The 72,089-nt window shown below is 40.5% G+C and overlaps 3 protein-coding genes across 5 annotated transcripts; 1 reads left to right on the top strand and 2 right to left on the bottom strand.

Moving 5' to 3' along the window:
• Positions 1 to 22,487: 22,487 nt before the first annotated feature.
• On the bottom strand, positions 22,488 to 48,651 carry mst1rb (macrophage stimulating 1 receptor b). Of its 2 annotated transcripts, none has more exons than XM_080424475.1 (21): positions 48,488 to 48,651; positions 44,458 to 45,763; positions 38,219 to 38,395; positions 37,659 to 37,781; positions 37,214 to 37,384; positions 36,721 to 36,881; positions 35,935 to 36,070; positions 35,653 to 35,789; positions 34,304 to 34,483; positions 33,619 to 33,718; positions 31,941 to 32,159; positions 31,679 to 31,825; positions 31,015 to 31,174; positions 30,750 to 30,839; positions 30,202 to 30,432; positions 29,918 to 29,998; positions 29,348 to 29,529; positions 28,427 to 28,536; positions 27,196 to 27,361; positions 26,699 to 26,835; positions 22,488 to 23,423 (listed from the first exon to the last, which is right to left on the bottom strand). In XM_080424475.1, the coding sequence occupies exons 2-21, from the start codon at positions 45,664 to 45,666 to the stop codon at positions 23,192 to 23,194; spliced, it is 4,149 nt and encodes a 1,382-aa protein (XP_080280601.1). In that variant the 5' UTR covers positions 45,667 to 45,763; positions 48,488 to 48,651; the 3' UTR covers positions 22,488 to 23,191. The 2 variants fall into 2 exon arrangements, with proteins under 2 accessions (XP_080280601.1, XP_080280602.1); XM_080424476.1 differs by having other exon boundaries at positions 31,021 to 31,174.
• A 2,734-nt stretch (positions 48,652 to 51,385) lies between these two features.
• mon1a (MON1 secretory trafficking family member A) lies at positions 51,386 to 58,527 on the bottom strand. Of its 2 annotated transcripts, none has more exons than XM_080424500.1 (6): positions 58,417 to 58,527; positions 57,283 to 57,446; positions 55,042 to 55,425; positions 54,162 to 54,927; positions 53,430 to 53,577; positions 51,386 to 52,641 (listed from the first exon to the last, which is right to left on the bottom strand). In XM_080424500.1, exons 2-6 carry the CDS (start codon positions 57,428 to 57,430, stop codon positions 52,501 to 52,503), a joined length of 1,587 nt encoding a protein of 528 aa, XP_080280626.1. In that variant the 5' UTR covers positions 57,431 to 57,446; positions 58,417 to 58,527; the 3' UTR covers positions 51,386 to 52,500. The 2 variants fall into 2 exon arrangements, with proteins under 2 accessions (XP_080280626.1, XP_080280625.1); XM_080424499.1 differs by having other exon boundaries at positions 57,283 to 57,460; positions 58,417 to 58,517.
• A 1,132-nt stretch (positions 58,528 to 59,659) lies between these two features.
• Positions 59,660 to 70,967, top strand: traip (TRAF-interacting protein). The gene is made up of 16 exons (XM_080424503.1): positions 59,660 to 59,830; positions 60,683 to 60,805; positions 61,209 to 61,266; positions 61,495 to 61,581; positions 62,782 to 62,821; positions 63,110 to 63,237; positions 63,762 to 63,856; positions 64,001 to 64,114; positions 65,523 to 65,610; positions 65,729 to 65,818; positions 66,213 to 66,301; positions 66,415 to 66,582; positions 68,860 to 68,908; positions 69,016 to 69,117; positions 69,851 to 69,901; positions 70,417 to 70,967. Exons 2-16 carry the CDS (start codon positions 60,708 to 60,710, stop codon positions 70,525 to 70,527), a joined length of 1,368 nt encoding a protein of 455 aa, XP_080280629.1. The 5' UTR covers positions 59,660 to 59,830; positions 60,683 to 60,707; the 3' UTR covers positions 70,528 to 70,967.
• The last annotated feature ends 1,122 nt before the right edge of the window (positions 70,968 to 72,089 follow it).

Below are 72,089 nucleotides of genomic sequence, written 5' to 3'. Positions count from 1 at the left end.
TCTATTTCAACCAGCTGTGCTCAAAGAGAACTCTATCTCTTTAATTGGACTTCTGCTGGACAAGACTTGGCAATTAGAGGTCCCCTCAATTGTGCCTGTCCCTAGGGAGGTGCCAGGAGATAGTCCCATGCCCATTAATGTTTAAACTGGCCTGATTGAGCTGAATAATTCAGTGAATCACTGCTCTAAGTGTAAGGAGCGTAAGGAGCACTTCCTTGTTGATATGGCCCCCAGGCCCCAACCTACTGGTTCTGCATCCTCTGCTTCTAATGGAGACAAGAGCTCTTAAGTCTGATTTATACTTGGTTGTGAATCATGTCTTGCACTGAAAATAGCCAATCTACAAGCTCACAATGATGACACATTGTTGTGAGCTTGTAGATCTTCTATTTTCCTTGTGACACACCAGCGCTCAAATAAGTATAAATCAGGTGTGACTGAGTGGGACCCACCAGCAGCTCAGTCAGCTATAAGGAGGAGGACGAAAAGAGGCAAGGAAGAATTTCATAATAGTTTGTATGTCTAAATGTTGCATCAATGTTTTTTTCTGTGGCTATTTCAATTCAGTATTTTTTGTAAACTGACTTTACAGATTTGAAAAATACCCTTTATACCCCCATAAATCTTAGGCAACAATAGTATAAAAAAGGTACAAATTTGCCTGGAGTTGAGAATGTAATCCATTATTCACAACATTTATTCTTCTCATAGATGCAAAGACAGCAACTATTATAATCTGTTTTGAGAAGAAATAGCTCCACAATTTCAATAAAGTCAATTAAATTGCTTTTGCTACAAGTCAGTTTAGTTTTTTTTTTTTTTTACAAATCTCTGCTGTAATGTTCAAGCCTTGTTTATCTATACTGAACCAAATTCTGGCATTGCTTTTGGCATCCTACACATCTCCATTGTGAAAACAGCCGTTACCTTGGTAACAAGCGCACCACAATAAGGGCATCTTAGGAGACAAATGAATCGTGCTGTTCAGTGGAGACTGGGGCTGTGAAATAGAATTACGCAATCAAGGACATCTACTGTACAGACGACTCATATCATGATCTTTGGTGAAAATCTCCACAGCAACACAGATCGCTTTCTTTCACAGGCTGAATCCTCCTCTCTTTAACTGTGATGTTCAGACAGAAGGCAGAGGCAGCCTTGAGTTGCTCAGGCCTTCTCAGAATCGGGAAAATATAGAAATGAAATGGCACTGATATAGTGACTGAAACGTTCGTAACCCACAAACTGATGGCCTTTTCCTCGTGGGTAAGCTAGGGGCATCTTGATGTGGATAATTGGATAATTGCGTACACTAACAGTCAACAGATGTTCACATGCATGCATAATAGTTTATGCATGCTTTATTTGGCATCTGAAGACACCATTTTCTCTTTCGTTGCCATGCAGTTATGTGACTTGGTGGCTGAAACCATACTTTCTAGATGTGGGACTTGTTCTTGTGGGCATGTGGCTGGGAGTGGGCACAGACAGCCAATGCCATGCCTCATCTCCTGCCCCATGATCACTGGGATGCGTGCTATACAGCAGGCTTCATTAGAGGCCTGTCACATGCTCTGGACCCACTGCGCCATGTGTCCTCATGCCCAAACACAGACCCTAACAAGGAAGCCATGACAGCAGCTCTGCGCCACAGCAACAGCCTTGGTCAAATGTTGACGATGGATTCAATTATGCCTGAAAGAGCAGCAACCCATCCAAAATGTGATCACTGCCAACCTGGCTTCTCTGCAAATAAGGGTGGGGGGGATAATTTCCTCTAAAGGCACTGTATCGCTGATGTTATCAATAGCAGCCTGTAAGAATGTTATTTTATTTTATTTTATTTTATTTTATTTTATTTTATTTTATTTTATTTTATTTTATTTTATTTTATTTTATTTTATTTTATTTTATTTTATTTTATTTTATTTTATTTTATTTTATTTTATTTTATTTTATTTTATTTTATTTTATTTTATTTTATTTTATTTTATTTTATTTTATTTTATTTTATTTTATTTTATTTTATTTATTTTTAGACTATTCGTCTGTCTGTCCGTCCATCCGTCCGTCCGTCTGCCCGTCCTTCCTGTGTGTGTGTGTGTGTGTGTGTGTGTGTGTGTGTGTGTGTGTGTGTGTGTGTGTGTGTGTGTGTGTGTGTGTGTGTGTGTGTGTGTCTTTAAACGTATACATACAATCCTTGGATTATGACGCAACTCGCCATACTGTAGGCCATTTGTGCTAGACTAGATTTCCTCCCATTTAGCATTTTCTTCCAACGAATTCTTTCCAAAATTCACACAAATCGCTATACATTATCTCCAGAGTCATGTGATCAAGATGTATCGGTCAGATTTGTCAGATTACATTCCAATTTGCCTGCCTTCCAAAGTTTGCGGACCCTGGGTAGGCAACCCGGCCTGGTGGAGACCTGCGCCCAGAGGAGCGCACTTCTCTAGTTTTAGTTTTTAGTTTTTTTAGTTAGGCACATCATTAATTATAATGTTGATATAAACTCTAGCTACAACACACATTTGATTTCAAAGTAAGCTTATTGATTGTAGCAAACTTCAGTTCATGTTAATAATTAAAGTGAAGAATTATTGGGGTCAATATATGATGCTTGTGACAACAAATTGATGCAATAATGAAGGAGGTGGTATACATTACAATGTATTGATTTGTTGTACAGGCCAGGGAAGAATTATGCATTACATGTTATAATCCTGTTGTCATGCTCTGTAACCCAAGCCTGCCAGTCAATACAACGGATTTACTGTCCGAGTTCTAAACAGGAATGGATAAATACTGTACGTTTTCACCACAGTGACAACATATAAAATTATTCTGTCACTCTGATTTTTTTCCCCCCAAGTGAAGTGTGCCATACCCATACTGTACCTCTACAGTGCTGTATTTTTCCATCATGTTTTATGCATTTGCAGGTATGGGTACACTAGGATTGTGCTGATAAGGCACCAAACCTACAGTTTCTAATGCAGGTTACCTCTGCATATTCCTTTCAAATTAACCATGCTTGCTTAGTATTCCAAAATGAAAGGCATTGTGTCGTGATCTGTGCAATAAGCCCACTACAGAATACAGTAGATTATACAATATGTGGTGCAGAGAGAAAACGTTGTTCTGTACTGTACTGTACTGTACTGTACTGTACTGTACTGTACTGTACTGTACTGTACTGTACTGTACTGTACTGTACTGTACTGTACTGTACTGTACTGTACTGTAAGTTAGCTTGACTGAAAGTATCTAGTGTGGGAATTGGGGAATGATACACAAAAAAAATTGACACAGACATTACAAAACAATGATAGAAAAATGTGCTGGTGGAACACTGTTTGTTTATAGCTAAATTATTGTCCTCTGAAAGACTACTCATTTGCATATCTGTTGGATGCTCATGGCCTTAGAACGGTGGCATATTTTCTGTTATTCCACTCCCTGGCTAATTATTCTTGGGGATGTGCGTTTGAGTGCCCTGGTGAATGAGACCCCGAGTGGTGGTGGTTTAATTCAAACTCACAAGATTAACCCATTAAGACCTGAGGCCGACTCTACAAATGCCTTCTAAATCAGTAGTTCTCAAACTTTTTCGTGCCAAGGTACCCCAAAATTATATGTAGGGGGAGTTCAAAAGAGTTAAAAAATAGCAGATGTGCAAGCTCTCAGCGCGGCATGAAGTGACGCTCTGTGAGCTTGTATAGCTGCTATTTTTGAGAACCACTATTCTAAACCACTGTTTAGTTTTCTGAAAAACGTATGTGGCCATATATATATATAGCTAAAATCTAAAATGACACAAATACAGTATACCAGTATACTGGGAACAAACTGGGTATACTGGGAACAAACAATAAGGAAAAAGAAAGTGATCGTACAGCAAGAATGCCCAGATGAGTTACTGTAAACTTAAGAGGGAAATAGTTTGTCATTCTGTTTATTTCTACATCAAGCCTTGGATGACAGACCACCATGGAGCTCTCCGTGGTGCTGACATCACTAGCTTTGAAACTGGAAGATTGACTGGTCACAGCATTGCTATTGTCATTCTTGTGACAAAAACATTTTGTCATTACAAGCAACAAGGCTTATTGGACACACAGAATACAATACGTATGAATATATGTATGAATAAAGAGTCTCTTTCTATCAATTCCGTGAGAAGGTTCCACATTAATCCACCATGTTTTACTGAAATACATTTACAGTGTCAGAATTAGTCTCACAACAGATTGTTCATATTATGGCCCCCCTTGCTTTCTTGCAAAGCAAACAACTGAGAGACAGTGTTAAGCGGATAAACTACAGAATGTATAAAGATGATGTCAGCTGCTTGCAGACAGAGTCCATGGAACTGAGCCCTGTGGGCAATGAGACACTGTACTGCATGTCCAACCCAATTCAGAGGATTTCTCCCGGTGATTGATCCTGTGGTGACAGCGCACAAATGGCCTCATCCTACGCCACATCTGATCTGCCAGCCCTGACAGACTTTTGTGGATTGAAATTGTGGATTAATGTATCATTCCTCATGGGATTTCCCCACTAATAGCTTTGATCAAAATTAGCATTTCCTTACAGGAATTTTAGCCTGGATTCCCAGGGAGCTCCCATGTTTGAACACATGGGAGCCATTCGAACAGACTCATTTGAATCTGTGGTTAATATGCCGAATGTAGTCTGCCAGCAACTACATTCAGGGCATGTCCTAATGTCACACCAACATTCCACTGCACCTACAGTACCAGTATGAGTAACAAATAAAACATCTTGAATCTTAAATGTAATTGCAATGATGAGGCTTATAATCTGATACTGTGATATTTGCACAATTCAAATATCTTTTATCATAGCCTTTCCCTCCATTGTCCTGTGCCTTTTCATATACACGCACAACACCAAAACATGTCATCACATGCACCACACAAGACATCGATGGAGGTAGAAGTAGGGTGGAGCCTCCTGGTGGAAAACACAATGGAGACTATTTGAGACTCCGCCGGCATCAAATTATTGGCTTGCGAATACGACAAAATCGATAGGAAAAAAGTCATTTTGGGGGTGAACTATCCCTTTAAGAATGCCGAATTGGACAAGAGAATCAAGAAATTTCCCACGTTGCAACTATAGTACTGGGGGCGGCAGTGGCTCAGGGGTAGAGTGGCCGGGTAGAGTGAACTATAAATCGCAAGGTTCCCAGTTTGATCCCGGGCTGGGGGGCTCCCCCAGTGTTATTGTTGAGGTGTCCTTGAGCAAGACGCTGAACCCCTAATTGCTCCCGATGAGCAAGTTGGTGCCTTGCATGGTTTCCTCCACCATCGGTTTATGAATATGGGTGAATGTAATGCACAATCTATGTAAAGCGCTTTGGATAAAAGCGCTATATAAATGCACTTTTTTTTTACAGTAGCTAAACAGTACCATTCACTATTATTTAGAGCTCCACACAGGGAGCAAGTTCAGACACAAAGATAACCCAGGACCAAAGGCAATATGATTTTCCAGCCTCTGAATGAGAGTATCCCTCACAATTTCCTAGACTCATATGTTCGAGCTGCAATTGAATTCCTGTGTAGACAGTTCTGCTGCATTACCCCTGGGCTGATAAGGCTCTGTGAGCTTGGCTGTATTGCATGCCTTTCCTTCCCAGAAACTATAACAGCATATAAACAACATGCTGTTGGATAGTGATGTGATTAGTGTGGGAGCCAAACTGTAGCTCCAAGTAGTCTAGATAAGTTAAAGAAGAGCTGAAATGAAAAATATGTTTTTCACACTTTTAGTGCATATCTGATCATAATGGTATTTGATTTATCGGTGATTATGATATTTAACAATAAAAAATTGAACAATAAATATATGCATATTTTTTTTGTGTGTATTTTGATGTCAAAAGTAGTAGTGAGAGAGAGACAGGAACATTGGAAAGAGAGTGGGCGAATGATAAGCAGCAAATGGCCTCAAGTCGGATTCGAACCTGGGCCGGCTGTGCAAGGACTGAGCGTTAATGGTATTCACTCTACCAGGTGAACCCCCTGCATGGGGGGATGCAATTAAAATATTATTTGTGTGTGTGTTGTTTGTGTTCCTTGTGGAGCACACATACATGTAGGCATTGCTTTAAGAATTACTGAACAACAAGCATTGGTAAATATAGAGCAAGGCTGAAAGCAAATGGAATTTAATGGGTTAACCTCAACCCACTAATTATATTCTTGATGACTGATTGAACACGTTCAATGGTATAGGAGATGTGATTACATGAAGTAAGGTATCATTGAAGCTAATATGTTTTAGTCCAACTTAGATAGAGGCTCATACACTACAACACTGCAGACACAGCACCCATGGCAATAGATAGGGCTGCCATACGTACTGTACAAACATGGTGAGTGACTCATTTCACCTAATATGATGTGATAACATCTGGCTTCACCGGCGCAACCACAGATCACATTGATTGCTTTAGATACTTTAATATTGATTATACAGTAACATCTATACTGTAATTCAGGTGGTCAGCAATGTAAGACAAATAGGATGATAAACTATCTAAAAGTCCTGATATGTTCATACACAGTGTAAGATGAGTTGGACCTTATGGAGCCCTGGAGTGGCCATAGAGAAAGAAAAACAAAACGACAAAATGTAAATAGTATTTCACGGCCACAAGAACTTGCATAAATTGTGTGCACAAATTAAATAAAACCTGGTAACAAATTATATTTTGTGGAGTGAGTTATATCTCGTGGCCACAGAAAACTATTTTGAGCACTCAGTATAGTAAAATGTGGTCTCAATGTAGTTTTCTCTCTCTCTCTATGGCCACTCTGGGGCTCCGTAATTCCTAAACGAGGTGTTGAAAAGCTTTTATTTTGGGAATGACAGGCAGGTAAACCCAGTACTGTGGGATAGTAATGGGCGATGGCTGCTGTCCTTGGTGCTGATTCATTGGTTGCTTTTTATTACTAGGAGAACAACCATGGCAGCTGTCCATGATGCTGATTGATTGGTTGTTTATTATTGTCTCCGCCAGGCCGAAAGGCATGGCGAGAGAGTGTGTTTTGCCCCCTGTCCGTCCGTCCGTCCGTCCTTCCGTGTGTCCGTCGGTCTGTCCGTCGTTCTGTCTGCGAGCAGCTAATCTCTGCCACCGTTGGCCCGGTCGCTGTGCAACTGCGCACACACACTCCCTGGATGCCACAGGTCATAGCGCCACCATGAGGCCGACACAGTATCTCTATAGTCATGTGATCAACATTGATCTGTCTGATTTTCCATATTCCATCCTGATTGGCTAAGATTGGCTTCCAAAGTTTGCAGGATTGGTTCATTTTGAACAAAATGCCTCAAATCATGAACGCAGCATGGACTTTCCGTGCAATTTTTCACGTACATTCCCACTTGGCCCAGGAAAAAATGTCACTTGAAAACTTTTAAATCAGCCTCATGATGGCGCTATAACAGGCCGATTCACGTTTTTAGCTATAACAGGCCGATCTGCGTGCAACTTTGCATGCACACTCCTTACAGGCCAAGAAAAAAGCTTTGCCCTGCATTTTTCACATATGCCTTTTAGAGCGCCACCAGGAGGCTGAGTTTTGTAAAACACATTTTCTGCTCTCACGCAAATCGGTACACAGTATCTCTATAGACCGCCGAAGTCTGACGTCATTTACACATCCTTTGTTTGTCTACCTGGTTCGCAGTTTTCCACCCCCGTTCTGAATCCCATAGACGTATTTAATATCGCGTCAAATAAGAACTGTGTTCCAAAAATAAACAAATGACCACGGCGGGTTGACTCTTATGGATATGAAGCATCAACTGACGGTGAGAAAACGCTAATGTTACTTCCGCCAAATTAGTTACATTTTCGCCAGAAACAGACTGTATCAAATATAAGTGACTGACTATCATAAACTATACAGAACCTCCTCCCTGACAATAACGCCGACACGCGGTGTTTATTTTTGGACCACAATTCTTATATGAGACGATTCTAAGATGACCCAATGTTATTCTACATAGAGAAATTACTTCCGCAAACCTGGGGATGAACGAGTGACGTCAGGACTTCGGTGCTCTATAGTCATGTGATCAAGATGGATGTGTCCGATATTTCATATTCTATCCTACTTGGCTAACATTGGCTTCTAAAGTTTGCAGGATAGGTCCGTTTTGAACAAAATTCCTCAAATCATGAACACAGTGTGCGATTTCCTTGAAATTTTGCAAAAAAAAAATGAAATGCCACCCTTTTCACATTGGCCTGTTATAGCGCCACCAGCTGGTCTAATTTAGCAAACCACATTTTTGGAACAAAATGCCTCAAATCATGAATGCAGTGTCCGATTGCCATGCAAGGCCTAAGAAGAAATGGCACCCTTTTCACATTGGCCTATTATAGCGCCACCAGGAGGCCATAATAACCTACCTGACCTGGCGGAGACTTGTGCTCCGAGGAGCACTTTTTCTAGTTTCGATTGTTATTACCTTGCCTTGTCTATTCACCTGTTTCCTAAGCTGTGTGTTTTCCACTTCCTGTCGATTTCATTGGATATCATTGGTCATCTGACCAGTTTCATTGGATTTCATTGGATCAAATCGACAGGAAGTGGAAAACACACAGCCTAAGAAACAGGTGAATATAAAGTGTTATGTTTTTTAATGCAATGTTGAATTAAGTTTCTCTAACTTTACCACCACTATTCCCCTTCATGCCCCCCTCTTCGTGGACTACCTTAGAGTACAGTAATGGTATCCCCTTTGCATTCCATATTGACAAGGACTGAAATGCAGACACAAATGGTACCCCATTATTGTACCATATTGATGAGGAGGGATCATTATTTACTGTTCTCTGTCTATCAGTATGCAACTCGAATGGTGCTGAGTCAGAAGAAGCAGACGCTGTACTGCTCATCACCGGAAACTCCTAGGGCCTGCCTTATTCTAAGTTTACCCTGCATATTGAAAATCGAAGCCCTTGACAAAAGGGGTCCTGCCCAAGCGTCATTATGTGAAAAGCTGGAACATGACAGTGGTTAAATGCTTGTGTCTAAAAAAACTTTTGCACGCCATGACACACAGAGAATATTGAATGCATGTATTGATTGGGCAGCTAGATAGACTATTACACATACTGTACTGCCAGGTTCTGTTTGGCTCATCCCCGGACATCATCAAACCATTTCTTAAGGACCGGTGCTTACATTATGTAGTGTTTAACAGAATAGGGCCCATAGTGGCATAGCCTCTCTATGCTATTTTGAACTTTATCGATAATATGTAACTATGTGTGCAGTTTGTGGATGAAGCCATGCAAATCACAACGTGGTGTTTAGACTATTGAGAGAACACACATAATATAAATAGACAATCCCTGTTCTAAAATATAACTTGGCTTACAAAGGGGAGACAACCCATGGAGAACAATGAGCCATGTTCCTCAGTAACTTCAACTTGTGATGGCATTAATTGAATAAATAACTTGTAATAACTTACAATTCTCACAATTTCATTCACAGCAGGAAAGCCATGTTTCATGTTCCTCAGTAACTTCAACTTGTGATGGCATTAATTGAATAAATAACTTGTAATAACTTACAATTCTCACAATTTCATTCACAGCAGGAAAAAGTGTATTGGAGGATTTTAGTTGCTCTGATGCCATACACACCACGTCTACTCTATGCGAGTGCTGACAGCTTTCTCTGCTGCATTTTTAATCATGGTTATTCATCTGGCAGGGTTTTGTTTTACTGTCCTCCCCCACTGTCATTGCGATGTTGTAATTAAGTATTATGTTAATTGCAGTTGGGGGGATTGAAGAGCCTTGGGTTTTCATTAGCTGTCATGATGAGTGCTAATGTTTTAAGGGGCGGATAAAGCATTGTGCATTGAACATGTGTGTGCTTGGATCACAATGGTTTCTCACAACACCGTCGGTGGGCCATTACTGCTCCCAAACAGCAGATCTTTGAAGACGGAAATATCCATCTATACAGCATACAGTCAGTGGTTTTTCATGGATTGGATGATGGAGATGACTGTTGCAAAGATAAGGCTATAGAGTTTGGATTTATTTTAAACAGACTAAGGAGTTTGCATCATATGACTCAAACTTCACAGACTCTGTGAGAGTTTTTGGCCAAGCTATGGTGTCATTATGTGGGTTTGTATGCTGTCGCCAATGTCTATAGACAGTCATAGTGCCAGCAGTAACTACGAACCCACAGAGATCCTGATGTCAGTGTATTATCTGATCCCTATTGTCAGTCCCCATCAGTCAGCTCATCATGTCTTTCACTGCCTTCCCTTTTTAGCCCAGCTAGTGGCAGGGCTCTAATAAGGATGTCGACGGCTTTCAGTCAGTTGGTTGTTTGGTCGGTCGCGAACAAGATACCTAAAAAACGACTGGCAGGATTGCCATGGAATTAACTGCTTTACGTTCATGCACCCTGAACCTAGAGGATGAACCCTACTGATTTTGGTGACCCCAAAGCTTTTCCTCTAGCACCACCCTTGGCCAAAATGTCCACTTGCACACAAAATATAAAATGGAAGTGCTCCAAGGAGGATGAACCCTAACCAATTGAGTTACCCCAAGAGCTTTCCTCTTACTCCACCATCAGGCCAAAATGTCGTTTTGGTTTTAAAGGCACTTTAGATTTTAAATATAGTACTTAAAGGGATATTTCACTTTCAAAAAGATATTGGGTCATTTTATCGTCTACTCAGGCTTTTATCAGCCCCCCAGACAGTTTTTAAGTTGCTTGATTCAGTATTTAGATATTTGATATTCATTTTATCAGACACGCCCCTTTCCTATACAAACCCACTGTAACTTCAAACTCCATTTTAGATTAGATTCATCAAAAACACCCGTCCTTGATTCTGGTGACTCACCCTGCCCTCCTAATACGTGAGGGGGACGTGTTTTTTTTTATTACTTTTTTTAACGTATTATTTGATTTGATTTGATTGTATTACATTTTTTTTTCATTTTCCCAAAAAATATAAAAAATAAATGAAAAAAGTAATTGAAAAAACACGCCTCCTCACGTATTAGAAGAACAATATCAGTCACCAGAACCAAGGACGGGTGTTTCTGATGAATCTAACATGGTTAAAGTTGTACAATGCAGAATCACAAATAACGATTTTTAGCAACCTCTGCTGGTCACTACCGTCACTGCATACAATTTCCGTAGTCCTCGATTACCCAGAATTCCATTCGTTTTCACCGGAAGCGTTTCAAAAAGCGATCTTTTAATTGTTTTATACTATCTACGGATCGTTTCTCTTAGCCAGTGGAGCATTAGTTACCATGAGCTGTGCTTTCTTTTTCTGTTCTTTTTCGATCTTCCAATCCTACATTCTCTTAAAATCAGCGTGAGGTTCCTTTTTGTTATTAGCGCGGTAGTTCCTGGCCAAACAGGAAACCGTTGCGGTAGTTCCTGGCCGACGTCATGACGTCGGCCAGGACGTCGGCCACGACGTCATGACGTTGGCCAGGAACGTCATTTTCCCGGGAAAGTCCCCCCCGTCCACGTTCAATAGAAAATATATAAATAAAAGGCTTCCGGGGGTGAAATTCATGGAGTGGGTGTTGTGAAACTTTTGCCACTCACAAAAGATATACAATTTAATTTTAGTTTTTGTTGAAAACGTTACCTAGTATTACTTTAAAATGGAGTTTGAAGTTACAATGGGTTTGTATAGGAAGGGGGCGTGTCTGATAAAATGAATATCAAATATCTAAATACTGAATCAAGCAACTTAAAAAAAACCCACACACCCCAAGTTCTGGCTTTTTTATTTTTACAATTGTCATTAGTTTTATTTTTAGCCCCACTAGACTGCAGGGCTCTATGGATGGTTCAGGAAATTGACATTGAAAACATATTTTACAAGCGAGGCCTACCCAAGTAAGAAGCAGCCTGGCCTCTAGGGGCGGCTAGTGGGACTTTGCTTGATACTTTTGTCTGTGTTGGCTGGCGGAAGACATACTATTTAACTAATTATCTCCACAACGGCCGGAGGCAGAACCGGAGATCATATTTTCATCCATCTGTTTTTGTGTGGCACGTACACTATTTTAAGTCGGATGCACAATAACCCAGTGACTATGAAAATGTGGACTGTCACAATTTCTTGGTTGTTTTCAGTCATGTCAAATGAACCATAACAGAACATTGTTTTTGTACCTTGCTCCCTGTTTCAGGTTGAATTGGAGGGGTCATGATAATATTTACAATGTTCTTTGAAGAGGAAGGCAACATGTACCATCTGGATTCCATTCCAACAAAGTACATTTACTCAAGTACTATACTTACATGTAAAGTAAAGGTTTTGAGATTTAAAAGGTTGAGGTTTTGTTTTGTAGTGTTGTCATATCTTGTGGGGGGGGGGGGGACTTAGCTGAAAACAAATGTTCAACTAAATTTTTCATGTTTATTCTTAGGAGTTTGTTGTAAAAGCCTAAAAAGAAAATCTATGACATACTCAGAGCTTTGGTCTTCATAATAATGTCAGTATGCTGCTATTTTTCTAAGTTAAACTGACACTTTTCATATGCTGTTTTTGCTAATGAACATCTATTTAAAAAAAAATAACTGTGATTTTTCTTTCTTGTATTGTCAGATGGCCAGCTAAACGTTGTATAACCATGCCCTTGTCTCTGGTCATACATTGAAAGGCCGGCTTCTAAAGGTGGTCTGTATAGGGGCTGGTAATTACGTTTATGCAGTCTGCTCAGTCTAGTGCAGACTAACCGCACCATCTGCACTGTTTGCCAAGCCGCACTTCTTCATAGATGATTTGAAGTAGCCGACCCCAGTAAGTAGGTGGTTCAGCAGGGTCCCTTCCCAGCGTCATAGGTCTTCACCTTTGGCGCCAAAGATAATGCGATGGATTTGAGTGGGCTCGGCTGTCTCCCACTCCTTCTTCCATGATGCCGCCAGCCATGCGTTATTAGGCAGATCCTCAGGGATAGAACGGAGCATATCTTGTGCTGCTTTATTATAGGGATGGTGGGACATGAGTCTGCTTGGATGCACCGTTATCGTTATGGTGTCATGACAGGTGGTGGGCTTCAGGCAGCCAGCTATGATCCAGAAAGCGCTGTTGATGGTGACATCAACCTTTTTGATGTGTGGGCTTCTGCTCTAGGCTGTGTCGCAGTATTTTGCTGCAGAGAAGACCAGGACTTGCTTGGATATTTGTAGCGTCTTGGCAGAGGCTCCCCAGGTCATGCCAGCGAGACGTGGGATGAGGGAGATCCTTGATGTCATCTTGGCCTTAAATTCTTCGATGTTGATGTTGTGTTGCTTGAAGGACAGTGTCCGACCCAGAGAGACGTATGCAGAGGTACCTTGGGGCTTGCTGGAACTTGCTGGAACGCTTTTTGTCAACAAACATGGCCAGTTCCTTTTTCACTTCTCTGGTTTGCCACTGATGCCACGCTCAATGCCAAGGTCTTAGATATTAAACAGTATTGGAGAGATGAACAGATCCCTGCAGGACTCCGTTCCTCTGTCTTCTGAGCCTGCTGCACTGGCCATCGCTGGTCTGATGGGTGAACCTGCAGGTTGACAGCATCTCTATGATGAAATTCACCTTATGCTGATCTGGGATTGTCCTCAGCAACTTCAGACGGAGTCCATGGTGCCAGACAGTGTTGTACGCAAGTCCAGCAACTCTACCCCACCTTTCTTGTTGTCCTGGGAGCTGTCTTTGATGTCTTATGTAAGTAGTGTTACCTGGTCCACTGTTGACCTTCCCCGACAGAAACCAGGGTAGTCCCACTGTAGCTGTGGGTCTACCGCTGGGTCAATTCGGCTGTGGATCATCCTCTCCATAATCTTGAATGGGACACAGAGCAGCGAGATGGGTCTGTTGGTCTTGGGGTCTTCCGAAGGTGTGTTCGGCTTCAGCCGTGACGGAAGCACAGCACCGGGTCTTCGAGAGCTTAGACCTCCAGAAGCAGGACGAGCAGAACGAGTATAGCCAACCAGATGTTGTTGAGCTCTGATGGATGACGAACTCGGGGTGGATGTTGTCTTGGCCCGGTGCCTTACCTGGCTTAAGTTTGCTGATGGCTGCACTGAGTTCAGCTGCCGTGAAGTCTCCCAAGAGATTGGCATCGGTGCTGGCCGCCCTGGAGAGGGAAGACACCACACATGACGTCTAGCGGGCAAAGTTCCTGCCTGCACCTGGGAAGTGCCTGTTTTTCAGGGGCTGGGACGCGATGGCATCCGCTGTCACCCAGGCACGTAGAGGGATCAATTACTACAGACTGAACTTTTGTTCACCACTGTGAAACATCTTTCATAGTAGACAGTATGCACTTTAAATTCATTATCCAAATAAAAGGAGTGACAAATCACAAATGCTTTGATATGTTTCATATCAATAAACTCACCTAACTTGATTTGATTTGATTATTGGAAGTCATAAAAGAAAAACACATGCTACGTTTATCAGAGAAACGTCAAGGATATAAACACAACAAAGTCGTGAGAAACCCTATCACAAAACTGAACTTCCTGATGAACCAATCAAAGTAGCAACATGCAAATTCTTATGCTGAAAAAGGTAGATTTTAATGGAAAATGTAAGCAGTTGTTAACATAGTGTGGGGAGAAGAGGACCTTTTGAATGCCTTATGTAATAGTCACCCAGCATTGCCACTCCACAGATGGCCCAGGAGAGGTAGGCAGTATACAGCAGCACATCTATTTCCACCAACAGCAGTAAGAGCTCTTATACCTCTCTGCAAGCCCACACTCTGACAGGAGGCTAAGGCACTTGACGAGCAGTCCAGATACCATGATTAAAAATGCATGCTGATGCAGACGGATAGAGAACGTCAGATTGATGTTGCCGTAACACACTGTGAAAGAAATGTTGCTGTTTTAATTTCATCTCTGTATATAGTTCCTGACGGTGGGTCATTGATTATGGTGGGAGAGCAGAGTGTGCCAAGAGACAGCCCACTCCCCAGAGAACATCTGCATGATTGATGTTTGCTTTACCAAGCTCTCTTCCTCAGCTTGTCAATCAGTCACCTCAGCAGAAAAAGAAGACACAAATAGTACCTTCTGATAAACGGGAACTCGTTGAGATGTGATCTCTAAAATATTGAATACCATTAGAAGTGCATACTGTACATACATGGCAGTATATGGGAGGGGGTGGGGAAACATTTCATACATGTGAGGGTGGTGCGAATGGCACATGCTAGCTTTCCTGGAAAAGGGAAATGCGAGGGAGGGAGAACTGGTTCTTGCCGTTTTCCCATGCATGCACTTCTTTCACTCTGAAACTCACTGACGCATAATGTTTCCTGATCAGAGAAAAAATATCAGAAAATACTGTGCATATCTGAGTCAAAGAAGTTTCATATTTCCAGAGGTATCATAGCTGGCACCAGCCTCAAATAACAAATCTTCCTCAGATCATTTTGATTTGAATGCAAATTGCATTATATCAAATCAAAACATTATGCAATGTGGGTTTGCCCTGATTGTCTACAGTACAACAGCATATTGTTATGAATACATAAATGTTCTCTGAGTTTAGTTTAGTTTAGTTTAATTTAGTTTAGTTTATTGCACAATATTTTATATAGAAGATACAAGTGTATTAAAAAAAATAGTTACAGTGCATGACATTAAGGAAGCCTGAAGGCTTAACTTATTATGGGTCCTCTCCTCATTAAAGAAATGATAAAACACAATTACTCTTCTAACACAAAACAGGAAACAAATATACAAACTAACTATCAACACGGCATAAACACTATGTAAAACACAAATCACACAAACAGGCATGACAATTTGTATTTATTTATTTATTTTTCAAGGAAAAGTTATGTCCAGGACAAACTGAAAATGTAATGAATTATGAGGCCTAATTTCTCTTGCCCCAGGAAACGGAGCTAATAAAGAGCAAGACTTTGAGGGGAGAGCATAGAGAACTGAGTCTTCTGTCTGTTGGATGTTGCTTCATTACCATAGGGCCTTGGCATTCACAGAGCTCTGTATGGAGTGGTTGTTGTCTGTGGGCAGATATTTCCAATGGCGGACAATAATCAGAGACATAATTGGAGTCTAGCTTCTTCCGATAATAAGCAACAACAACATCCCTCCTTACTGTGCTGCCTCCAGGATAAGAAAACCAAAGATGCCTCCATATTTATTCAGGTGGAATGGGAACATTGCAACTCAAGGTTACAATGTTCCCAGTATGGACGATAACAGACCTTTTCTAAATTCAGTCTTCCTCCTAGGGCATAACTCTTATTATTAATTTATCATTTTGTGCAGACTGTGGCATACAAGGTCCAACCTTTTCTTTTTCCTCAACCTTTACCAGGCAGTTTTTTGGAAGATGTCCTACACCCTACATTGAAATTATTTTACACAGCTTCATGGCAGAGACCTACTTACTTCAGCCACATAATTTTACTGTTTATTATCCATTGCTACCTCATTTGCTTTTTATAGAAAGCAGAGTGATGGAAGTTTGAAATGGTCGCCGTCCTAATAGTCAACTAGAAACATGTGCTCCTCGGAGCACAGGTCTTCGCCAGGCCAGGTAGTAGAAGTCAATCTTAGCCAACCAGGATGAAATATAAAAAATCAGAAAGAGTCGTAGCAAAAATTTTGTTTAGCAAAAATCGGGTTCCTGGTGGCGCTATTACAGGCCAATGTGAAGTTTCACAGTAATCTGAGGCAATCGGTAAAGTTATAGGCAAAAGCATGAATTGGCCTATTATAGCGCCACCGTGAGGCCAATTTCTTCCTTGGCATAGTGGGATTGTGCATGCAAAGTTTCACGGCTATCAGACGATGCGTTCATGATTTGAGGCATTTGAAAGCCAATCTAAGCCAATCAGGATGGAATCTTACAGATTTGTCTTGATCACATGACTATAAAGATGAACCGATTTGCGTGATGTTTGGACAAACTCTGTAGTAGTAATATCTAAAAATGTATTTTGCAGAAATCGACCTCCTGGTGGCGCTATAACAGGACTATGTGAGAAATACAAAATACGTATGTGTATCTCAAATTTTTATTATACCTCATACCAGTATTTTGTAATTGCATTGTGATCCATTTTTGGCCCAGTATTTGTAATTTGTATCAAAATACTTTTCGATGTATTTCCGCCCATCACTTCCCATCAATGTAGAAAGCATTCGGTGACCCATTGTGTGCGGTTATAGGGACCTCTCTCTCGTCCCTTATCACAGGTCAGTCAATTCCTACCTACAGCTAAGATATTCCAGAAGGACACACACACACACACACACACACACACACACACACACACACACACACACACACACACACACACACACACACACACACACACACACACACACACACACACACCCCTCCCAGGTCCTTTACCACAGAGTTCTACACTTCAGTGATTTAACAGGACACTAACGCTAGATGTGTGAATGGTCCTGAATGACTCTACACTTCCCTGTTTACAATTTACTACTGTCCAGGGAGAACCGAGCAGTCCTGCCATGGCTTGATGAAGATCGATGGCGGCAGGAAATCATTAATCCCCATCCTCCATTTTCAATCACAAAATAGCTTAAAGCATCAGACCAAGTACTGATTGGTAAATAAAGGGAAAATCTTATTTCCAACTCTTTTTGCACAGAAAGGGGAAAGATGGGTGTAACAGCACAATTGAAGGAGCTTGGGGCTTTTTTTCCAAAAGTATCCTGCCTGTACCTACAGATTTGACAAATAATTCAAGATAAATGAGCACTACTTGTGGTTATTTTACTTGAGGGCAAGACAGAACCGAATTTGTCTGGCAGCAATTTCTGAGTTTTCCTTTAGTGGGAAAGAATACAGAACCTTTTTTGTTTGATAGCAGAGGCTCCTTGTAGAGTTTCCCTGTCCAACTTCTTCAAATCTATGCAAAAAAAAAAGGTCAACAGTATTTCTTGCCGTCATGGCCACCTAGGAAAAATAAGTCAGGCACATTGCTGTGAAATCAATAGCTTTTAGTACCGCAATATCTCAAGTCCATCTTTACTGGACAGTGCGCTGATATCAGCTTGTCAGCATGCATCTCCCTTCTGTCATCAGCACAGGGTGTAGAGAAAAGGTTTTATTTTTCTGCTCCTCGTTCAAGAAACTTGGAGTGAATAATTTATTACTTTTATGAAAGATGTACGCCAGATCTCTTTGGGGAGTCTGCCTGGCCCCAGTCAGCAGAGCTAGGTATGACTGTTCAGAGACCTGCTGCTGTATGATTGATGGATGATGGATTTATATCAATGTTTGCAGCAAGATATTATTATTATTAGTGTTTTGCATTAAAAGTAGAAAACAAGAAAACACAGCTAAAATTCTTAATTCTCAAAAGTTGTGGGAAAATAAAATGAAATAAAATGCCTTAAACATTGTGAGAAATAGTGCTAAAAATGCTAGGTTAAAGAAAATATGATTTTAAGTGTAATTTAAAGATTTCAAGAGAGCCTAGCCTCTCTAATGTCGTGGGTGAAGAGTTCCATAATTAGGGAGCATAACTGAAAAAAGCGGCATCTCGAGTTTTCTTTTGGGTTGGGTTAAGCATATTTAGCAAGCCTGGCTACAGTAGAGGAACTAAGGTCTCTTGAAGGAAGATAAAACAACAGGGAGTCTGTGATTTACAATAGGCCGGCCCTAACCTTTCAGAGCTTTATAAACAATTAGAAGGACTTTCAAACAGAGACACAGGGAGCCAGTGTAGTCAAGCTAAGACAGGAGTGTTGTGTTTGTTTTGTAAGCAGTCGAGCAACAGAGCTTTGAATAAACCATGAACTTTCAATGGATTTTTAGGAAGACCGGTAAAACGTACATTACAGTAGTCCAACCTACATGAACCTGAGATAAAAGCATGAGTTCAGCATCTTGCTGAGTTAGGAATGGTCGTACTTTGTCAATATTTCTAAGATGTAACTGTTTTGGTCACCTTGTTGATATGGGACTTAGCCACTTAAAAACTACATACTCAGTTGATCTCTCCCAGGGCTCTATGCTAGGTATGCTAGTATCTCCCCCTACAACAAATCTCTTCACCAAAAATACCCAATCTACAAGTGTTGAGAACTACTGTATACCATACATACCAACCTCTATAGCCTATAGTATACATTGCATGTTGCATAATTGTATATAACTTGTATATAATCTTCTTTTTGCTTAACTTTATATTTTCAGTAAATAGTTGAACATGTTTCAATACTGTTGCTTTCACTGTAATGCGCCACTGAGACAGTGTATTTATTTATTTATTTATCATAATCATTTTAATAGGGTGATTTGGCCTTGCCTTGTCTTGCCTTGATATTCTTGCAAAGAGGGCTTATTTTCTGGTTCACAATTGGAACAATATAATTTTTATTTAAGAGTCTTGGTTCTCTGATTTGCAAGTGTGTTGTTCAGAGGGCTTTCAGTCGTAATAGAGCCTGCTGGGACAGGATCCAACAACTCTCTTGGTTGTGTCTAAACCATTATTTGCAAGGTGCTGCCATCTTGTTAATCTAGTTAATTTCCTAAATCCCTGATAAGACAGGAAGTCTCACAGTCACAGATTGTGTGTTTGCCGCCCCCACTACCCACATAAAATAAATGAACCCTGGTTATTCTCATTCGCACTGAGCGGTCATAGAAATCATATACATAAGTCTAAGAGCTTGGACCAAGATTTAAAAATGTAGCCCAACCAACAGTAAATGTCTCAGTCTAGCTATTTGTCACACCCACATTTGGGTAGACCTCTATGAAAATATCAGCATAGCTTTCAGGTGCAAAGGAACTACTACTGTATAATGTACGAGACATACATCAATAAGCCTATGGTACAATGTAGGTCTAATGATGTACAGTATTTATGTTCTGATGTGAGACCTCACACTGAACCCATCTTAGGGGAAGATAAGAGGCAGAGCTATGCAAATAGAGATGCTTGTTCGTAACAGTCATCACATCTGCACAGCATGGCACATTAAGAGAGAGAGAGAGAGAGAGAGAGAGAGAGAGAGAGAGAGAGAGTAAGTTCTACCTTGAGGAATGTTCTTCCTTGAGGAATGTTCCCCGAAATACACATACTCCACAACTCCACACAGACACTCACACACATTATGTGCTTGCACACACATGCTCTCTCTCTCTCTCTCTCTCTCTCTCTCTCTCTCTCTCTCTCTCTCTCTCTCTCTCTCTCTCTCTCTCTCTCTCTCTCTCTCTCACACACACACACACACACACACACACACACACACACACACACACACACACACACACACACACACACCCTAACACGGTCTCCTACACACGCATACCTTTGAACAATGTAAGCTCATATTCTCTGCCTATATCAAAGGCCTCTCCATCTGGGGATTGACTCTTGTTCTTGGCAACATTAAAACAAGTTAAAAGTTTATTATGTTTATCTCCCGCAGGTTTTGTTTGACTTGGATACATTTAAATTTTTTATTTCATTTTGGTGGATTAAGGGGGCTTATTCTGTGTGACTTCCAATACAGTATGTTGTTTTGTTAATTTGTACTTGTATTAGTTTGTTTGTTTGTTTGTTTGTTTGTTTGTTTGTTTTTTGCTGAATGCTCCTTGACAGAAAACTCATTTGCTTTCTGTCATGTGTTGAGAGACAGAAATGGTTGCATGGTCAATTATAGCCTTGGATTCACAAGACGGTCATCTAATATATGACAGTCTTGTATCAAGGCTAGGTCAATTACAGTGTTTCATTTTAATATCATGAAAGTATTGGCGAATTGGTTTGGGTCTGAACCTCAGAAATTCTAATATATGGGAAGGGCTTAATTCATTCATGTTGCTATGCTACTGCAATGTGCAGGGAACATAATACACAAAAGCTGCTGTATCTTCTTCTCCACATTGCCAAGAATGTTTGTGCAGCTCAATAAAGGTCCAGTATAAATCTTACAAAATGGTGACCTCTAGTGGATTACTTCAGCAAGGAGGCAGGTTCAGTAAATGTGAGCCAACATAAACAGTACGTAGATGTGCCATATAATATATATCAAATGCCATTACAATGGACCACATCCACCACAATGGAAACAAACCCCTAGGGCTTTTTGTGTAGCTTTTTAGCAAAACTTTTTTATTACAATTTTATTCCACAATTCTGCAGAGATACATCACATACATAGATACATTTACTGGTATTTACCAGCAATATTATATTGGTCAGTGCTTTCTGTGTTTTTTGTTTGTTTGTTTATTGTTAAAACATACCCTCCAGCTTTCCCCCTGCTCCCAAATACCCCCTACCTGCCCACCCATGAAAACAAAAAAGGAAAAAGAGAAAATAAAAAGAAGAGAAGGAGGCAAAGGAAAAAGAGAAAGAAAAAGAAAAGAAGGAAAAGAAAGAAAAAAGAAAAGAAAAAGGAGAGAAAAAAGAAAGAAGGAAAAAAGAGAGAAAAGGAGCGCACAGCATGTTGACTCAAATGGTGCATGCGCCTCATGAGTTGTGGTCCAGGATAAACCAATTACCCACACCCTCAAATATCGGATGGTTTATGCCCTTATGTGTATGTATCTGGCATTCTAATCCAGTGAGATGGTTTAGTCACTAAACCATCACCTCTCATCTTTCACTTTGTATAGCACTAAACTTTAGTGCTATACAAAGTGAAAGATGAGAGGCTGCCAATGTTTGTAAAGGTTTTCTTTTAGCATAACTTTGACTGTACTTCCTGTACTGTTATTAATCTTGTTAATAAAGTATTCAATAAATCAAAAAAGCATATTGTATATGCTGAGCAGCAGGCGTAATACCTGAAACAATGCATTGCACCATGAAACTATGGTAGCAAATTGGTGATGATTAATTGATTGCTATAGATGCTAATACGTACTCAAATACCACAGCATAATAATTCTATAAACAAATAAATATATAAATGTATTACACTATATCTGAAAGACAACAGGGTTGTGTCAGATTGCTAAAACATTGTGGTTGACATTGTGATGTTGCTTTGCAGAAGCATGATCCAAAATACACAATCACTACAAAGCAATCACTACGTTGCAATGAGAAAATGGCTCGTTTTCACCACGGTAAAAAGATATGGAGATATGGACCTTTTTCTCAAGATCCTATCATTGGAGCGGACGGAAGGTAATTTTTTTTGACTGGATTCACTTCCGTCCATTCCATTTTAAAGGGTCTGCGGATAATTCCTAAGTTGCGTTAGAGCGCCCCATGTGGAACTTTTTTTTTTAGAAAATTGAAAACACGTAGATCTACGTTTATGGCACTCGACGGGAATATTTGCAAACACGTAGTCTAGATTCTACGTGATTCTATTTTATTATTTTTTTATTCTATTTTATTTATATATATATATATATAAAATATTTAAATTCAAGCTCTGCTACTATAACAGTACACTATGCGGTAGGTGGTCAAATAAACATCTGGATGAAGAAACAGCAGGATGTGCAGATTTTACTTTTTGATAATAAAAAAACACAACCGGCGATTGGCCTCTCTCAGATCTTAGTGCAGTTACCTGTTAATGGACCATACTGGTGGCCTGGCATGTTTAGCCCACCAACAGTATACCTTAGTTACATTACCGCAGACATTTCTTCAAAGCATACCATAGTTTTGTTTGTTTGTTTGCTTGTTTGTTTTTACTTTCGAGGAAGTCATTGGTTTCACTACAGTATGAAAATGAAGATGCAGAGATTTTTAAGTTGTTTCAGATAGTTAGTCCAGCACAGTGAAAATTCTGTCACAGTTATGTTATTGTCAAAGTTATCATTGTGTTTTAATGCAGTCGAAATGTTTTTGAAAAGCTAGCCAAAAATAGTCCCTGGGGAAAATATTGATTTACAAATTTAATTCAGTTGTCCATGACTTCCTAACAGCAACACAAGTCTCTCCTTTACCTGACGCCAGTTCCTCATTGACCACAACAACAAGGACCAACAACCTTTACACTGACCGGCTCACTGTCAGCTGCTTCTTAGCAGCACTATACTGTAGCTAGCTGGCTCAAAAAGACATTGGTGTGTCCTTCTGGCAGAGCTCAGTGTGCGTTTGCAATAGCACCAGTTGCAGTCAAACTGTAAGCAAGAGTAAAAAAGTGCATCAGGAGGAGACAGAGTCCCTGTCTTCAGCGTCAGAGGAACCATACTCATCAGCAGACTCCATGAGGGCTGGATAGGGCCGCGGCTGGTCCAGGTTGACATAAGTGACCTTCAAGCTGATGTAATGCTCTCCCTCCATGCCCGACAGGATGGTGGAAACGGCTGACACCAGCGTAGCAAAGCTGGGCCTCAACTCTGGGTCAGGGTCCCAGCACTGGAGCATGATAGCATACCTGGGGAGAGTGGACAGAGCCTGAATATATGCCTGACTATAATGGCCATCGTGGATAGAATATTAGTGTTTTAACTGTACTCTAACTGACACAATGAAAGCAGCAGGATGTACAGTCAAAATGAAGATGTGTGTTTTGAATGTAGTTTGATTAAAAGAGAGGAAGGTTCGGAACTCAATGCTCAGTACAACACTTTTATTTCACAGCAGCATTTCGTGTTGAACCTTAACTGTACACAGTATTTCTATTTAATTATTTTTGAATGATTTAGTTGTTTTAGTTGAATTAGCCTTTTAGCAAAGCATTATACCTGTCCAATCATTTCTTTTTTGTGCAAATCCTATTTGTGACTGTGACAGCATGACATCAGACCCAAACAAAACGTGTCATAAAAGGGACATGGACTGTGAAAGATACTCGAACTCTACATGTGAGGGCTATAGCGCCCGAATGTCTAGTTAATCTCTAAACTCTAATTGAAGCAAAGAGTGAGTTATTAGTAGGCCTATGTGATGTTACGAATCATGTTTGTTTTCACAAAACAAGACCAACCCGTTTGTAATTATTATATAGTATGTACTGCACATGTAAATGAAACTTTAATTGAAGCAAAGAATGAGTTATTAGTTACGAGTCACGTTTGTTTTCACACAGAAAACCAAGACATTCTGTTCTTTCTTCACAGTCCTTCCCTGAATGGTTGATCTATTCTCCAGAGCCTCCCAGAGCTCACAGACTATGGTGTTCATCATTAAAGTTTGTCCAAAAACAGGAAAAGCATGTTGACTTTCACTTGTAACACCAGTGTGTGTGTGTGTGTGTGTGTGTGTGTGTGTGTGTGTGTGTGTGTGTGTGTGTGTGTGTGTGTGTGTGTGTGTGTGTGTGTGTGTGTGTGTGTGTGTGTGTGTGTGTGTGTGTGTGTGTGTGTGTGTGTGTGTGAGTGAGAGAGAGAGGTATATGAACATTAACTTCTATATTGTATTGCTTAACCAGGCCAGGATACAAAATAGTGGCCAATTCACGTCTTTACCACTTACATTGACCATTCCAACACCCTGTTACCACAAGGACTTTGTGTCAGGAGGACAATGTTTTCCTCCTCCTCTACCTTGTAGATTGAAATTACAGCCTAGGATATTCATAATAAATAACGTTTTAATTTAGAAGCCTTGCTGAGCATACAGCAAGAGTGAGAGGGAAGATGTACAGTATAGGACGGTATAGTGAGACCAGCCATGCTTTACGGCTTGGAAACGGTGGCACTGACAAGAGGCACAGCTGGGGGCGTCAACATTGAGGATGCTACGATTCTCACTAGGAGTGACACAGAAGGACATGATCAGAAATCACTACATTAGAGGATTAGCCCAGGTTAGAGAGTTTGGGGATAAAACAAGAGAGGCGAGGCTGAGATGGTTAGCACATGTGAAAAGGAGGGATGAGGGGTACATTGGGATAAGGATGCTGAATATGGAACTGTCAGGTAAGAGGAGAAGAGGAAGGCCAAAGAAGAGGTTTATGGATGCGGTGAGAGACGACATGCAGGTGGCAGGAGTCACAGAGGAAAACAGAACCAGATGGAAACTGATGATCCACTGTGGCGACCCCGATGGGAATTAGCCAAAAGAAGAAGAAGCTGAGCATACAGATATGTCAGACAGTTGTCAGACGTGAAAAGTGTTGCAAAAATGGGCCTCCTGGTGGCGCTATAATAGGGCAATATTAAAAGGGTGGCATTTGTTCTTCAACGTAGTGCGAATCTGCGTGCAAAGTTCCACCGCAATCGGACGCTGCGTTCATGAATTGCGGCATTGGTGTTGAAAACGGGCCACTCCAGCAAACTTTAGATGTCAATGTTAGCCAATGAGGATGGAATATGAAAAATCAAACAGATCCATCTTGATCACATAGCTATAGAGATCATGTGTACCGATGTGCGTGAAATTTGGATGAAATCTGAAGGCTTAATATAAAAAAAATGTTTTACATAAGTCGGCCTGCTGGTGGCGCTATAAAAGGTAAAAGTGAAAAATGCAGGGCAGATGTTTTTCCTTGGCCTCCAGGGAGTGTGCGTGCAAAGTTTGATGCAGATCAGTGCAGTTATAGTTAAAAACGCAAATCGGCCTGTTATAGCGCCACCATGAGGCTGATTTGAAAATGCTCAAGTGGCATTTCTTCCTCGGCCTAGTGGGAATGTGCTTGTGAAATTTCACGGAAATCGCAAGCTGCGTTCATGATTCGAGGCATTTTGTTCAAACTTGTTCAAACTAGTTCAAACTTTGGAAGCCAACCGTAGCCAATCAGAAGGGAATATGGAAAATCAGACAGATCCGTGGTGATCACATGACTATAGAGTTAGTTAGTGTGTACCGATTTGCATGACGTTTGGAAAAATCTGTAGGAGTAATATAAAGCAATGGGTTTTTCACAAATCGGCCTCCTGGTGGCACTATAACTGGCCCATGTGAAAATTTTGATTTGGTTCTGAATTGGCATCCAGGGAGTGTGTGTGCACAGTTTCGCAGTGACCGGGCCAACGGTGCCGGAGATTAGCTGGTCGCGAACGGACAGGACGGACAGGACGGACGGACGGACGGACGGACGGACGGACGGACGGACGGACGGACGGACGGACGGACGGACGGACGGACGGACGGACGGACGGACGGACGGGTAAAACATACTCTCTCGCCATGCCTTCGGCCTGGCGGAGACAATAAGTCTGAGAATGAAGGGCCACTCAGAGTAACCAGCAAACTGCAGATATATAATTAGAACAGATTTTTGGGTCCGCTGCCAATACCGATTTTGGAGAGTCCTAGACCCCAATTACCAAAGTTTTGGTAAATGTTCAAATCAATTTGAATTAGATTTAATTAAAGTTTCTATTTGAGAAGAATTCACTTCTGAACAAACAAATGAATAGAAATAAACACAAATAACCACTTAAGCTGCATTTAAAGATTTAAATCTACAAGCTCATAACACGTCGCGTTGTAAGCTTGTAGATCGGCTATTTCTGGTTGGGCTCTATCCTCCTATAATTTGACAAACCTCTGTCATGGTTAGTGTCATGGTTGGTGAGGCCAAAATTGCTTGTTTTGCGATATCACCAAATCTCAGCTGTTTATAAGCGTTTTTGTGTAAAACCAATGTCGCCATGGTTGCGGGGCTGCCCAGCTACGGGACGAACTGCCTCCCGGGTTGCCAGATCATGTGCGCATATCCCCCCACGGATGCGTCGACCGGGTATGGACTAGTTAATCACAACTTACAGAGGGTCAGGACAGTATTGCGGCTGTGGAAGTCTCCTCCCCTTCATTAAGAAATGTGTGATGTCATAAGGGTCCACCTCTGGGTAGGGGCTAGCTCCTCTCGTCAGCATCTCCCACATCAGTACACCGAAGGACCACTGGAATGACAAATGACCTATATATTTAAGCAAATGCTGATTTAAGAAAAACATGCAAGTTTTTCAGCTCATAGGTTTGAGAAGAAAAAAGACCATCACCAGCAAAAGATGGCACAAAGTAATTACAATAACATTGTTTCAATTCAATTCAAATCTTAGCACAAGCCTTTATTTCCATGTTCATGGAATGATGCATTCTATCTGCAAAACAAATAATAATAATAATAATAATAATAATAATAATAATAATAATAATAATATGTGCCTCAGCACTAAAATGGCTGACAACCACTGTTTTTGATCTATACCACTGACTATATAATACGTTTATGTTGTCATTGTTGTTGTTGTTATGCTCACCACATCTGACTTGGATGTAAATTTCTGTGTCTGCAGACTCTCAATGGCCATCCATTTAACAGGAAGCTTTGCCTTCCGATGGTCCTGCACACTGTAGTACTCCTTATCAAAAACATCTCTGGCCATGCCGAAGTCTGCCACCTTGACTGTATACGACTCATCCAGCCTAAGAACACAACACAGTTAACCACTTAAACCAATGGTTCTCAAACGTTTTACTTTCAAGGACCCCCATAACTCTGAGAGTTAAGGGTCCATTTGGTTCCATTTCTACCATATCAGAGTTACAGACCTGCAAGGGTCCATTTGGAACCCCCTCAAGGAACCCAGAGGGTCTCTTGACCCCACTTTGAGAACCACTGACTTAAAGCCTACTCGGGGTCGGCTCTATACTTTGTCTGCTCTTTTTTCCCTCTTAGACCAAAAGCAAAAACAGTCGATCTACAAGCACAAATCGCGTCACTTTGCGACGCATTATGAACTGCAATTTTTGACAATTGTTTCCCCAGAAGAGGGATTCTACGGTTCAAGTGGTTGAGGGGTCACATCGGCTCCTCGGAGCACTTGCCTAACCAGGGTCCTCAAACTTGGGGAGGCAGTCATATCCAATTGGAATGGGACCTGAAAAAGCAGACTCATACATCTTGATCACATGACCCCTAAGATAATCTTCTGTACCAATTTGTGTGAGTTTTGGACGATGCCTGATGAAGGTCAGAATAACCGAAACATTGTATCCCTTTCCCCACAGGTCTCCCTTTTTTGTGCTCTGTGAGTTTTGGACCAAATCTGTAGGAGTAGTGGCAAAAAGTGTGTTTAGAAGAAAACGCAAAATGGCTGAAAATGTAATCTGGCACAAACTATATGTTGCGTCATGAATCGATCCAATGAGTCCATGGAAAAAAAGATTTTGATTGTATGACATATGGGTCAAGAGATATAGACCAAAACGTGAAGCGAGCTGTTATAGCGCCACCAAGAGGCCAATTTGAAAGGTTTGGGGTGGCGGTTCTTCCTTGGCCTACTGCCAGTGTGTGCGCAGAGTGTCATAGCAATCGGACACTGCTTTAATGATTTGTGGCATTTTTGACACACAGACGGACGGACAGGGGCGAAAACATAGTCTCCAGGTACTGCATGAATAATTTATCCATCGTGCAACGAGGCCCAGTGGCAATGAATTAATTGCTGGTTTCTCGACCTCCTCAGATGACCTCCTCAGGTGACTCACATGCAGTTTCGTGCTGCAAGGTCCCTGTGTACAAATTTCTTCTGAGCCAAGTACTCCATTCCCTTGGCAACCTGCAGCCCAAAGCCAATCAGGTCCTTCACAGTGGGATTCTGAAAGAAACTCACACAGGGAGAGGTACTAAATTAGGTCCACTGGAAATTGTTCACAATGCATGCCAAATTGTAGGCAGATGGTTGTGCATACATCTGTAAACAAATCATTAACTGTAGTTAATGACCATACCACCGGTGCTGCATAGTTAGCCCATTGTTTTGATAACTAACGGTTTAATTTACATTACTGTCGGCAATTTTCCTAATTGTTTTCAAGGCGGGCTCTGCAGGAGGCTAGCTGTTTATAGACGGTCGGGCTGTGCGCTCTGTGTGTATGTGCTAATTTAGCAAACCACTGGACCGATCAGCACAGCATTTCTTGTGTACACTGCCAGTAGGCTAACTTAGTACCTCCAGTTTTTCACATGTTGTATACATTTTGAAATATTCAACTTTAATTTGATAAGTCAATGGGGCTCTGATCGGGCTGAAACCTTGCCCAAATTTAGAGCCACTAGAGGTTTGGGCTGCTACGTGCCATCAAAAAGCATTGTTTTAAGGGGCCAGGTATCCTAAAATTGTATATGAACATAAAGCATACAGGACCTGAGAAGTCTGGGCACGAAATTGGCATTTATTTTCCAAAATGTGAAAAAGTAAAGAATAATATGCTTAGGAAAATGTAAAGTAGGCATATACATGACTTGAACATGCACGGCACATCATTATCAGACCTCAATTTGCCCTTCATCAAATGTTCAAAGTAAACATGTTCAAATAAGGTATACTTATTTGAGGGACCAGACTTCTCAGGTGCCCACTTCTTACGGCTGCCAACATAACTCCTGGCAATGGCCCTGCATCTCACCCGCTTCTCGCAGCGAATGAAGTGACGGAGATCTCCGTGCTTCATGTACGGCAGAACCACTAGAGGGAGCCCTTCCTGAGGCAGTAGGATGCCCAGCAGCGAAAGCACGTTGATGTGATGGAAACCCTTCATTATGATGCCCTCCTTCAGAAACTGCTCCACTTCCTCCACATCCGTTATTCCTTGGGCCGCACACACATAGAGAAGGGGGTGGGCAAGGAGAACGAACGAAAGGCAGAGAGGAGGGAGGGGGGGTAAAGGATTCAAAAGTAAGAGAGAGATATACAGCAGTATAGGTTCTCAAAGTGGGGTCCAGTGACCCTCAGCTCAGTGTTCCTTGAGGGTGACCCTTAAAGTTCTGTAACTCTGAGAGTGTACAAATGGAGCCTGGGATTGTACAATAATAATAACATCCAAGAATTCAAGATAAGATTACTTTATTTTCTTTGGAGATAAAAAATGTTGTTTGTGCAGTAGCCAACATCAACAGCTCTCCCGAACAACACTCTATTTAGTATTTACCTACCCTTAGTTATATTGGATCTCTCGGCTTAAGAAGGATTTACTCACTGTTCAATGACTTTACAGCACAGTGGATTTCTCTGTTGTTGTGGTCTGTGAAGTAGCCGTGATAAACTGTGCCAAAATGACCTAGATGAGAGAGAAAAAGGTGGAGACAGAGTAATGCCTAATTTATCCTCGTACGGTGTGACACGCTGTGAGCTTTGTACTGTAGATTGGCTATTTATAGCGCAGGAAGCCGAAGTATAAAATCATGCTTAAGAAGGCTGCCGTTAAAATAAAACATATCCTAGATAATGATTTTCCACTGTGACTCTAGCGGATGCACACACAGTGATGTAGAGTACCCTTCCCTATGATGCGATGGTGTTGGACGATGAGCATCTCCGCGGGGATGAGAACGTCTTTCACCTCCTCCAGGAGCTCGGGCCTGAAGCTGGAGATGGAGATCTTCTCTGGAGGCATGAGTGGGGTGAGGGTGGGGTCCATGCTGCCCGCAGCATAGGCCAGCCTGGGAAAGGCCACAGGACCAGCCAGCAGAGGGGAAGGATTCAGAGATACCGCTAGAAGGAGTAAAACAATAATATAATCCATTAGTCTATGGACAGAAACATTATGCAATTCCATTTTACTGCAATTGTATAGTCTAATTTAATTGCATAGATGAATAAAAGAATTGAAAATAATTAAAAGCAGATTAATCGCTATATTAATTATCAAGGGTAGGAGTGTCACTAGTTAGTATTTAAAAGCCTAAATTGTAAATGTATGAGTTAAGCTACGATTTATAAAAAAAATGACTAAAGGATATTTTAAGGATTTAAGTACATATTCGTAACAGGGTATTACATTCGTGTGCTTTGTTATTATCTCACTGTACCTCTCCTGTAGTCCCCAACAGGCGACAGCTCGACACTGATTGTACCAGGGCGGTTTGGGTTATGAGCCAAGCGGGTTTCTATCATGGAGGCTGAAAAACATTTCACACCTTTTAAAGAACACCCATAAAAAACCTATTGTACAAGCCATGATACAACATGTGTGTAAGCAGAAAGATTTGTGTAATCATCCTAATCTCCCAACCGCTGACGAAGATGTTCTTCTCAGGTCAATGTCCAAGAAGCTGTACAAAAGAAGAAGCCTACCGGTACCTTTCTTCTTCTTTCTCAAGTGCTTCATGAAAACAAAGGCCAACACAGCACCCGCCACCAGCGCAGCCAGGATGCCCAGAACAATGCCCACCATGTAGTGGTTACTGACTCTCACCACCGTGCCTACGTTGTGGACCTGCCCATTGATGGAGATCTGGATAAAGTAATAGAAGCCAACAAACTTCATCATAGGAAAATGTTGTGTGTATACAGTTTTTGTATAAGAGTGGTTGCACAAGGTGTCATTCATGCTTGCTACTTGGAGACTAGACAAATTAAGATACTGTAACTAACTGCTCTCCAATCTGAGAGCTTTTGAGCCCACATTTAGACTTGGAGCAAGTCATTATTCAATCAGTATGGTCAGCCAGTGCTGTGTGCTGAAAAGTACATCTTTTGTGCAAGATGTAATATATTTAAATCCCCCACTTTCTTACAGAACACAATCTTTACACCTACTTTTTGTCTAGATGAAGAAATTGTTAAAGATTTTTAACAAAACAAAAAACAAAACAGTTGATGCCCCTGCATCTGAGACCCACCTCAAGGTATTCTACAGTTTGAGTGAGCGATCCCAGGGACAAAATTCTATGCCGCCCCCTACATACAAACGTATGTCTGTCTGTCTGTCAGTAACTGAATCGCTGCTCTGACTAACCTTCACGGGCAGCCCCTCACTTGGCATGGTCATGTTTTTGGGTATCCTGCAGGTGATCTCATTGTCCAGGACTTTGGCATCACAGTCAACTCCTGCCACGGTCATGATAATGGTCATACAGGAGCTCACAAGGTTAAGCTTTTGATGCTGTGTATGGAGAAAGGTATCGTAATTGAGACATGGTAAATACAAATTGTTTATTTTCATTTCAGCTTAAAAAGTGTGAAAAAGTGTCAAATTCATGTGACAGAACAGTCCTTACATGTAGTGACACCTCATCAAACCCGGGGTACAGGCGTAGTACATGGCCATCTGCCTCAAATGGTATGGGCTCGCCGTAAGGGTGGTAAGAAAACTCTCCATTCCAGAGTCCCACGGCCCCATCCATGTCAAAGGAGAGCTGTCCCTCTTCTGTCTCGTCCCTGGGGAACATGGGAGTGATACACTCCATCCTTGTGGGCAATGACTTGCCTTTGCACTCCTGGAACAAAATAGGATCCCTGACTGAAAACCTTTAACTGAACTGCTGTGTTATTATAGGCTTTAATTTCTCCTTAGTTTTTCATTTGTATTTAGTTTTGATTATTTGTTTTTCATTTCAGTTTAGTATTAATTTTTATTTTATTAAAAAAATATATATATATATTCTTAGTTTTAGTCAGGAAAGCAAATCACAAAGGTCAGAAAAGGTATTGTGGAATAAAAACCTCAACAAAACATCATACCATTTAAAAGTTAGGACATTATGAAGAACCATACACAAAACCATCGTGGAAAAAAAAAAACGACCCCAATAAGCCTTTGTGGTGCCTGTGTCATTTTGGCGAGTTGTGAGTTGTGACTCAAAATAGTGTTGGGAGTCGTGGCTAAAAATAGTGTTTAGAGAAGCTGTCAATAAACCCATTCATGTGGACTGGTCATTGTGAAAAATATACCAGTGAAAGATTATATAAAAAATTACTTTTGTTTAATTGAAAAAGTTACACAGTTAACTTTCTTTTAAGCCTTGTCTTAATTTTCTTTTATTATTTTGTATTGTTGTATTGTATAGAATTGCTGTTTCGCATCTAGTTTTTGTTATTTAGTTTTATTTAACTATAATTACCCTGGTGCACACAACATGTATGACACATAATGGTTACACCGTAGACATAGCCTAATCATCTGACTAGTGACATCAATGACAATGGCGTGTGGGTTGTTGTCGGCTGTAAGTGGAGAGCCACAGGGCAGTGCTCTGATGCAGTAGTTATTGTAGTTAACTGATTGACTGTCAGGTATTAAAGAGCCCACTTTTCTTGACCAAATTACAGCCCACCCTCCCCCAATCAATATTTGTGATTCATTGCATCTGGCCAATGAATGCAATTTGTCACCTACAGAGAATCAATTGCATGAGAGAGAGAGATTGAAAGGAAGCGCTGTTTCCTCTTTCAATGGCTCCTGCATTGGCTTGACTTTTGTCCAGAATGGACAGAATGGCCTCATATTTGTCAATCAAAACCGGTAACAGAGGCTCTGCACATGCCATCTTTACCAAGCTACAACAAGACCTGCATTTTTCATGAGAAAAAGAGCAGCTGCTACTGATGACAACCCAGGAGGGACTGACTGTGTACATAATATTGTTACATCAAGTAATGTGTTTATTCTGGTGCTTTGTGATGTGAAGAATTGCACAGGATGCTATATTTGGCCCATTAACCCCACCACCACCCCCTTCTTTTTGTCTTAGTTTTTGTGGGTCTTTATCTTGTCATACCACCTTTTGATTAAACCTTAATGTAGTATTAAAAAACAAATACAGGTGTTTAACTGCTGCACCGTGGCTCTCTCTGTGTGCAGCCACAAACAAATCCTACCACACTGCCAAAACAGCTGATAAAACATATGATCAATAAAATGGATAAATAATAAGTTGTTGAGAGTAAATATGATACCCTCTTCACTGGTTTCAGGTGACTCTCGTTGGGTTTAAAGCGTATTATGGTCCGGTAAACAGAGTCCAGGTTCTTCCCTTCGATCACAATCTTCGAACCTCTGAAGTTCACAGACAGACACACACATAAGAGCGATAGTTATATATTTTTTTACAAAGGAGAAGGACAAAATAACAAATTTCCTCTCACATTTTGATGGGCCATTTGAGAGAATGCAGAACTAATATCTATCCTATTTCCTTTACCGTGATAATAGTTTATTTAGAAAACAAATAATTCTGTGTGAAAAATATCACAATAAACATTATACAAACGGACAGTACAAAACAGTAAGCAAGTATAAATGGTAAAGTAAAAACAATCATAAACCACAATTGAGCATGATGAAAGAAACATGACAATATAGCAAACAAGAAAGCAAACAATATTAAAAAATAACACATTTAAATGTGAATGTGTGTAGCTATGCACGCATGCACACACACACACACACACACACACACACACACACACACACACACACACACACACACACACACACACGTACACTTACGTGAGTGTGGATGTGTCTTGCGTGCATAAGAGAAAACCTACTGTATGTGTGTGTGACTGCGTGTGGTGGAATTGTACATGAATGCATGAGAGAATTCACCATATGGCTATGATGAAGTTGTCATTTGCCTACCTGTCAAAGCTACAATCAGGCAGCACAGCTGTGATCTCAGGGTTTTCTTTGTAGTAGAATACCTTGGTAGTGAGGACTGGTGATTTGTCAATAAAGACACTCAGGGGTACATCCCTGACCTCAGAGATAGGCTGGGACAGGCAGATGATGGATGACACGTTGCCCTTAGGGGCTGTGACACTGCAGAGTGGAAAGTGGACAGGTTCATCAACGTTATTATATTATTATGGATGTTTTCATGCTTTATTATTCATTCATTGTATTAATTAATGTGTGTATACACCTATGTACAGTATACATGCATATCATAGCTGTCAGGCAGAAACCTTCTATGTCCAAAACTGTTACTTTTCAAGAAATGAAAGGAAAAAAAGACCTGTGTTCCAATGGGTCCAATGTAGTTATTATTTAGTCACAAGCTCTTGTTAATACTTTTCATTGATGAAATATATATAAAACCCACAGACAGACCAAACCACTTTCAACTTGCTGGTATCTAATGAGCAAAGATTATCATTAAAATAAAACAGAAATAGCAATTTTCACTAGTTTTGCACTTTCATACAACAAAGTATAAAATAGGGCTGGGTGGTTAAATGATGACCAATATAATTCATTTATGAAAAGAAAAAAAAGTTCAAGTTGTCTGTGGCAGACGGGCAGCCAGATTATGCCGAAGTATGGACATACTCGAGTCCGACATCAACCCAAATTGGCATTGATAGGCAACGGTTTAAAGTCAGATTATGCCCATATATGGAGATCCTTGACATAAGTGCAAATTTCTGTTGTTAGACAACGGTTTCTGTTGTGTGTGACAGAGAGAGGGGGAGAGAGAGGAAGAGAGGGAGAGGTAGAGATGGAGAGAGTGAGAGAGGGAGGGGGATGGAAACAGGGAGAGGGAGAGAGAGGGATAGAGAGGGAAAGAGCCTATTTCACCTACACAATAACCCAGGCAATGCTGGGTATCGAACCTCAACAAACTGATCTACTGTATGTATACATGTATGCAATACACAATAACATGTATTGCCATGACAGATTATCATTTGTTCATTTGTCATCATGTATCTGCAATAGAAAGCTCTGAGGTAGGACAGCATTGCATGCCTGAGTTTGTGTGCATCTTTCCAAGTCATAATTACTCTACACATGCTGAAACAAGTATTGGCAACTGGCAATATCAAATATTCCTAGTTGCTGTGACACACTCTCAGAAGAATTGTATGCCTACTCCTCATGCAAAAAAATATATATTATACTCTACCCACCTAGCAGATAGAGTTGTTGGTTGGTCAGAGTTTGAGGCAAAGAAGTTCTGGCTGTTAAAAGTAGAAGGGAAGTCATACCTTTTTATTGGACAGGGCTCTTCATTGAGGGTTACCCTCCTAACCTTGCCGGCATCCAGATGAGGCCCTGTCACAGTGATCAGTGTACCCCCTACACGAGGTCCATAGCTGGGGTGAATTTCTGTGATGTTGGGAATCTGGAGGGAACGTTTACTTTTTAAGTTTAAGTGTAAAAAGGCTATATAAATAAACCAATATCTAGTAATGACAAACATAAACAAGGACATAGAATATTGTCATATAACAAGGGGGGGAAGAGTTGATGCATTATCAAAGCTTTACCACAAATGTGAACCCTTGCATCTCTGCCTTCCCATCAATAGAGTAGCGTCCCTCCACCTTGCCCTCATGCACTTCCACTGTAATGTTGACAGGTTTGGACAGCTCAATGGCCCCAGAACGAATCTTACACACCAAGCTAAGGAATGGCACAATAAAAAACTAATCAGCATGTCAGCAGAAAATGTATGCATGCACCACAAGCAGATTTCAAGATCATTAAAGCATTAAGAGGCCCCTGAACATAATTTCCAATGTGGGTATGATTCATCATATATGGTGTTTTTGTAAGAAATATGCACCGCTAACAAATTGTGAAGGCAATTACATGCAAACAGTATGTAGTATCAAAAACTGATAGCATAAGAACAGACTCTATGTGTACCAATTTGTGTGAGTTTTAGACCTGTAGGAGTAGTAGGAAAGTGAAATGGGCGTGGCCTAAATCAGGACTCGTGTCATGATCCAAGAAATAAATTTGTTATTGTACGACCTATGGCTTAAGAGTTATAGCCCAAAACATGAAGCGGCTCATAGTGGCACCATGAGGCCGATTTTAAAATGTTTGTGTGGAGGTTCTTCCATGGCCTACTGGGTCCAGTGGTGCTCGAGATTAGCTGCTCAAAGGGACACGGACAAACAGACAAATGGACGCAGAGGGGCGAAAACATAATCCCCGGCTCCGGCCATTACGGCCTGGCGGACATAAAAACGTACTCACCATGCAGTATGCATGCAGTACAACATATAATAGCTCAAATAAAGAGTGAGCATCATGCAGATACTTACTGTGTGCTGTTGCTCTTTGATGACAGTACAGCACAGGGCGTTATTCCTAATCGGACCTGATGGGTTCTGTAGGTGATCGCAGGCCTTGAAGGAGACTGGAACTCCCAGCCACACACCGTTAGCTCTGTTTGTCCATCAGGGGGTGCTGTTCTTGGGGAGAACTGCGGAGATTTAAATAAATATATACGCACTGTATAAGATAGTGTCACTTTTAAATTGAAATGCTATTCATTGTTATGTAAAAGCATATTATATTTTTATACTCCGATATTCAGACCCTGTGACATTGTGACGTAAACAGCACAGCAAAAAAAAATTTGACTGATACTCTTCAGGAATACATAGCAGTGGACTGTTCACACATTCACCCAGCAGCCATTTTGCTCTTACACTAAGTCACACTCTGAGAGTCGGCAGGGCTATGACATAAAGTAAGAGCAAAATGGCCACCGTGTGAATGTCGTCAACAGGAATACTGTTGGGCACATCTTACCCCACTGATGCCTGGTGGACAGGACTCATTCCTCCAGCCACTGTGACACTCACTCTCCCAGGAACATTCACCAGAGCACCAGCCACAGCCCATGAACTCGGGGGCTGTCAGACACGTGGCACAGGTGAGGAAGTGTTGACAGCCTGGCCCTCTTTGAGGCACCTGGATCATCTGGAACCAAGAAACAACATGTTCGCGTTTTGAGCTTGTAGATCTGCTATTTTCAATGCACGACACCAGTGTGCAGCTAAATCAGGGCACGTATGCCAGGTGCCACAAATGCAGTTGCATTCACTGCATTTGAATGTTACTGTAGCATGGTTTTGCCTATGGGCCTTCACTCTAAACTATGAAACAATAGAATATAAATGTCCCAAAAGTTGATCTGAAAGTTGTAATATGATATCATTCAAAGATATATAGGCCTGCTGTTTCCATACTGTACCTTGTCTCCAACCACAAAGAGAAGATATTCAGGGGAGTACACAGCAGCAATGGAGGATACTCTCTGGTTCTTTGCCAAAGAGTAATTGGCAAAGATAATAGGGCTCGATCGTCTCAACACATACTGCCAAAACAGACACAACAGAGAGTCAATAACATTGGAATCCATTCAGCAGGCAAGTAATGACTAGACTACAATAAAAAGTGACAGCTATAAAATTCTTCATGCCATATACAATTCCTTCTATAACGTACATATTCCTTCCATATACTGTACGTAATGTACAGTATATGTAAAAATATGAATGTTAATATGAAAATATGTTTGTTTGTTTTTTTGTAGGTGCATTTGTGCACGTACACACATACACAGATATAACTGATGTTTTTTTCTCATGAATACCTTATACTCAATTGATAATTGAATGTACTGCATACTGTATGTTTAATTTATTTAATCTATTATATAAACACTGTCACTCTCTGTAAGCCTACGTAAAACACGTTGTTTTATGCAGGCTGGTGGTGTATCTCGTTAAAGGTGTTTGTCCATTCCTGCACCTGCAGCAGACGTCCAGTAGAGGTGCCGATGTGGGCCACGGTCTTGTTCTCTATGGTGGTGACCAACAGGGAGGTTAGGAGGATATCAGTCATCTGCCTGTTGAACAGGTCCACTCTGTAACAGGGTTTGGAAACCATGGTGGGCTGGTCCCGGCATGTAGCGTTGTTCTCTGAACTCTAGTCACAAGGACATGGACATAAACAGATGATGTGAATTAAATGGTATTGTCTTAAGAGCTCCCTTTTGGTTTGTGTCACTACTGCAAAATCACCAAGCTTTACTCCAAAAGCTGTTTGACAACTCTTGATTACACATATTGAATATTATATGTGAATATTTGTGTGTCCTTACATCTTCTAAATTACCATACAAGATTATGAGAAAGGCAACAGAGCAACTGGTTTTGACTTTGTTGCAGTGTAATGTTCTAATGACGTTGTTAACATTGTGGAAATGTTAAGAGTTTACTCTACAACACCACAGGAGTGCATAAGACCCATTTTTGAATGCAGTAGAATGTAGAACAATTTAAGGGAAGCCCCCGCACATAAATGCTCCTTTACATCTTTATTTGTGATAACACACATGACCATCCAGGTGTCTTATCAGGTCAGTCCTGACAAAGATCCACACCTTCCTTTCAATTATTCTAATCTACATGATTCATCTCTCAGTCCAGCAACTTTGACTTGGATGATCATTTAATTATCTACAAAAACATTTGCAGAATGTGCCACCACAGCCTCCAGGCACCGCCCTACACATAAAAGTTCTATTCTGAGCCAGAAGCACAACCTGAATCTGCTGACAATTTGCTGCTGACATATTTATTGCCTTATAGCTCAGATACAGAATAGGGTATAGTTTAAGGGGAGTCTTCATGTACACATTGTCTAACACTTATGTCTTTGTATCAAACTAATAGGTCAGTATTGAAAAGAAACAACTGTCATATCACAAACTGGGTGTGCGCTCAACATCTTCAGTTAAAATAAAACGGTATCCAACAAACTAATTTCCCTCAGGACATCAGCTATACACATGCAATCGATTGAAGTCGATCGGTTGAGCGGTTCTTGAGATACACAGGGGACACACTCACTCACTCACTCATAGAGATTTCGTGAATTTATAGAAAAACTAAGCTATGGCATATTTGTGAACGATGCAAGTCGGAAACTATGTAAGTTGGGAATGCAGGCCCTGTCCGGTTTACAAAACCTGTTGTACCTATTGTCAAAGTACCTATCTGTCTGCTTGTGTCCCTTTTATGCCATGCATGCCCATATATGGAAATCTCTGTATCTGTCTGCGCTTGTCCCTCCTATGCCCATATATGGACATCTCTGTCATATATATTGGCATATTTCATCGGTCAGATTGGCGGTTCTGGATAACCGGGTCTTTATATGCCTATGTGGGCATATCGGTTCTGGACAACCGACTTGAAGCCGGACACTGAACTCTCTCGGGTCTTTGGTGATGCACGCGCCGGGTTTGAAGTCGATCGGTTGAATGGTTCTCAAGATATGAAAAGGACAGATACACTCACATGCGCACATGCAGAACATTGGCGTATATTTATAGTTAGAATTATTATAATTAATCAAATAAACAAAATGTAATCAGCAAGTGAACACAGCAAGTGAGAAGTGAAAATAAATGTAAGAAAATATGCATCCTCCACCTCTTTGGTCTCCACGCTTGAGCAGTGAAGAGCAGTAACATATTTTGAGGACAACATTTAACATCGATTCTATTAGCACTATTATTGACTGTTGTCACTCATGTTCCCTGGGGGGGAAAACAATGCTGTGAATTCTGATCAGTTTCCTGATCAAGCCTCAGTGGTTTCTGTCCTCAAGGGAAATTTAGCTGATTGGTTAGTTGATTTAGCTGGTTAGTTTTCATCTGACTGCTGAAGGCAAATGGCTAAAGTTCAAAAGGTCAAGTGGAAGAAGGAGGAAGAGAAGAAGGATAGGAGAGAAAAGTAAATCATTTGTAGGCTGTGCCCAGTAAAATAAAAATAAGTTTATATTTCACTGTAATCCATTTTTCCACAATACTATGAGGAACGTATTGAATTGTTCATAACTGTCAACTAACACAGATGGGAATGTAACTAAGATGTTTGTATGTTTCCAAGGTTTCTCATCATCTGAGAAGAGACTGTAGCATTGGCATTTCAGCATAAACCATCTCTTAGAATCGGGCACCGGCCTACTCGAGGACCAGCCGAGTCGGGGACGATGTAAATAGGGAACGATGCAAGTTGGGAATGCATGCTCAACCCGGTTATGCATTACCCATCCCGTTGTACCTGTTGTCAGAGAACACACTGTACCCGTTGTTAGAGAACCCAGTGTGGCACCCGTTTCCACAGATATAAACAGGCACCGGCCTACTCAGGAATGCATGGCCCAAATGTTTATGCAATAACCGTTGTAACTTGTTGAACTTGTACTTGTTGGCAGAGTACCCATTGCACCCGTTCTCAGAGTATCCATTGCGGCAAAATAGATACATGTAAAATATGGAGATATGGGGATCTCTGATGACGTCAAAACTGCTGATGTCGTGTTGATGACGCACATGTCATACACAAATGGAGTTCTATTGTCCACGTATTGGTGAAGCTGCATAAACGTGATGCAAAGCTCAGCCAATCAGTGAAGTCGATTGGTCAGGTTGGCCAGTCAGGGTAGCCGGTGGCGTATGGCGCCCGAGTTATGCCCAGGACAGACAGACAAAAACACACACACACACACACACACACACACACACACACACACACACACACACACACACACACACACACACACACACACACACACACACACACACACACACACACACACACACACACACACAGGTTTCGATGACACTGCAATGACAGCATCTTGTTGCTGTCACACTCCAGGGTTAGACTGAGATAGTTGATAATAATGTTAATTAATGTTAGTTAATGCAGCATTTTGTTTTTCAGAATCTGGGAGATATGGAACAACCAGGATTTCAGATTCTTGGACATTCCTGTGGCAGGACACAATGCACTGAGACGAGCAGCCAAGCACAGTACAATCTGGGAACCCATCGCCAACTGAAAATGAAAAACAGCGCCCTCTGCTGTTTGTTCTATGTCTGTTGGCTCTGGGCGGAAGAAAACGTAACGCCAGAGCGCAAGGAAACCGGTGTTTGTTGTATGCCTTCAGCGCATCACTTCCGGTTGGTGCGACTATGTTTTCATTCCCACTAACAATATTTCTACACGGAACACTAACACCACTTCTCCCAGAGAACATGGATCGTATTGGTTATAAGCCCACTTGTTTCTATGATGAAAGAGTAAGTTAAAATGTGAATATCTTTCCGTGGTTTTGTCTGCTCCGCGGACGCTATTGTTAAACTAGACGCGTCGCAATTCAGGGCAATTGCAGAGTGTGGTTGCACCGACGCTAGTCGCGGGTCGCTGCCGCCGGGACTCGAGGAATACGCTGGGAGGAATACCGTCGGAGGCTGTGCCAATTACATTGTCACGTAACTCCTGAGATCACTTGCGTTTCATTTTGAGAGGATTGATCCCCCCAAAATAAGGTTTTTGCATCAAACGGTTACATTTTGAGCATTTGTGGCGCCCCCTATGGATCAAAGTGGAAATTCTTTTGGGTATTTGTTGAGTAAACCACACTTGACATGTGATTAAAATTTGGGATTGACTGGACGTTTGATTGATTTGATTGGGTAAAGCGCGGCCTGCTTCCTGATCTGAAGGCACGCCCATGCGCACACGTTATGACGAACCTCCCCGACAGATTCCAACGCAGTGCAGAAGCTGTTCTTGAGAGATTAAGCACAGTATAACAGCAGAGGCCTTGGCAGCCAGAGTTCACTGCTCCAAATGGTAGCTGCACACACTACGGTTTATAAAAAACGACATTTACTAAAGAAATTTGTTTTTAATATTGTATTATAACAAATACTATTTTTTTCTTTTAAAATTATTTCCAAACTTTCATCACCTGTAAGAAATAGAACAATAGAAACCAGCATGTTTCAAACCAGAGACGCTAAAGTAGCCTTTCTGAATGGTAACAAGCATCTGTTTAGTTTCTTCTACCATTGAAAATGTACCTAATTTCACAACACCGTCCCTGACAGAGAAACCACATCCATCTCCCAACCACAATGTCATGATATAATTCAATACTTTATTGTCACGTCAACACCGTTTATAGGAATTTGCCTCAGTGCAGCTCTTAAAATCTTCAGAAACTTTAGCTCTGTAATTATAACAGCAATGTTAGCTCGTTACAGGAAGTTATTGGGTCTCATATTTCAAACTGGCAATCAGAATTAAATGCCCAACCACCCCATCCCCCCAGACATGTCCTTAATGACCACGCACTCTGTCTCATACTTATACTTAAGTAACCTGCAAGAAATGTCCAGTGTTCAAGAGCTTGGATTTTTTTGTAATTATGGAAAATATGCTGGGATCTAAAAACACATTGCTGTTTACTCATGAGAATTTATATATTTATATAAAACAGGCCAATAGTAGCTAACAAAACACTGAAGAAAAGACCACAGCTGAAACATGTTGGTGCTACATGTTTTTAATCTAAGTCTTTTGTGGATATGTTGCAACAATAAAGAAGCTTGGGGGGAACCTGTCCCCCCCCCCCCTTTTTTTTCTTGCTTTTTTCAAGAAAGTAGATTTCCTTGAATATTTTCTTCTCTAATGGGGTACACTTTCAAAGAGCATCTTCAATATCAAACTCACCACTTTCATAACCCAAAGGAGCGTTCCTTTGTACTCTCTCATCTAACATAACCCATCATTATTTAACAGTTAAAAAATGAATGCAACAGACAGGAGGCATAAGAAAATTGTCCAAAATAACCTCTTCCTGTATGCAATGGTAGATTCAGTCAAATTAATAAATAATAAATGCTTATTTAGCATTCATTCACTATAAAGCCTTTTCCTTCTGCATAGTGAGCAGGTACAGTAGGCTGTCTTTTTCCATTTTGAAAAGGACTTTTTATCCAAAAGTTGGCCCCTGATTGAATCTTGATAAACTCACAACACTGTAGGTCTCATGTGGTTGATAATCTATTAGATGAAGTTAGCACTCTAGGCTAAACATCAAGAAGCTAAAATGCCAGATGTTTGAACTATTGATTATGTCATGTTCAGTCTGTGAGAATGAATGAAGATGTTAAATAGAGTAAAATATTGATTGTATTTATTAATTGAGGAAGGGCTATTCAAAGCACTCTCGAAATTATTTCATATAAATTCTAGGCTATTTTAAGAGAAGGTGGGTCTGTGCTTTGGCTGTTATTGGAAAACAGACACTTTTCATTCCCACTCCAGCTGTGGGAAATCAATCAAGGTAGAGAATTGGGGGATAAACCAGCATTCAAGACCAACATATTTCCCATAGGATGCCAAAATGGAAAGTTACCAATTGATTATTGGCTTTACATGTCAGTGGAACTGGGACTTTATTATCATCGTTCTTGTGCTGAGACATGATTCACTGAGCTATGTCTGTTTTAACCCAATAAAACCGGGAAAGCATCTGTGTCACTTTAGATTTTAACCACGTTAACCATACATGCATTATTTTATACTTTGGCTATTCAAAACTAGCAGATATACAAGCTCATAGCGTGTCACTTCGTGCCGCGCTATGAGCTTGTAGATCTGCTATTTTTGAAAAATCGTGACAATTTGTGCACATTTTTTAATATATATATATTTTAAACCGATCATTTTTTGAGATGGGGTTCAAATACATATCATTTTGGGTGTCCTTGACATGAAAAGGTTTGAGCACCACTGATATAGAAACACACGTTTTTTCCAGAAAACTGTTTGCGGATTTACATTTGTAGAATCAGTCTCAGGTTAATATCCTTGTCACGTGTATGCATAATGTTAAAAGAACATCCTGCTTAAATAATGGCACCACACCCATGTGACATTCAACAGGCCCTCTCATGACAACTGAGTCAGCAATAGAGCCAGACTGATATATCAGGCCGGACGATATATCAGTCTGGTCGATATGTCGGCCATTATTTGACACAATAGGAAAACATTTATCCATCTATGGAACCATGAGGAATAATAAAAGTAGAGTCAAATGTTGATCTACGATTATTCTAATAAACTGCAGTCAACATGTCTGATTGGCATTGGCGTGTTTGAGTTGACTGAGTGGCTCACCTCATGAGGACAGTTCTCACAGGGCTGGAAGTGACAGAGCCCTCTGGATAGCTGCTCTGGGCCAGACTTGCAGCAGACGTCCACACCGACATCGATGGCTTTGTTTACATGGACCATGGGGAAGGCACACAGGGCAGAGTCATGCTCCGTCACCCCGTTGTCATCGGTAACAGCAAAAACCCCATAAAGGATGTCACCGTTCTCCTCGGCTCCCAGCTCCTCTGCCAGTTCCCTGCCCGCCTTGCCAAAGTGGGCCGCCTGAACCACATTGTACACCACGTCCTTATAGGGCTCAATGACCACGTTCCTCCTTCTCCGACGCTTTGGCTCGAAGCGGCACTCCAGAATCACCTCGCGATACCTCCTCATCTCCCACTCGTTCCGTGGAAGCCGGCCCAGGCGAGTCTGAAACGAAGAGAATTCCTGGTCGGGGCTCTCCCTCTGCACAGACAGGAAGTAGACAAACTCCTGGGTGAAGAAGCTGTAGACGTACTCGATGTTGTAGGACCTCCGCAAGCCCGGCAGAACGGTCAGTCCGCGCACGTCTCTGTAGAACCCGTCCTCCGTCGCCAATGGACGGCGCACCGATATGGACTTTCTGCCATAACGTTGTGTCACACTGTCATTGACTGTAGCTGCGACAAAAAAGTAGACAGTCTGCCCTTCCTCCACCAAGGTGACTTTGGTACCTAATGGGCTGGCCACACAGTCAGGGCAGTAAGCAGCAGAGTTTGATTCCTTTCTGAATAAACATTTCGAAGGAGAAGGCGGTTTCCCATCTGTGTTAAGTTGGTGGAAATGGCACACGCCATATTGAGAACTTCCGCAAGAGTATAAATACATGAAGAAGGTATCCAGCAACAACACCTCATTGTCTGTGTTCTCTAATAGGTTTGGATCCTTGTCAGTGTCACATAAATCACATATGTTGCATTCTGGGCTTCCAACAGGTCCAGTGTGAAGCTCCCAAGCCTTCTCCAGGCTCCTGTTGACAGCTTCGATCACATTCTGAGAAGCCACATACACCTCCTGATACATTGAGTTATTGACTATGTTTTGGATGGTGCCACGGGCGTGGAAGAAGGGCATGGTGTAAACAACTGAGAAGTTAACAGAGCTGGGGGCCATTGAGGGACAGTTGGCCACAGCAAAGGCCAGCATAGTCTGGAGCCAGGCACAGGTCCCCCATCCTGCGGCCCAATGGACCATTTCCACTCTCAGGGGGAAACGGTACAGACGATAGTTATGCTACCTCCAGGACCGACACTGGGACAAAACCATCCTTAAGACCTGCAGCCACTGATGCCTGAGGAGAGATGATAACAGGAAAATCAGAAAGCCTCCTACAAAATGAATCTATTATTAGTTCATCAGGATTACATTAATTCAAATATAATTGGTGAAATAAATAATTATGTTAATATTATTGATTGAATTAAGTGGCGATTACCAGGTCTGAGTCTAAGCATAATTGTGTTGAATGAACACGGTTGAAATCAATAGCTTTCCGCTTAATGCAACAAAGCTGAAAACATTTCATATAACAACATGGCCAAGCAAACATAAACGAGGGAGCGCACACTGGTGTTGATGAGGTGCTGACCACGGCAGGTAATAATGTTGAGAGGTTGATGAGGCAGCACAACTCTTAGCCACCATGCAAACATTTATTATTTAAAAGGTACAGGAAACCAACGTTTCGACAATAGTCTTCCTCAGGGTAACCCTGAGGAAGACTATTGTCGAAACGTTGGTCTTCCTCAGGGTAACCCTGAGGAAGACTATTGTCAAAACATTGATTTCCTGTACATTTTAATACATTTTTGCATCGTGGCTCATCCCTATCAACATATAACATGGCCAAGACACTAGTAATATCCTGTGTACTTAAATTAGCCAAATCAGACAGAGAATGATAAAGGGACATGAGTTCATAAAGTGCCTAAGCTTCCATTGACTCACCACAAACAGAGAGGGGAAATATTTACATAATCATGGCAAGTGCTGTGTCGGTATTAAGCAACATAGTATTGTGTTTGAAGTGGTATTGTGGCTCCCTGCACAGATCATCCAGATGTTAATGTGTTACTCTTAATCTGCCTGTTTCTTTTTCTGCCAAAGTGAGTCATGATCTTTTTTACGCAAGGAAAGTGCGGCCACTCTATAGTCATTATCCACCATTCTGTCACACACACACATGTATCAGTGGTGGGTAAATTACTTGACCTATGGTTATATGACTAATATTAGGTGCTGTCCCATCCAGTTTTATTAACAAATCCATCTTGGTCAGAAACAGGAACCAAAATGAACTATGTTCTAAAATCTGAGCATTGTGTTAACACTAAACAGAAGCTGCTGGGTGGATCATTAACTATACACATCACAGTTAGATCGCATTCAAGGGGCCCTGTCCTCTCTACTCTGCATTCTAGTCACAGCCGCTACGTGCCTTTCTGGCAAAAAGATGCGCACGGACTGATGGTCACAAATGCACTCTGTGCCTCTTAAGGTCAGGAGAAGAATCAACTGCTTCGTTGTGTGTGTCACATCTTTAATAAATGCTAATATTTGTTCTTAAAGATGAATAGAAAAGGGGTTTTATGGACCTGATTTTTATGTAAACATGACAAAACTCTTCACTCTATCTATGAGCAGTCTTGCAAGAAAGCCAAGTGTCTTGACTCTACTATCCGGTATCAATAATTCATAGAATCCGACCAATGGCATGTTACATTTTAACATTTGCAGTTGCATGTCAAACCAATTCAAGGTTAGGGTTTAAAAGCAACACGGACATGGGTATACATATTAATGGCACTGATTTACCTTCTTCATGTTCAAGGCTAATAAAGCTCAGTTTGAAAGGTTTCAAAGTGATTTTCCATTCATTATCCTATTGTGCTATTTACAGCATGCAAGTAGTTAATTAAACATTTAACAACAGCACTGAAGTTCACTTTTATATTGGCCCAGGAGCAATAGGTTCTATAGTATCTACATGCTTTATGATCAAATTAATTGATTCTGTGACAGGAAATTGTTACCACACCACTAGTATACAGAACCACCAGCGTCTGGAATTTTCTTTGTATTAGTATTTCCTTTATTTGATGATGATGATGATGATGATATTATTATTATGTGTTTTGCTTTATTCTTCAAAGAGACTAGTCTGTGTAGAGTCATATCAAACAGTTTGATAAGTTTGAACATTCCTAATTCAAGTGCAGTATGTATGGAAACCAGTGGTGGAAAAAGTACTCACATGTTTTACTTAAGTAAAAGTATCAATACTGCAATGTAGAAATTAATTGTAGTGGAGTAAAAGTACAATATTTGCCTCTGTGATGTAGTGGAGTAAAAGTACCGAAACTTGGAAATACTCCAGTAAAGTAAAAAATACCTCAAAACAGTAGGAGCACAGTATTTAATTTAATTTACTTAGTTACTTTCCACCACTGATGGAAACTATGAATGAAACTATGTAGTTTCACAGTCTCACAGCATGTTGGCTACAACCCATAATAAGTATGTTTAGCTATTCTAACTGTTGCCAGGATAAACCTGTCCTGAAAGGATAGACAGGGTAACAATTAACCTCACTTTCAGTTTACACATTAGAACTAGCCTTGGATTAAGACTAGATGTTGTATTTGATAGAGTCTGACTTTTACTTTCATGTTTCGTATTGATGATCATAATATTATGATCAATACGAAAGTAAAAATCCGACTCGATAAAATACATCTATGATAGTCTTGATCCAAGGCTTAAATTATTATTATTTCAAAATATTTTCAAAAAATCCACCCAAAAATTCACATTTCTTTCATAAATTAAATAGCCTACCCCCCAAAAAATCATGAATGAATAATAGCCTAAAACGAACTTTAAAGAAGTAGTGAAAATAGCACATCTACACGCTCACAATGTGTTGTGAGCTTGTAGATCGGCTATTTTCACTACTTTCTTTGGCTCTCGGGGAGACGTAAAACCTCTTATTAACAGTGGTTTAAATGATGCTTACCTGCACAGGTCAACGGCCAGTATAGGCTACTACTTTATCCACGTGCGATAGGGTCTATTATTTGGTTTTAGAATCGTGTAAATTAGGTCGGATCTTCTATCAAGGATATAAACTAATACCACCAGCGTTTGAAATGAGCGTATACAGGTCTACTATAGTGACATATCATCTGTTCTTCTGTCAGGTCTAACTTCAACTGTACCTACAGGCTACAGTCACATCTCTGGCTGCTGCTCCATTGCTCCTCCCCATGGCCTATGTCCGCATGTTTTCTCAAGTTCCGTTACTTAAGTAAAAGTATCAATGCTGCAATGTAGAAATACTCTGTCACAAGTAAAAGTCCGGAATTCGAAATTGACTTGAGTAAAAGTACTAAAGTATTGGCATCAAAATGTACCTAAAGTACCAAAAAGTTAAAGTAGGCCTACAGAATATCCCATTTCAGAAGTTTTTACAAGTTTTCAAAAACACATTTTGAAAATAGCAGATCTACAAGCTCAGTGGCATGGCAAGGCATTGTGAGCTTTGTAAATAATAATGGGAGGGGGGGGGGGGGATTATTCAAATGGCCGAAATGTACATCGGCCATTTGAAAATAGGCTGAGGTGGAACTTACTGTATATTTTGTAATAATAATTATAATCTACAGTAGTAGGCCTAAATACAGTTTTCAAACATTGTAGTGGAGTAAAAGTACAATATTTGCCTCTGAGATGTAGTGGAGTAGAAGTAAAAGTACTGAAAATTGGAAATACTCCCGTAAAGTAAAAATAAAATATTAAAAATAATCCTAAAACAGACGAGTCAACCAGTGTAGGGAAGTGAACATAGTAATCTTCAGTACACGTTGGCTATAGCAGTGGTTCTCAAACTTTTTCATGTCAAGGACCCCCAAATTGACACTTATTAGCCCGCGGACCCCCATTTGAAAAGATATACCAGGGACCCCCATAAGAGAAGATTTTTACGGCTCTAGCAGTGATTCTCAACCATTTTAATTTCAAGGAACCCCGAGTTTGACATGCATTAGGCTACGGACCCCCATTTAATGCCATTTCTATCCCTGGTACCCCAATTTATATTGTAAAATCAATGTTAATTTAACTCTGAGTGTACAAATGGAACCAAATGGACCCTAACCCATTTGTACACTCTCAGAGTTACAGACCCATTTAAGGGTCCATTTGGTTCCTATCCACCATTTAGCTGGGGACCCCCTGGAACCCCCTCAAGTACCCCTGGGGGTCCCCGGACCCCACTTTGAGAACCAACGGGCTATAGCATAATGAAATACATGCATTCATCAGGATTTGGATGAAACAAAACAGAAGCTTTACTCATGTGTGTTTGTTTTTTATTTCATTAAGAATAAGTATTGAAAGCATCAAAGACCAACACAGCAACAATTTCCAGCTGTGTTACACACACGTCTTAGAACGCGTCACGACATGGTCATTGGAGCCAAATACAGTCTGTGAATGTTAATTTATCACGTTATGCAATCTATCCAATCTTATTAAATACAACAAACTTCTATAATTAGTAACCTGTGTATTTATACATTATCACTGTATAAATACAAACACTCAAAATCAGAATGTCAAAATTTCCCAAATTTACATCATTAATGTGCAAGAAAATATAAAGGCTAGGAACTATCATTACCGCCAGTGGAATCCTTACAGTTTGAAGTTTTAACCATTGAATGAAAATACAGTAAGTGCTGGGACAAGACATAGAAATGGGTGATTACATTTTAGTGGAATTATTATTGGCAACAAACTGAGATTTAAAAAAAATTATATGACATGTTGACTTATCACAATAATATTGGACATCATATCGTAAAAGATGGAATGTGGTCAACCCATAAACATGGCAATATGTAAAAATACAGTAAATACAGGATCTTTAGAGAATTCCAGTCATTTTGTTTTCAAAATGTCTTGCCATTTTTTTAATAACTAGAGTCTAGTCATTTAAAAAATGGATGGATTTTAAACAGCATCATTATTATTGTCATTGTGCTTACATCAAAAGCAGCGTGCATCAGTGTATCAACTGGAAAATGTATAATGAAAAAATCAAGTTCACTAAATATCATTTATCTACTTTTGTCACACATGTGCAGCTCAAATCATTGGGGCCCAGAAGAATAGCATCATTATTCCATATAAAGATGCCCCACTAAGTACCATAAAATACATTGCCTTGCCTAGCACACATCCAGACAGTGTCAGCTGAAAGGAGCTTTAAAAAAAAGGACCATAGAGGTTGGTATTGCATGTTTAGGTCATTGACTACGACTCACAGTACATTTTCAAAGCACTAATTTCATACAGTATGTAAATGACTGCTGAAGCCATGGCCTGATCCGGTTCATAGACAGCCATCCTTGACCGTGTCACATTACATTGAAGATTTGAAATATTTTTGCCACATTTATGCCTCGATGTGGACATTTTCTCTGGGACTACATTAAGACGAACAGTGTGGGGTCGCCTAAAATCAGTAGGGTTCATTCCCCATGAATGTGCTGCTCAGCAAGTTTCATTGCAATTCCATTTTGAGACATCTAGACCCTCATTCATCAATGGAACGTAGAAAGCAGCACAGATCCGAGCGCAGGAATCATCTCATGACGGGGCTCACGTGCGATCTATCAAACAGTAGCATTCTGCCAATCACAACGTAAGAATGGTCGGGTGTTGATGAATCTGTAATCCCTGTAATTCCAACTACCCTTTCATGTTAGGGTTATGTTAGATATTAGATGTCAGGTTACACAATTTTAAGTTAATAGTGGCTGCTACATATGTTGTACATATGCTACATGTAGATGCTTGTCATGGAAACCATCGGCGTATACAAGCTGAGACTTGACATCAGTTTTGAGTGTTGCTCAATCATACTGACGACAGATTGATATTATACCGTTGAGATGAGCGTACGCCAAATTTATGGTCTACGCAAGTTTGATAAATGAAGGCCCTAGTGTCTGAGTGTAAACTTTGGCCTAAAATTGGTACTAGAGATAAGGCCACAGGAACAGCAGCAAGTTGGACATTTTGACATTAGGGTGGCACAAGAGAAAAGTCACAATAACCTGTAGGGCTCATTTTCTATGGAAAAGGGGGTGTACGCTCCAGCTAATTATTTGGCAACTCAGCCTTCAACATAGCTTGTTTGAGAGTAAAGTGACGAAGGGCACGACAAACAATAGTATTTTTTCCAAAATCGAAAAAATGGCTGTATTCTTTGGTATCATCATGAGTAGGGCTGCAACTATCCATTATTCTCTTTGAGATTATTCTATCGATTTTATCCTGGGTTTAAGTTACGTATATCGTTGCTGTCGTGCAGAAACCTCTTATCTCCGTATTTTAACTTTTTGTGTTTTTTACTTGATCATACTACAGTGTCACAAAAGTATAAAAAATAGCAGATCTACAAGCTCGAAACGCGGCGTGGTATTTTTCAGAAAAGTAACAGTTTTGGAGGTTTCCACCCGACAGAGACTTCCGGGTATCCTGGCTTTAATCATATTGTGTTTACAAAATCAAATCAAATCAATATTTTTTTTATTAATCTTATAACAGAGAAGTGCAATTCTAAAAATATTTTATTTGAATTATATCAATGAATCAACACAAAATGTTATAATTGATGATTGTTTTGTAATCGACTAAATCGATTTGTCCAATTAACTCTTGCAACCCTATTGGACTTCACAGTCCAGTCCTTACTATTTAATTTAATTTACTATTTACATGTAAAAACATCATAGGATGTATTTTATGTGTGTATTGTTCAATTTAATTGAACGTTGTGATTGTTATCAGTAGATATCTGAGTACTCAAGCCTAGAAATATCAATATAGTTTTTTTGAGTTTTTTTTTAATAAAAACTGATTAAGTGATTATCACTTTTGCAGCCCTACTCATGAGTCCTAGTCAATGGGTTAAACATGCCATTCCATGGGTATAAGAGGGGTGAGCTGTGTAGTGAGGGCTCAGTATGTGAAGGGACTGAGGATGAAGAGGCGGTCCTCTTCCTTCCTGATCCACTTCAGCAGTTTGTTAACAGCAGCCACAGCCATGGCCTTGGTCCCCAGGGGACTGAAGCAAAGGTAGAGCTCAAAGCCACTTGTCACCTGCGGAAAGAAGCGGTGCACAAGGACAAGATGAGGGATGACACATGGGGTAAAACAAGTCATTGGGGGGAAAATAATAATAATTTAACTGACAGACAGAATGACATCAAATGACATTTTAGTAGTGAGTTTAAAATCCCTAGGACATTTTCTGTTATTTACAACTTCACTAAAATATAAACGCTTGTCATTGCTCCATATATTAAAATGAAATGTAATTTGTTTGACTGGTAGACAAAATACATTAAACAATTTCAAGATGTCTGCTGTTTGGGTTCAGCTCAACTTTAACATCAATTTGCACTTTATTATTACCTTATGTTAATGCCATTTTATGATGTGAATGAATTACCTACATTAATTGAATAACCCCCCCCCCTTCAGCGATCACACTAATGTTATCTTCATTAGTTATTATTATTATTATTCCGCCCGTTTTTGGATTGGTCAAGCTTCACGTGACATCACAATATGTAATATAAATAGGTATGACAGAATTAATCAGGAACAGTACTTTCTAGTGTGATACTATCAACATTCTTAGCGATCCCACACTGTTTCATCAGGAACAGTACTTTCTAGTTATTATTATTATTATTTACAAAAATATCTACAGATTAATCCATTATGACAATAACCATTAGTTGCAGCTCTAGCTGTTACAAGGACTTAATGACAATGTCAGACAAAATGAGCAGTGCTGAGAGAGGGTCAGAGGGATGCTGCATACATTTTTGGTAGATGAATGCAGCATCCCACACACACACGGTACAGAGCAGCACACTTACCCATGCCATTAGGTTTTCAGTCTCCCCACAGCGATAGAAAGAACGGAGCGGCCTGGTTGTGTGGTGTAGGCGTCCATGAAGCTCCTGGTACAACTCCATCAGCCTTTCATGCTCTTCTTCAGACTGGTACACAATGGGCAATTCAGGGCTTCCATGGGGGAAACGGACAGAGAGAAATATGATCATTCCTGGTGTTCACTGTGCCCTAGAATCAACTTCACACCAACTAGACCAGAATTTGTAGACTATGCATAAACGGATAATAATAATTGCAAAGAATGTACCAAAATGTCTGTTCTGTTGTTGAAAATCCTATTAAAGCTACAAAGGTGTATGTCTTCCCCAACAGAGAAGGAAATTGTATTTGCAACTGTATCACCCGGGATTACAAACACAGCTTTTCCTTGTATGAAACCAAATATCTACCGTCTTAACAAGAGGGAATCCCCGCTGGCAAGGGGAGACATTGGGCTTATGAGCTTCAGGCAGGGTTACTTGTCAACCAGCAGTTGTCCTACCAAACACCAGGATCTAAATGTATCAATGAAAGAGTAGGGAGTCCCTGACTAGGCCTGCAGATGTGCTAGTTATATTGTATTAACATACTCTACCATACAGATTGGTTAAAATAATGTTTTATTAATTAAAATTCGTCCCAGATTGCAGCTTTATATCAAATGCAAAATGAGCAGTGAGCACATAATTTTTCTTTCAGCTTTAGATCCTACTCACCTGGTGTACAACCCAGAGCTTTTGGATTTGTAAAGAAAGTGCCTGAGCTCTGGAATGCCAACCTGGTCCACCGAATAGCTTGGACATTTAAGCGCCTCCTTCAGGGCCTGGTAGGCACTGCGCTTGCTCAGTCTCTCCAGGAAGCGACGCTTGCAGTCAGACAAGTTAAAGAAGTCCTCGCGGTCAGTGGAGACCAGGATGAGACAGAGGGCCGATCCCGATTCAAGGTAAGAGATGTGAGCGTGGAAGAAGCCGGCGGTATTGAACTTTGGCAGGCAGATGGGCGTCCAGCCCTCGCCCTCTCGAAACGACGAGGAGGAGCCCACGAGGTTGACGACCAGGTGCAGGTCCATGTGATGCAGGTATTGGTCCTTTTTCCTTACCAGGGTTACCAAGCGGTCTCCTGCCAGCAGGATGGAGAAGACCAGGCTCTTGGCTTTAGCAGCTTGCAGGCTGGAAGACACCACGTCCCTGGCAGAGCTGCTCAGAGGGAGGCAAGTGACGGCGCTGAGGAGCAGGCCCGGGTCGCGGTCCAGGCGACGCAGCAGGTTGTCAGTGAGGTGCTCAGAGCCGGCCAGCAGGCGTCGAAGGTCATAGTTCTGCTTGAGGTGGAAGAGGTGCTTGAGCTGGGTGAGGGTGAACAGGCTGACGATCTGGTAGTAGATGTAATGCAGCTCACGCAACATCTCCTTTTCTGACTGACAGGTACAAGACGCGCCCACCAAGACCAGGGGGCTTTTGCTGAGGAACACCACCTTGTATCCATCTGAGACAGTACCGTGGAAAGGCAACAATTCAATACGTTAGCCACATGCGCACACTTGTACACTACATTCAAACTGTTTGATGCACAACATCGGCCCCCAAAATATTTTCTGACCTGCGTGAATGGAGCGGATGATGTTTTTGTCAGCCTCAAGAACCGAGACGAGGGCCATCATCACCCCCATGGTGCTGGACAGGGCCTCTTCTGTGCCGTAGCGGGAATAAATGGGCTTACCCGCCTCACTAAGTACAAACACGTGTTTCCTGTGGCTACGCCATGCCTCACTGGAGATATCCTCCTCTTTGGACTTCTGGCTATCTGACCAAGACACCCCTTTCTGTTCCTTCGCTGCAGGGTTCTCCCCGATCACCACGCGGAGCTCCTCTGCAGACTCTCCAGAGATCCCCAGCTCAGGGTCTACCTTGGCCTGCTCTTCGGCCTCGGTAGTTAGGTCCTCAAAGGACTGGTGGACAAACATGGCACTCTTCTGGCCAGCACCTGCAGAAACAACATATCAAATTCGTATCAAATCATTCTCCGTTTTGAAACAAGCTTCTGGGGACCTGATTCATGAATAACAACACAAACAATCAGGGAAATTCTTTGCATTGGTGAAGGTTATTCATTTGATTTATTTCTTTATTTTTTAAATAGATGTTGTCAAATATCCAAAGCATCAAACAGATGCAGTGATTACAGGTTTGATTCAGTTTAAGCCATAAAACTTTTTTTTATGAGCTCCGTTTGTGTTGGTGGGGCATTCTGTAATGATGCATGTACTCTTTTACTGAAAAATAAATAAATCAAGGAGAAAACATAATGAGCCCATTCAAAACAATATAGCTAAGGCCTTCATTGAAGGGTCAATAAAATGCACTAGATACAATAGAAGGTGGAATAGCACCACCTACAGCTAGAAGCTCAAATACAGAAGTAAGCTATGTGGATGAGAAAGTAGACATTCTATTTCAAAAGATTTGACACATTTAGCCACGTTAATTTGTATGCATATGTAATGTACGTATCACACACACACACACACACACACACACACACACACACACACACACACACACACACACACACACACACACACACACACACACACACACACACACACACACACACACACACACACACACACACACACACACACACACACACACACACACACACTTTACAAAGGACATAAACACTGGCCAGTGCAGTCAGGCAATAGGAAAACAGTTACAAAATGCAGAACATTGTCACATACAATACAGTTGACGACACACTTGTCACAGCAGACATCAATCATAAAGGAAACAACGCCTCCTCCAAATTGAGCAGCTTCCTAAAATAGCTGATAGCAGTACCTTGCTAACTGTTTGGCCCTCCTTTTGGAGAGGCCAGCCATTTGAAGGCCCCTCACAACCAACTTGTGCACGTGCCCTAGCCTACCAAAGATAAAAACTTTACATTACCAACAAACAATGTCCATTCTGCAACATGCCAGATTTATCAGAGTCAATTTTACCTTACCAAGAGTTCTATTCATAAAGGTTGCATGGTAAAAGAAGCCATGTCAAATTGGTTAGTCTACGTGGAATGGGGAACTAATCACATGATGACAAGGCATTTTGTTCCTCCTTTGAAAATGTATGTGTTACCTACCAAAAATGTGTCATAAGGTGGCTTTACCACTGGCAGGGAGCTCAGCAATGAATATCATTGTTGTCCAATATCTGTAGGTTCAAGCTTATATTTTAAGTCCAGAGTAAGGCTTTCAAAGTTAGTTGAAATAGCTTGACAAATTATGCACCTACTTCATATCTTTACAAGCATAGCTTAATGGAAGCACTTTCAACTTCCACTTTCATTACTGCTATTTCCTGGAAGATCAGATAAACTACTTTTATTTGTACCCAGTGGCGTACCCACTGTAGAGGCAGGGCAGGCCAACTAAGATCTCGCCTCCCTTAGAAAACCCAAATAACCCGAAAAAGTCCTCAAAGTCACGCATCCAACAAGCTTTGAACTGAGCAGATTGGACCATCTGTTCCAGAGATAATTGCCAAAACATCTTGAAAACGGCCACTTTTGCCGGTTTTCGATCGCCGATTTTCGATTGAGTATAAATTTCTTTTTTGGGGGGTAATAGTGGGGGGTGCAAAAAAAATCTCGCCTGCCCTAAATGTAATTCCTGGGGACGCCACTGTTGGTACCTTCAACTTATGCTGTTTTTTTTTGGAGAGTTTGTATCTGGCCATATACAGTGGGTCAGGGTATAGGAGTGTGAGCCCAGGTCCGGCCAAAGGCATATTTTGTCAAAGGGTACATGTCATCAAAGGGTACACACACGTCAATCAGTCTCACCTGGCTCGGTCCCTTCCACCAGGCCTGGTGTGGGACTTTCAGCCCTTGTGGGACTGTCAGCCCCGTCTATGCGAAGGTGGTCCATAGAGGCCAGGGTACCATTCTGGACCTCCCATGACACTCTTGCCTTTTGGACGTCTCCGTCCATCACTGCTACTCAAGACCTAGGGGACAGCACCTGAGAGTAAACAAACAATTGGGATCCAAAGGTGTTTCTTATCAAGGGTCATGGTCAAATTTAGTTTTTAATTCCAATTGTACTATCTGACACAATCAGTGCAACTTGGGGTCCTGCACATAATAATCATTAAGTTGCATGTTTGAGTGACAAAACATAATGACAGTTCTGAGTTCTGTCAGAGAAAGACAGATGATAGGTTTAAGGCATAGAAATGCAGTGCTGGAGTAAGTAATAAAGTACATTTACTCAAGTACTGTACTGTAGTACAGAAGTACAGATTTTTTGGTATTTTTACTTTACTGGAGTATTTCCAATTTTCAGTACTTTTACTTCTTCAACTCCACGACATCTCAGAGGCAAATATTATACTTTTACTCCACTACAAGTATTTGAAATTTTAGTTACTAGCTAGTAGCTACTTTGTAGATTTAGATTATTATTAAAAAAACATACAGTAACCACTTCAGCCCAATATACATTTCGGTCATTTTAAAATAGCAGATCTACAAGCTCACAATGTGTGGCGATGAGATGCATTGTGAGCTTATATCTGCTATTTTCTGCCTAATGAGTACTTTCTACTTTTGGTACTTTAAGTACATTTTGATACCAATAATACTTTTGTATTTTACTCAAATACATTTTGAATTCTGGACTTTTACTTGTAACAGAGTATTTCTACATTGCAGTATTGATACTTTTACTTAAGTAAAGACATTTAGTACTTTTTCCGCCACGTGTAGAAATGTACAATGACTTAGTTTCTCTCTCAAACATGCTCTCAAATCAATCTCAGTCCCCCGGGGCGTCAATCAGGTGCTGCTGATGCAGCATATACATGGCTATTGGCTTGCTAACTTTATCTGATTTACTCTAGCTATTTGTTTATTTATCAAACTTCGCCCTCCTAAAAAAAACGCATTGATTTCGGTTACTTTTCTCCTCCATCATACCTTTCATTTCCGCAACTGCATATTCAGCATCATTCCTGGTCCACAAATGACTCTGTTTGTTCTGCTAGCTCGCTAACAGTAAAAAGAGGAATAGTTTTGTCTTGTCTGTCAGACGCCTATGGTCAGACGTCACCCTTGCCCTGCTGCCACAAGTTGGAAGGGAATTGTGGGAAATGAAGTTTTCTTTGCACGGTTCGCGACGGATGGTCTACACTAGAGCGGAAAGGAGGGAAGGTGGTTGTTTTGGGGAATTTTTGGGGAATGAATGCTTAGGATTATATGAATTATGTTTAATATCCAGGAACTGGATATACACAGATGGATCAAGAGAAGATCAGGCTTAGTTAGAATAGTTCCTGAAACAATTTGACATAAATGTGCATTTATGAAACTTCTGATTCAAGCTATAAGTCCTAAAACGTGTCCTAAATGAATGATTTTGTAGTTACTTACTTACTACTTGTTGTATAAAAACACAATAGTATAATTCAGAAAGGGGTCGAAATGTATACAGTAGCCAATGTGGGTTCCAGCTCATGTTGGGGTTTATTTATGTATTTATTTATCAGGGACAGTGCACATTAATCAACATGTCAGTTTTTCACATCCACGTAAATGAGCCAGAGTTAGCCAGAGTTGGAAAATTTTCATCTGTAGTCCCTGAGCAGGCTGTTAAAAATGGTGATATAGTTATTCTTACAAAAACAGACATCATCAATACAATACAAGACAAGTAGACATAGTACAGAAGACAGAACAAATACAGTATATGAGAAGAGACATCATTGATTAATGGAGCTGAATTACCCATGATTACAAATTGGTTAGCTTTAAGCCATCTAAGGTTGAGGTGAATTAACCACTTAACCCCCTCCCCTTATGGTTGAGCGGAGGCCCCTCAAAGAGGTTTTGTGTAGAGGGAAAAAAGAGTAGACCAAGTACCGAGCCAAAGGTCAAGTTTACAATATTGAGGGTTTTAGGTGGTTAAATGTCTGAAAACACACGTTTAACATGAATCCAATATGTAGTGGGGGTCCCTGCTTCATCTCTCTCTCTCTCAGCTAAGGGGTCCAATTGGCCTGAAAAACGTTGAAGAGTGAAGACCCCTGCTCTCGAATTTAAGTAAGTCCTCCGAGGCGAGCTAAACAGAAGGTGGCAGTGATGCAACCGTATTAAAAAGTCAAGAAGAAGAAGAGGAAGCGGAAGAGGCGGGCCTATACATTCGAAGACTCGCAGCGCGGAAATAGAAACACAAACATACACTATCTGGAAAACAATTGTTTTTTGTTGTCAAATCAATCCATTTTTCATCAATTTTCAATCGGTTTTATTTGGGTTGTGTATTATAAAACACCATAGAGATGCATGACAATATTACGACTTTAAAGATTTCATGACTGTAGTAACAGTAACGGTAAGTCCGTTCCATTCTCAGCCTACTGACTCCATGGTGTACAAAAGAAGCAGTAGCGTCATGTCTGCTAACGCTAGCCAGAGTTAGCCTTGGATCAAGACTATCATGGATGTATTTGATCGAGTCTGACTTTGGCTTTCGTATCTATGATAGATATGCTAATGTAAAAGTCGAAAAAATACACTATGATAGTCTTTCTTGATCCAAGGCTAAGCCAGAGAGCCACCAGCCACGTAATGTTAATGATGTAATGTTGTGACGATACAATACATACGAATGTTATTTACTTTTAACCAGTGGTGGAAAAAGTACTCGCAGTACGGAATTCAAAATGTACTTGAGTAAAAGTATTGCCATCAAAATGTACCAAAAGTAGAAAGTACTCATTATGCAGAAATGTTTCATTACAAGTTTTCAAAATGTATCGAAATCTTTTGAAAATAGCCAAAGTATAGGGCTGAAGTGGTTAATGTACGTTTTGTAATAATAATCAAAATCTTGAAAGTAACTTGTAACTAACTAAACTTGTACATTAATTGAGTACAAAGGAGTCAGGACCCCAATGGAAACAAGCCATATGGCTTTCTTGGGTTTCAAATCCTATTAGCTGACCTTGTATTGAACGGTACTTTCATGTGCTTTTTTCTGCAAACTTCTAATAAGTATTCAAAAAAGTATTCAATCAAGTAAAAGTACAATATTTGCCTCTGAGATGTAGTGGAGTAGAAGTATAGTAAAGTCCAGTAAAGTAAAAAATACATTAAAATGGTTCTTGGGTACAGTACTTGAGTAAATGTACTTAGTTACTTTACACCACTGCTTTTAACATTTTACACTTTGTTGTCTTTGCAGAGCCAGTGACCTAAGAGATTCCAAAATGCCCATCCGAGCGTATTGCACCATTTGCTCTGATTTCTTTGATCACTCCAGAGATGTTGCTGCTATCCACTGCGGGCATACCTTCCACTATGAATGGTGACTTGAATGATACATGACTATGATCAAAAATGCCTCTCCTGATCAGTGGTGGAAAAAGTACTCAGATATTCTACTTAAGTAAAAGTAGCAATGTAGAAATACTCTGTTACAATTCAAAATGTTACTTGAGTAAAAGTACAAAAGTATTGGCATCAAAATATACTTAAAGTACCAAAAGTAAAAGTGCAATAAAAAAAAAAAAGTAGATCTACAAGCTCACAACGCGAGCTTGTAGATCGGCTATTTTTGAAGTAAAAGTATTGACAATTGGAAATACTCCAGTAAAGTAAAACGTTTTACGTAAGTACAGTACTTGAGTAAATGTACTTAGTTACTTTACTCCTCCTGATTATAACCCACACATGTATTCACTGGCTATTGTTTTCGCCACTCCTTTCAGTCTTCTTCAGTGGTTCCAGACAGCTCCCAACAAAACCTGCCCACAATGTCGAAAACAGGTGCAGTTACTGTACAGTACACACACACACACACACACACACACACACACACACACACACACACACACACACACACACACACACACACACACACACACACACACACACACACACACACACACACACACACACTGCAGTGTGACTGCACTAAGCAGGGCCACTCTATAATTCAACCATTCTCTACAGTTTATAAGGATCATGTGTAAATAATGTTTTTTCTGTCTATAGGTCAGCTCCCGACACATTATCAACAAGCTGTTCTTTGACATCGGTGGAGAAGAGGAAGGGTTTGCAGCTGACCCAGAGAGTTTGCAGGTAAGGAAAGGGAAAGGGAGACCTTTGTTAATCATTTTCATAATGCTGAATTATAGAGCTTCAGCTGATAAAGCAACTACTAACTACATGTAACTAAAGAGATTGTGCATAGTCATATACAGTCACTACATGTGAAAGGACCACAACAAGCCGCTGGCTTTATTGCGTTGTATGATATAAGCATAATACAATTATATAGCTACATTGGATCATATTATGCACACTTCATCTATCTCAAAAGCCAAGCATAGTTAATTTGTCTCCGTGCATGCCTGAATGTAGGGACTGCTATAAATTACTGTGATGACAAAGATGATTATGTTTAAAATATGTATTGTATTTATATGTGGAATGAATATGATATCATTCAGACATACTCTGTTATTATATACATTGGCAAAGCAGCAGTGCCGTGTTGCGGGACTGTCGGGGGCCACGAGTGGGCAGGGGGGGTGAGAACGAGTACTGTACTGTAGCAAAAAGAGGGGACGCGTCTTGCTCAGGGACACTTCCACTCATAGCCGGGGTTGGGGCCTCTCTACTCTTTCAGCTATAGCCCCAAAGGTGCCCCACATACATGAAGAAACATTAACTCGGAGCCATTAGGACTTCATTAACCCATATAATCCGGGGAACGCATCTCGTGTCATTTTAGATTTCTTTGGCTATTCAAAAATAGCAGATCTACAAGCTCATAGCACTATGAGCTTGTAGATCTGCAAAAAAAAATTAATCGTGAAAATGTTTGTGTAAATATTTGAAATGTTTTAAAGCAAACATTTGAGTTACAAATGTTCGCTTTAAAAATATATATATATTCAAAGATTTGCACACATGTTCATGATTTTTCAAAAATATCAGATCTACAAGCTCAGCGTGGCACTCGGTCCCGCGCTATGAGCTTGTATATCTGATATTTTTGAACAGCCAAAGAAACCTAAAATGACAGATGCGTCCCTGGACTGAATGGGTTAAGAATATTGCTTATCTAGGGCTAGTTCTGTTTTCATTTTTACTGTTGTTCATTTTCAACCCTAGCCTTACTATTGTTGCAGCGAACATGAATGGATTTTGAATGTCTTAGATTTCAAATGTCTAAACGGTAAACTATTTATAATAATTATAATTATAATATTAATTATAAATGTGCTTTCCAGCTGTCATTCAGGGTTTTTTCTTTTCTTCTATTTTTCTTTACAGAATGAAATTGATCGAATGAAATCCGCTTTAAGTTGTAAAGGTAAGAGTATTTTGAGGACATGAAATGAAATGATAATTTCTACTTGTAACATGATTTGGCATCTGGACTAGTTTTGTGAGAGCAAATCTGTTGACAAATTATATGCCATGGGTTGAATGCACCCAACCGACAAGCCTGAAATGTGAGGAGCAGTGCTGTGTGTAGTCCTTCTCATCTACATAGATCTCAATTCCAGAGATCTCCTTCACGTCTGCTTGCTGTGATATACAATTACATTTATTAACAGGTTTAAAAGCTGGAAGCGTTATGTGTGTGTTGAATTTACAGAAAGAGATTGGCGGGACAAACAGAAGGTGATGGACAGCTTTAAGGACACTATGGATAGACAGAAGAGAGACCTGGATAAAGTGCGGAAGGAGACCGCAGACAAGGAGATGCTCGTTTCTGCTCTCAGAGTAAGATGAATATGCTACACAATGTAAATCCAAATGTTGAATATCATCCAAAGATGGTCTCTTGGTTGATGCTGTGTGTGTGTGTGTGTGTGTGTGTGTGTGTGTGTGTGTGTGTGTGTGTGTGTGTGTGTGTGTGTGTGTGTGTGTGTGTGTGTGTGTGTGTGTGTGTGTGTGTGTGTGTGTGTGTGTGTGTGTGTGTGTGTGTGTGTGTGTGTGTGTGTGTGTGTGTTTGGGCGGTGTAGCCGCCCCTATAAGTGGGGTTGGGACACCTCATTAGCTGTACTGTGATTGGCTCATTAGTACACCCCTAGCTGTACTGTGATTGGCTGACTCTATTGGCTGACTCTATTCAGCACTGTGATTGGCTAGCGAGACACATGATGACATTATTAACCTATAAATAGGATTATGCACTTCCAAAAATCTATTCTTTTTGGAAGTGAGCTTCCATCACTATGATGACCACTGTGATGACCACACCGCCCACTTCACACTGGGTGTGATTTTTTTTTTTTACGTCGCAGAAACAGATGAATTACCTAGAGACCAAACATAATGATGCTGAGAATGCCAGGGAGGAGGCTCGGAGGCTCAGGACCAAAATGAAAATCTACGAAAGGTAGTTCCCTAATTTTTATTTGTAACATTAAGCCAAACATTTTTAAAACTTTCTCCGAATTTAATTTGTCCAGATTTTGCTGCCTTACCCCCAAATCCAGCCACACTTTGCAGTCCACTAACATTATTGTCTATGTTGGCCCAGTCTTGATAAGGTGTTAGAGGGCCAGCGTGCTGAGGTAGAGTCCATGATCACTGACATGGGCGTCGGCCAGGCTGCTGTGGAGCAGCTCTCCATCTACTGCATCTCCCTCAAAAGGTAAGGAACAACCCAAGCAGCACCGTCGCTCGCTCCCCAAAATTACAAATCTCTTAGTTTGTATCTGCATTCAGTCTAGACCAGTGGTGTTAAAACCTTTTGTGCTCAAGGCACAATAAAAGGCAAGTCGAAATTTCAAGGCACAGCGGCTGTATTCATATACGTGCAAAATAGCCTCTATAACACACAATCAAAAAACAAATTTCACCCACTGTTTTACACCTGTAAACCTGTGATGTGACAATAAAGTTTATTGTTCTTTATTAATGCCAAATTATGGTTTAATGAGACACTTGGAAAAGTCACTTGTATCCCCAAAGTGGGGATAAATCACTTTGTGGTGTCTCTTTGATGATGTCCTCAGAATGCTTCCACAACCAATCTCAGTGATGGGATTTCACGCAAAGCCTGTAGTCCATGAGCCAGAGCCCCAAAATTTAGCAATTATCATCGAAAGAGTGGGCAAAACCAAACCTATATTAAATTGTTCAGAGGGTCAATACGAGTAAATAAATGTATGATAACCTCACCACAGGAGCAGCTTTTTCATGGTTATCACACATTTTGTAATTTTCCCCATACGTACATGACAGGTCAAAAAATGACAAAATTTTAAAAAGAGTTATCATAATGAAACTTCCTGAGTTGATTACTTACATGAAGACAATGATTTATCGTATTACAAGTTTTCTGAAATTGTATATTTAAATATGCAAATTAGGCATTTAGTCCATGAGCCAGAGCCCCAAAATTGAGCAGATATTGAATATTCCCTCGTTAAAAACCTTTGAATCCAACATCTTAACAAAATGAAATAAGTATGTTGACTCTGGCTTTGTCCAATGTTGATTCTGGAAAGTTATGCAAATTTGGGCATTATTTCCTATGCCTAATTTGCATATTTAATGCGTTTTCAATTTCAGAAAACTTGTAATACGATAAATCATCGTCTTCATGTAAGTAATCAACTCAGGCAGTTTCATTATGATAACTCTTTTTAAAATTTTGTCATTTTTTGACCTGTCATGTACGTATGGGGAAAATTACAAAATGTGTGATAACCATGAAAAAGCTGCTCCTGTGGTGAGGTTATCATACATTTATTTACTCGTATTGACCCTCTGAACAATTTAATATAGGTTTGGTTTTGCCCACTCTTTCGATAATAATTGCTCAATTTTGGGGCTCTGGCTCATGGACTACTGGTGGAATGTGTGAATCTGGAATTCTGGAGAAAAAATATATATGTGTGTGTGTATAATGTGTGGTTGTCACAAAATCCCAAGGCACAACGGGGCTTGTCTCACGGCACACCGTTTGGGAGCCACTGAGCTACACCCTCTGACCTCACGAATGCATTTCCCTCATTATCCACTGCCTGCTTTCTTCCCCATGGTTCTTTTTATAGAGAATATGAGAACTTGAAAGGAAGCCACAGGTCTTCACATGAAATGTGTGAAAAGCTGAAGAAGGAGGTTTTTGCCTCAAACAACAAGGTAACTACTGTTCCAGCTTTTATGCCATTAACTGTCAGAGAACATGTGTTAAACACTGAGGAGAATATGTTAACTTATGCACTGTTGAATTCTGAAAAAGGTTTTGGTGTCATTGTAGTTACAGAAAGCCTCAGTGGAGATGAGTAGGACCAAGGATGACTTGAGGGCTCTACAGAATGACCTGGCCAATGCTGACAAAGAAATATCTGTAAGAATCTGTTTTGCTCACTTTGCCCTTTAAAAAAAGCTAGATAATCTTTGTATCATTATTGATGTTACAATGAAGGTATATTTGAACAATACCATTCATAATGTAATGTAATTGTGAATGGCACAAACACATAAGGTGATTACAATTGAAATTAAAAGAAAAAAAAATCTAAAGCTGGGACACATTCATTAGAATCAGAAAACACTTTTGCCAAGTAAGGTGTTCTATGCAAGGAAATTGCTTCGTCGTGTGACGCGATAAGCAACACAACCGAACATTAAATAATGTAACATGTCATGATTATGCATGAAATATGGGTCATCTTGCATGTTGGCATGCAGGACTCGGATGAGTGCAACAACACATGGCAGATTGTACATTCTTTTCACAGAGTCTGAAGAAGAAGGTTGAGATTCTTCAGAGGACGTTGAGCACGCCAACACGCACGAATGAAGCCCTGAGTCGCCTAGTCTTTGAAAGGTGCACCAAGCTGCCGCTCTAGATTCTCCTTGTAATATCACCGATATTCAATAAAGGTAAGCGATGCTTCTAGGTGTGATCCACTGACAAGTTTTTCTCCACCTCCCTTTCAGCCCCGCCCCAGTGGAGCTGAAGCATCCCCGTCTCCACCAGCCTTCACACAGTGAGGACATTGACCTCAATATGACCTACGACATCTCCACCCCTGATGAGTCGACCAAAAAGCCGACCAAAAAGCAGACGTCGTCACCGTTCAAGAAAATGCGTCTGGATGCTGCTGTGTGAGTCTACGTATGATTCTTTATGGCAGTGGTTCTCAACCTTTTTAGAGCTGAATCAGAGCTCTGAAAGCTCTGAGAGTGTACATACATTTGGTTCCATTTGTGGAAACCATGGATCACCACAACCTTTCGGACAAATAACAAGCTACTACAAGAAGAAAAAAGTAAAGAATGTATCCGTGGCACACCGCTCCTATCCGTACCAAACATGGCACAAACATTGTTTAGGGGTCTGCCATCAGAATAGTCATATCAGGGGCCACGTTAGGGGCCACAGGTACACCACACTGATCCAATCCGCACAAAGGTTGGCACAAACAGTGTCCAGGGGCCTGTCAGGGGCCTGCCATGACAATAGTCCCACCAGGGGTCATGTGTTGCCCCCAGGGGCCACATCAGGGGTGATATTTGATTTTTGTTAAGATATTTTTAGCCTATGTCAGATATGTGCCTCAATGACCCCTCCAGCGCCAATTTACCAGTGTTAATTTAACTAACAAATGGAACCAAATGTATTTGTACCCTCCTGCTCAAAAACTCTAACTTAAGCCACCCGGCACCCACTCATATTGATGTTTATTCCTGCTATATAACTGTCATCCTATCAAAATCATTTATGAACGGCTAAATCAGTTCTGTGTGCCTCTGTAAGGGCTTGTGTGTGTTGTCTTTCCTGTATTGCTGCTGGTTCTCGGTCGGTTGGAGCTCTGTGTGTGTGTGTGTGTGTGTGGAGTCAAATGGCCGTCTTTGACGTCCTCTTCACGCTGGTCACGACAACCCCACTTTTTTCCGTTTCTTGATAATAGAAATTTGTTTTGTTTATTGTATTTTTTTCGGTTGCCAATTCACCCCCAACGGCACCTTCCTGCGACTCCACTTTGGGTCGCGACCCATAGCTTGAGAACCGCTGCTATAGAGTATTTGTTCAGTTACAGGGGTCTCCCTGTATCTCCAGCACTTAATTGAAAATAAAATACATTTTCAGGTGGGTTGCCAATTTCATCCAATCAGGAGAGTGTACCAATGTATCAGCTTCAATTTGATAGTGTTCCAGTTCTAATTTTGTCTGCTGATTTTTTTGTTTCATCAGTTACCATTTCACTTGTTTATCCTGTATCCTGATCGGATTAAAGGGCAAGACCACTTTGGTAGAGGTTGGGGTTGTGTAGTTACCTTGCCATGATGTAACTCCAAAGGTGGGCAAGAAATACAAAATAATTGCTCCATTGATTAGAAATTGATAATTCAAAATATGCTCCTCATTGACTTACATTGTACGCTGAAACAGCTCTCAAAGTCACTCTTTTAGCACATAAAAGAACGCAAACAAAGTTGATTCAGACAATACAGAACATCACCAAACCCAGTACTGTTTGTTTTTTTAAATAAAAATCTCAACTTCCTGTTGATTTTGCCATTTTTTTATAAGTAGAAAGCCTGGACTGGATCCGCGGATCCGGATCCAGATCTTCAAATAGTAAAATCAACAGGAAGTTGAAATTTTTATTAAAAAAACAAACAGTACTGGGTTTGGTGATGCTCTATATTGTCTGAATCAGCTTATGGGCTAAAAGAGTGACTTTGAGAGCTGTTTTACACAACCCAAACCTCTACCAAAGTGGTCTTACCCTTTAAACTGCTATCCCGAACCGAAAATGTATTTCCCGTTGACTAAAGAGCTGGAGAGGCGGGGAGAATCCTGTTACTGAACAAATACTACATAGCAATGATTACTATCAGAATATAGAACTATTTAACACTCATTTTAAAGGAGGAGTTCACCCAAAAAATTACTTATTTTCTATCAATTACACACCCCATGAAGCCTTGATTTCATGGATTTATTTTAGTTTTTGTGGCATTCCTAAAACAATAATTTGATGACCGTGTGTATTTCCGGTAGGAGACACAAATAATCTACTTTGTGTCTCCTACCGGATACATTAGCCGGTAGGAGACGGGAATCAAATTATTAGCTTAGGAATGCGACAAAAACAAAAAAGAATCCATGGATTCAAGGCTTCATAGGGTGTGCAATTGATAGAAAATAAGTAATTTTTTGGGTGAACTCCTCCTTTAACAAAAATAAATCATGTACACCACCTTTAAATGAAATAAATAAACCGTACATATAATATATACCCACCCCAAAACAATATAGTATTGTTTTTGGGTGGGGTGGATGCTTTGAAACATTCTAGTGGTCCAAAGCTCAAAAAAGGCTGAGAACCACTGGAGGTCTCATCATATCGTACTGAATCCTGGTGTATTTTACAGGTCGCCTCCAACAAGAGACATCGAGAAGAACACCTCCACTGGAAGCAAGGTAGTTAAGCAATATTTAACAATGCCAGAGATAAGTTTGGTGTTAAACGTTCATGCTGTGTGCGTGTTTGCATATTGGCAAATGATGTACTGTATGCCTTTCCGTAGGCCCGAGATGAAGATATGGATCCTTTCTTCCGGAACTCAATCCTTTTTAGGAAGAAGACTTTCGGCAGCATGTTGGATCCTCATAGCAGTAAACCAGGAGCTGTATGTACAAAATCACCCATCTCACATGTTTTAATCTCACTTGATTTACTAAAGGTCAAGGTGCAATAATGAAAAATGACTGATTATATGAAAAATCTTATTGTGATACAGCCTTGTTCTGTATATTTCATTGATTGATTGATTATGGGGGGGTTTGTATCTTCCTGCTGGCCTGAGGTATATGTATTCTCTTTTTTATTAAAGAGCTGAAGAGACGATGAGATCCCTGTTACTTAACAAACACTAGCAATCATTACTATCAGAATATAGAGCTTTAACTTAACTCATTCAGTGCCCAGCTTATTTATGGAATTTTGGCTCTTGAGTGCCACAGCCAAAATTCATTGTAAAAAAAAAAGTGCTTAGGAGCCGAGATACAGCCTTTTTCAGTAAGAAGTTAAACAAAGAGTGAATGGAGCAGCAAATCTTCAAATCATCATATCTTGGGTTCTGAACAGAATCTAGATTTTTATTTTATTTTATTTATTTTTTTCGTGACGTCTTAGACGTCATGTGGCGCTCAGGGCGTCAGGCCACGTGACGTCTTAGACGTCATGTGGCACTGAATGAGTTAACAAATCAAAATATTGCTTACAGTAGCTTTTTTAAATATTGGCCAACTAACAATATTGCATTTTACTCTATTCATAATGTATTTAACAAACTTCACAATAACAAGGTCTTTTAATCTGGCTATTTTTTGTTCTCATTTTCTAATGTTTTGCCATTTCAGATGAGAAGTGGCTATGACGGGTTAGGAGGACGCACTAAATTCTTCCAGCCTGTATCCTTTACTCACTGCCTTTGGACGTGATGTTTATTTCATTTAGCAAGTAAATCTCACATGGTTTAATTTCACATCGATACAGGCTTTCAATTACATGCATATATAAGTATAGCTTTAGTTCTGGCAGGATTTGTTTTCATGTATTTGGCTGTGGTTCCCCATTTGAAAATATTTTGTGCCATGGACTCCGATCAGGGGAGATCCCAGAACAGAGCCATGCCGCCAAACATAAATGTTTGAATGTTGTAATAAAATTACTGTATGCAATTAACATGCTTTATTTAGATGAAAATGGCCCTGGAAAAAAACAAAGCTTTAAAGTAACAACAAAGAGGCAGACAAATGCCTTTCGTGGACATTGCATATGTCTGTCCATAGTTCTGAAAAGGTTGTGGCATGGCCTCAGGGCAGCATAAATCTCTCAGAAACTTGGCTAATGGGATAATAACATTTTACCAAAAAAAAGTGTAACTTGCGGCGTCATCATTCCTTAACCCTTCCTTCCACTCCAGTCTCCTTTGTCAGAGATTCGCCCCCTGATGAAGGCTAAAAGGAAAAACGTGACCAGGCCTCCTCCTCTTAAAATGTCTTCTCATCTCACTTTGAACAATTACTTTGACTGAGCATTTTACTCAGAACTTAGGGAAGGGAAAGTCATGTGCTGTGCGGCCCAGACACATGGAGTTCTGTCTGTTTTACCACACAGCACTGGACTTTGAATCGTAATGTAATTTACCTTTCTAAATTCGGTATTTTGTCTTCATGAGAGATGTATTCCATCTTGAGGTAAACGCTACATTTTGTTTTGTGTGCATTGGAATGGAATGAGAGCGTGTACAAATGATATTCGTGTCCTGCATCATGTCATTGAGCCACAGTCATTATTGCATCTGGCAATAACAGCTGTTTGTCCTAAATCTATCTGGTAGTCACTTGTCTTTCAATGTTTTATATAAAGCTCATTTACTTTTCAAGTATTGGACAATAACTACATAGATTATTTACATAGATTATTTACTTTCATTCAGTACCTGTTTGTGATGATTTCAGATTTTTAAGCTCATCAAATAAACTATTTTTTTTATTACATCTTTGTGTTTGATATAAAGTTGTCTACAAATGGGGCTTCCTTTTCTTTGCTTTGATTCACAATGACATGGTGAGGTATCCTCTCCTGAAGAGGGCAGTATTGGCAATGTGATGACCTGAAGGAGTTAAATAGACCTCTGGTTAATCAGTTTGCCTTGAAAAGGCTGTAAAGACATAATTGGTACTTATTGAGATTTTTTTTTATTTTGTATGCCTTTTTCTATAACATCCTGAGTTGTACATTGTGATCAAGTTTCAGAAATTATACTTGAAATAATTGATTGGCAAGTTGAAAAGAATGTGTGACCAGACTCTAAACTAGTATCAAAAATAGGTTGATGTTCTTGGAATCAATTATTGTAATTTAGGCAGACCTCTTTACTTTTATGGCACAAAATGAGCAAACAGACAAGCTTTCTGACAATGATCCCAAGAATATCAAAGTATTATGATAGCTTTTGTCAGTGGTGGACTGAAATGTAAAGATTTATTTTGGGGCTCTTTATGCCTTTATTCATAGTACAGTAGGTAGACAGGAAATGGGGAGAGAGATTGGGAGTGACACGCAGCAAAGCCCGCCTGGATCGGGACTCCAACCCTCGACGCACTGTCAGGCTACAGTGGAGCCTATTTTCACTGTTTTTGTTTCTGAAAATGTACGTTAGTAATTTGTACATTTGAATACTTGAGTATATGCTTTGTCCACCACTGGCTTTTGTTACCATACAAATAAGTAGGGCAGCTTGGTAGACATTTCTGTCTAACAATATGGGGAAATGCCAGTGCCACCCATTGTTCTCCAAAGTACTTTACCATTCTAGCAAAGTAAAAGTCATGTAGAACACGAATATCCTGTTCAAAATCACTTGTATCCTGTTCGCACCCATGTAATCTCTGTTGACGCAGTCAGTACCAAGATGATTACATACATGTTTATAGCATGAGGCTGTGATCTAATTAAAATGAAATGTTATCTTTGTGTTATCTATTGGTCATATTTAGTGACAGTGTTGTGTTGATAAGTGATTGTAGGTTAAAATGATGTTTTCCCACAGGACACAGTTATAATAACAGGTGGACAAGGAGGTGCTACAAA

This window comes from Gymnoscopelus braueri (genome assembly GCF_963280865.1).
Source record: "Gymnoscopelus braueri genome assembly, chromosome: 3".
NCBI classification, from domain to species: Eukaryota; Metazoa; Chordata; class Actinopteri; order Myctophiformes; family Myctophidae; genus Gymnoscopelus; species Gymnoscopelus braueri.
This window is presented reverse-complemented; position numbering and strand designations above follow the sequence as displayed.

Excerpts from the sequence above, each read along its gene's own strand:
- mon1a (XM_080424500.1), bottom strand. The coding sequence starts at position 57,430 with ATGGACGGAGACGTCCAAAAGGCAAGAGTGTCATGGGAGGTCCAGAAT. Across the intron at positions 55,426-57,282 it reads GGTGGAAGGGACCGAGCCAG|GTGCTGGCCAGAAGAGTGCC; the intron begins GTGAGACTGATT and ends TTGTTTCTGCAG. Across the intron at positions 52,642-53,429 it reads CTGAAAACCTAATGGCATGG|GTGACAAGTGGCTTTGAGCT; the intron begins GTAAGTGTGCTG and ends TTCTTTCCGCAG.
- mst1rb (XM_080424475.1), bottom strand. The coding sequence starts at position 45,666 with ATGGTCCATTGGGCCGCAGGATGGGGGACCTGTGCCTGGCTCCAGACT. Across the intron at positions 29,999-30,201 it reads GAAGGGTACTCTACATCACT|GTCATTTTGGCACAGTTTAT; the intron begins GTGTGTGCATCC and ends TCTCTCATCTAG. Across the intron at positions 29,530-29,917 it reads TGCTGTAAAGTCATTGAACA|GAATAACGGATGTGGAGGAA; the intron begins GTGAGTAAATCC and ends GTGCGGCCCAAG.
- traip (XM_080424503.1), top strand. The coding sequence starts at position 60,708 with ATGCCCATCCGAGCGTATTGCACCATTTGCTCTGATTTCTTTGATCAC. Across the intron at positions 62,822-63,109 it reads ATCCGCTTTAAGTTGTAAAG|AAAGAGATTGGCGGGACAAA; the intron begins GTAAGAGTATTT and ends TTGAATTTACAG. Across the intron at positions 68,909-69,015 it reads ACACCTCCACTGGAAGCAAG|GCCCGAGATGAAGATATGGA; the intron begins GTAGTTAAGCAA and ends GCCTTTCCGTAG.